Below are 72,089 nucleotides of genomic sequence, written 5' to 3'. Positions count from 1 at the left end.
AGATCCAAGATAGGGCCAAGTCTTTGATGCCGAGAGATGAGAGATTCTGTAGTAAGAGGGAATGGTCCACTGTGTCGAAGCCAGATGACAGGTCTAGGAGGAGGAGGACAGAGTAGTGTCACTTGGATTTGGCGGTTAGTAGGTCGTGGTGACTTTAGTCAGGGCAGTTTCAGTAGAATGGAGCAATCGGAAGCCAGATTGGAGACGGTCAAAGAGAGAGCAGGAGGAGAGGTGGGAGGACAGTTCAAAATGGACGTGTTGTTCCAATAGTTTTGAGGCATAGGGGAGAAGTGATATGGGGCGATAGCTTGTCAGAGAGGATGGGTCAAGGGAGGGCGTTTCGAGGATGGTTGTGATCGAGGCAAGTTTGAAGAATGAGGAGAAGACACCAGTTATTAGTGATAGGTTGAAAAGGTGGGTTAGGGTTGGGATGAAGATAGTAGTAAGGTTGGGGATGAGGTGGGACGGGATTGGGTTAAGTTCACAGGTGGTGAGGTGTGATTTGCAGAGTAAAGAGGAAAGTTGATCTTCCATAATGGTGGAGCAGCTGGTTTTGGAGGAGGAGGATTGAGTAGGTGTGAGGAGGGGCTGGGGGGACTTTAGGCAAAAACTTTGTCTGATGGTGTGAATCTTCTGCTTGAAGAATGAGGCAAAGTCTTCGGCTGAGATGAGAGGAGAGGGAGGAGGCGCTGGGGGGCAGAGGAGAGAATTGAAGGTGTTGAATAGCTGTTTAGGGTTGTGAGACAGGGAGGATATGAGAGATGAGAAGTATGTTTGTTTTTCTGCAGTGAGTGTGGACTTGAAGGTAGTGAGGGACTGTTTGAATGCGATGAAGTGCTCATTGGAGTGGGACCTTTTCCATCTAAGCTCAGCAACCCTGGAGGCCCGTCGCAGTTCTTTGGTTAGGCTGGTTTGCCAGGGTTGCCTGTTGATTGTGCGAGCTTTGGTATGTGTGAGGGGGGCAACCGAATTGAGAGTTGCAGCTGTTGTGGTGTTATATAAAGTGGCAGAAAAATCTACGTCATGTAAGGAACTGATGTCTGTAAGAGGGAGGAGGGATTCCGAGAGTGAGCGTGGGTCAAGGTGTTTAAGATTTCTGTGAGGGTATGCAAATTTGTGGAGTGAGGATTGTTGCCCTGGAGAGGAGAGGGTAGAGAATGTAACTAGGTTGTGGTCAGAAAGAGGGAGGGATGAGTTAGAGAGGTTAGACAGGGAACAGAGGCGGGTGAAGATGAGGTCCAGAGTGTGGCCATCTTTGTGAGTGGCTGCGGAAGACCATTGGGAAAGGCTGAAGGAGGAAGTGAGGGATAGAAGCTTAGAGGCAGCTGAGAGAGAAGTGTCAATGATGATGTTGAAGTCGCCCATGATGATAATGGGTGTTACGGGTCCGGGTGGTGGAACCTCTGTGCTTCGGTGCAAGGAGGGACCAGAGGGGCGTAACTAAGTGCCTACTCGGACCTACCCAGGTCACACGGAGGCTTAGTCGACTCCGTGAACCAGGGAGGGACCGGGCAGGTGGACCAGGTCCGGGTAGATAAGCAGGCTAGTATGGCAGATAGCCAGACAGGTGCTTTGGGTAGGCAAGCAGGCGGGTAAGGCGGATAGCCAGACCGGTGCTCCGGGTAGGCAAGCTGGCGGGCACGGCAGTTTACTGGCTGGTGTTCCGGGTAGACAGGCTGGCGGGTACGGCAGGTTACTGGCAGGTGCTCAGGGTAGGCAGGCTGGCAGACACGGCAGGTTACTTGCAGGTGCTCCAGGTAGGCAGGCTGACGGACACGACAGCTACTTGACAGGTGATCTGGGTAGGCAGGCTGGCGGGCCCGGCAGGTTACTGTCAGGTGCTCCAGGTAGGCAGGCTGACGGACACGACAGGTACTTGACAGGTGATCCGGGTAGGCAGGCTGGCGGGCACGGCAGGTTACTGTCAGGTGCTCCAGGTAGGCAGGCTGGCGAGCACAACAGGTAAGAGGTAGGTTGCTGAAAGGTTGGCGGGCAGGACTGATAGACAGACTAGCATGCTGGACTGACAGGCAGCGGGACCTGAGAGCTGAGGAAAGTGTTAGCACACAAAACAACAACTTTGCACAGGCACCTACATTTTGGAGGAGGTGCCTTATAAAGGGGAAGTCCTCCGGCCATTGGACAGGGACTCTTTAGGACGGCGCACGTGGCCCTTTTAAGAGGGAGGGAGCACGCGCGCGCCCTAAGCACAGTGCATGGGAAGCTGTGCGTGGTGCGCGCCACAGCAGCAACATGGGAGCAGGAAGACGCCGGACCGGGACCGCGGTGGTGAGGGGAGCGGCGTCTCTGCCCGGCAGGAGGCAGAGACGCCGATGCTACAGTGGGGATGTCAGAGGAAAGGAAATGAAGTAGCCAGGTGGTGAAATAGTCTAGGAAGGTGGTGGCTGGTCCTGGGGAGCTGTAAATGACAGCCAGTTGGAGGTTGGACAGGGAATCGATGCGCACACAGTGCACTTCAACAGAGGGTGGCAGTGGAATTTGCGTGAAGGAGCAGATATCTGGCAGGAGAAAACCTTCTCCACCATGCTTGCCAATTGGGCAGGGGGTGTGGGAAAGGTGGAATACAACGTATGAAAGTGCTGCTGGAGATGGGTATATTAGTGAAGTCATCAAAATATATGGGCTCCTGGTGGTATATATTAGTGAGGACGTCAGAATGCATGGGATATTGGTGGTATATATTAGTGAAATCATCAAAATGTAAGGGCTCTTGGTGGTATATATTAGTGAAATCATCAGAATGTATGGGCTCCTGGTGGTATATATTAGCGAGAACATCAAAATGCATGGACTATTGGTGGTATATATTAGTGAAGTCATCAAAATATATGGCCTCCTGGTGATATATATTAGTGAGGACATCAGAATGCATGGGATATTGGTGGTATATATTAGTGAAGTCATCAGAATGTAAGGGCTCCTGGTGGTATATATTAGTGAAGATATCAGAATGTATGGGCTCCTGGTAGTTATATACAGTTTGTGTCTGTATGTATGTGCTTTTTGAAGGCATGTGTTTGTATGAAAGTGTTATGCGTATACATATATGTCTATATTAATGTATGTGTTCTGTGCATGCATGTGTCCGTATGTATGTACTCTGTGCATACATATATATGTGCATGTGCTTGGTGTATACATGTGTGTACTGTGTGTGTGTATACATGTGTGTGTGTGTAACATACAGTGTTTGTGGTGTCCCATACTGTGTATGTTGCATCCATTTAGAAATCTCAGCTGCACAAACAAGAGTTCATAGGTATTAACATGTCGGCAATCACCTAACAATGCTGCTTATTCATCTGGTGATTGGATTGTTTATGGCGGAACAAAAATCATTGTTCTCAGCATGTGCTGCTGATAACATGATACTGCAGGACCACTGGAAAGTGATTATGTCTTTATTTTTTTTCAATCAATCCATGGCTAAAAAAAGAGGTTACTGTCTGACAACCTCTTTAACATGTGTACATGCTATAAACTTACCAGATCGTGAATTTTTCTATTGGTTTACAAAGCGCTGTATGAAAACATTGAAACGTGAAAAGCAGAATTTACATAGCTTATATGTATGGATGAGCGGACCAAAGTACGGTCTGGGTACCAGAACTCTACCCGAACTTGAACCAAAACCTGAACCCCATTGAAAACAATAAGGACCTCATCTCTCTGTGACATGCAGAAGTAGTGCTGTTGCTTTAAAAGCATCCAGCAACTATTAGAAGTAACACAAGCACAGGAGGCAGGAAGTGTTGTGCTCCAGAAGATGATGGTTTCACAGGGATCATCTCCCTCGGAAAACCCTCCCCTCCTCCATCTCACTGTGCTGTAAATAATGCTGTTTTCAATAATGTGCCTTTGCATTAGAACTGTGCTGACCTGTACTACTGGGAAAACTGTGAACTGCTGTGCTGCTAAGGAAACTGTACTGTTTGTCACTGGAGCCTGTTGCTCATAAGACTTAACTTGCACTGGCTGTGCGGCTTCTTATTAAATGCTACTGTTCTACCGTTTATGAGAACTCTTGTCAAGTGTGTCTGGTCAGCAAGTGAAACAACCTACGTGTCTGTGTCTGAGGGTCAATACCCCTGTGTGCCCGAGAGAAGCTGCAGCACATGGTCTATGGTCGCCCTGAGTAACAGTTCCCCCAGGATTCCAAAGAATTCATGTAACCTGTCTCGCCCCTGTCTGAATCTAGCGGCGTTCGTGTAACATCTCTCTCTCTGTAACAGACTTCCCTAGGAACTCCGAACATTGCAACAGACGTCTGGGAGATGTCTGTGTTCGGCGTTTAGCACCGGACACTAACTTAAGTCTTAAGTTTGGGTTTGCTTGTCTCTACTTATATGGAATAAGATCATAGATTAAGTATTGCATTTGCATTGCTCCAAACAAGACTGTAAACACAGAGTGTTCTTTAACAGTCACATGACTAATTATGGGCGAACTCTCAGTGCGGCAAGGAGCTCACAGTAGGCTTGAGGTTCAACCAAGAATAAGAATCATCAAAGTGAATACCAGCTTCTACACATCCTCACATGTCACTGTTGGTCTCTGAGATGCGTCTCTCAGCCATTGTCTTTTTATCTTCACACAACTCACAGGTTGCACTAGTCTCCTCCTTGTCTCTGCAGTTCCTCGTGGCCTTCTGAGCACCCAAGCAACCCTGGTTGTGAAAGTGAAGTTTACTGCCTTATTTTGTGATGGGAACACCTGGTCCTACTTCTGCAGGGGGAGAATGCTTAGCTTTAGACGACTCCAGACAAATGCAAACTCGGCCTCAAGCTCCAGAGAGGACGAAGTACTGCTCTTGCTAAGCCTTCACAAGTAGAAATTAATATAGCCGGCACCTCCAGGGAGCTAATTACCAGAGGGAGGTAGCCGCTAGGTCCTAGAGACAGCCTCTCATCTAAGAAGATCTGTAATGCCAAACGTAGAGATCTCTTGCAACCAACTGCAGGGCGACTGTCTGTCACCTCTGATACACCCGTGACATAGTGTATGTAAACTTTTGACTTTGCAGTAAGTAATAAAAATGCCTTAAAACATTCTATCTCTCTCTCATTATTCTGGCATTTGGCCAATATTAAAAATTATGGTAATCCTAATTGAACTAAATCGGGAAAGGTTTATTCTGATTTCATGTCAGCTATTGAGAAAAACATACATGTGTGTCTTTTTATATAGTGTATATAAATTTCTGGTTTCAGCTGTATGTACTGTAACGTCACTATGTGCATTATCTCTATTTTGACATCACTGTGCACATTATCTATGTACTGTAATGTCACTTTGTGCATTATCTCACTATTGTACCATCACTATGTATATTATTTCTGTACTGTTATGTCCCTTTGTGCATTATCTCTCTATTGTGAAATCACTATCTATATTATTTCTGCAGTGTAGCAATACTGTATGCATTATGCCTATTTGCCGGTATTTGGGAGAAAGAAATAATTAAAAGCCTGATTGAATATGCTGTGAAAAATGCTAATGGTGGAGAGAGACTTGCAATTTTTTGCTGTGGACCCTATGGTCACTTGTTACACTTGTAATTATTAGTATTGTTATGTGTCTCAAAACCTTAATAATTGATTTTGAAAGAATGCAAGAAACTGTAGGTATAAATTCATGACTAGTCTCAGAACAGAGATGGTTGCTGGTATAGTGATATAAAGGAGACGAGTAAATACACTTAAAAAAGTTCTCCGACCACGAAATCCAATTTTTTTTAACCTGACCTATTCTTCCATGACAGTGGAATATAAGCATACGTGCACACGTGACCACCTCTCTGTTGAGAATAAGGCTATGTGCCCACGATGCAGAAATGAAGCAGAAAATTTCTGCAGCATTTCTGCATCTCCCTGGCAGAAAAAACGCATGCAGATTGACAAGCGCTTTCCAGGCGATAGCATCACTTGGAAAGTGCTTGACAACTAGGTCACACATGCAAACAGCATGGATTTATACAGTGTGAACCGTAAAAATTAAAACAAATAAAGCTATACTCACCCCCGAGGCCCCGGCGTGGCTGCAGCGCTCGTTCCTGTCTGGTTCCCGGCTGCCGGCATATCGCGAGACAGAGCGGTGAAGGGCCTGCGGTCACATGACTGTGACATCACCGCAGGTCCTCAAGCGATGCCGGCATTCAGAGAGAAGACGCCGGACAGGTGAATATAACTTTATTTGTTATTTTATTCTTTTTTTACAGGTACAATGGTACCCAGGTCTGGAGGAGAGTCTCCTCTCCTCCAGAACTGGGTACCATCCGCAAATAGAAACGCATAGAAGCCGCTTGTAGAAATGTACAGTCGCGGTTTCTATGCGTTTCAATGCAAGTCAATGGCGGGAGTTCCGCTGCGCTACCGCAAAATTAAATGACATGCTGCGGATTTTTGTACGCAGCATAAACGCTGCGGAAAAATCCACAGCATGTGCATAGAACATGCGGAATCCCCTTGGGGACCATGGGGTGCAGATTACCTAGCGTTTCACAAGCGTTTCCGCTGCAGAAATTCCGCAGCATAAACGCTTGAAAAACGCTACGTGGGCACACAGCCTAAAGACATTGTTTGCTCAGGACAAGAGCAGGAACCAATACAGATAAAAAGTGCTTGTGGGAAAACCTGTTTACCCCAATGTACACGATTGGGTTTCATACAGGTTTGCACCTTTACACATTATTTACATGTTGTTTTTTCATAAAAAATGATGGCGGAAACTGATCATACTCAAAAATCTGAAAGCTTCCTAGTAATTGCCGATCTTCGGATCTGATAAATACGACAGCATGATATTTCAAAGAGCAATGGTGTTTGTGAAACTCAGGGATGTATTTTGTGTGTTAAGAATGCTGGCATATGCAAAGGGTCCGATATTTGAGCAACTTTGGTTCCAAACTAGACATTATGCAAAAATATGATTTTCCTTGTGGCCTCCTCTCTTATGGAGATCTCCCATGAGCAGGAACATTTGCATGACCTGTTTGCATCCTCTGTACAGCATGACAGGTTATCCAGCACTGGGATAAATGCAAAACATGAGCCCTGATATCAATTAAAGGGTCATATAGTAACATAACCACAAACTATTATTGTTCCAATATAATGCAAATAAAGGGTCATAGTTTACTACAGAAACAGCTTAAATGGGGTATTCAATTGAGAAAGCTCATTTTCATTTATTCTGGTATGAAGTTTTAAGTAACAGATTTGGGGGTGATCTGTTCCGGAAAGTAGTTACAAAACTCATCTCCAGCTGTGGAGGACCTGTCCTGTCCTGCATTACACACAACCTATTGATTTGATTAGGCACAGTGCAATACCTAATTTCCCCAGTGATGGTGCTGCATGGAAACTAAACACTCACTGCAAGGTTTCCCCACTGATCATGGCTGTTCGCTGAGAATTCTAGCAGGAGGACACTTTGTGATTTGCTTTTTTGGCAAGGGACTCATTAACAAGTAAGCATTTTCCAAAAGCCCTTTAAACACTTAGAAAGCAAAACTTTTTTCTACAAACGTTTGCCAAAAAGTTTAATAAAAGAAAGAAAAATAATATTAATAAAGCCTGGGTGAAATATAAGTCATACATGGAGGTTTCCAATTATGGACTCCCCTTTACGAGGTCATTAATTCACAATATACTATAAGAGCATTCTGGTGGAAACACAGTGTTATCTATGACTGTCCTTTGATTTAAAGGGAACTTGTCACCAAGTTTTTCCCATATAAAGTATGGCCATCACCTGGAATGCCTCAAATACAGCATTCTAGAATGTTGTATATAAGTCCCCAATACACTTTCCATAACACAAAAAATAGTTTTCACTATACTCACGTTTGGCGCGGTCCAATGGGCGTCTCTAATTTTGATCTGGCACCTCCTCTCTTCTTGCAATGCCGCCCTCCTTCCCTGATTCATGCGGATGACATGTCCTACGTCAGCCAAACAGTGTCTTCCATCGTGCTCCTGCGCAGGCGCACTTCTCTCTGCCCTGCCGAGGGCAAAGCACTGTACTGCGCATGTGCGGGGAAAGGCCAAAGATCGCCGATAATTTATAGGTAAAGCTGGCGCATGCGCACTACAGTACTTTGTTCTGCCCTTGGCAGTGTAGAGAGAAGTGCATCTGCGCAGGAGCGCGATGGGGGACATTGTGTGGATGACATAGGAAGCAGGGAGGATCGTAGGAAGAGAGGAGGCGCCGGCTCAAGACCAGAGACTCACATCGGACCTCCCCGTAGGTGAGTATAATAAAAGCTATTTTTTGCGTTATGCAGAGCGCATTGGGGACATATATACAGGCTTTTACAATGCTGTATATGAGGCATCACAGGTGCTGGCTGTATTTTACTTGAGAAAAACCCGGTGATAAGTTTCATTTAAATGCATGAATGTTAACTAATTACAGCTAGAGCTGGAACTTCAGTGAGCAGAGGATTGTTGGGGCGGCTAACTATGAGGCCTACTTTATGATAAGTGGAAGGAACTTAGTAAAGAGGGGATGTGGCCGAGCACAACCAACAAATTTATCATAATTTACTCCAAAAAATGTAGCATAAATTATGACAGAACTGATGAGATTATAAATCATGCAGCGGCACAGCAGCTAAAATGTACCAAGAGGCGCATTTTACTCTAGCGCATTCTTCATTAAGAATAATGTATAAAACGCCAATCTGGATGAATCGGGGCCTAAATGTTCACAAACAAAATCGTAAATGGAAATCCAGTTAAAATTATATCCTCTAATACAGGGCCTCTCTGGGGCCTTACCAAACTGACTAAAGGCCTATTTAGACAGGCCGATTGGAAAACGAGTGTTTGTAGGAAAGCTGGTTGGAATATGGCAATAAAAAGTTTGTGCATATTTTTTACATACTGCTGTGCAATAAATATATAAGAATGTTATGGGGAACAAACTAATTTTCAGGTAGACGTATAACTTTTTTATATCCTTCCATTAATTTAGCTCTTTTAGGGCTTTTATTTTTTTGTGGTTTTTATTGGTACTATTTTGGGATACAAATAATGTATCCATCAACCTATTAGGGATGCCGTGATATATGTACAGCGGTCGTGCACCATCACTATATGGAGCAAACTGAAGAACTATACAGTGTATTGTATAGGTGATCAGAGGATCGCAGGTTCAAGACCTCTAAGGAAACTAATGGAAATTGACAAAAACATTAAAAATAGAAAAAAAAAACTACTCCACTCCCCTTTCTTCCTCATGAACCTGCAATTGTTTGTTCTATATGTGACATGCAGAAGTGGTGCTGTTGCTTCAAAAGCATCTAACAACTATTAGAAGAAACACAAGCACATGAGCCAGGAAGTGTTGTGCTCCAGAAGAATCCAGCAACTAGAGGGGTTAACACAGTCACAGGAGACAGGGAGTGTTTAGCAGAGTATAAACAGCAGCCAACATGTCAAATAACCCAAAAAAACGCTTAGAATCCCGGATAACCGGGCCTTACCCAGACAGCCTACTCACAGCATATATAAAACCAAACGGAGACTAGGAGTATAAATGGCTTACAAAAGAAGATTGTTTATTAATAGATAAATATACAGTACAAAAATACATTTTAAATATAAATGTAGGAGAAGGGGAAAAAAAAAAGTGCAAAGTGCCTAAACCAAGGTCCCCAAAAGTTCACTGCATCCCATCCCAAATGTTGAGGAAGTTGCAGCCATCAGAATTTCAAGCCACACTCACCACTGCAGTAGTGGCCCAAATGGATGTGGGAAAACCCCACTTGCCAAGTAGGAAACAATATATACTCACCACAAAGTGGATGGGAACGCAGGGAAGGGGGGAGCCTCAGGGTAGCAGGTGCACCTCGACACACGTTTCGCTGTCACAGGACAGCTTTCTCAAGAGGAAGTGTGCATAAGAGTTTGTAGGACCTTAATATATACGTCCCAAATTGGTCACATGAGCAGTCATGTGACCAGAAGGTATCAAAATTGAACAAGCAGGAGTTTGTAGGACCTTAATATATACGCCCCAAATTGGTCACATGAGTAGTAATGTGACCAGAAGGTATCAAAAGTGAACAAGCAGAAGTTTGTAGGACCTTAATATATACGCCCCAACTTGGTCACATGAGTAGGCATGTGACCAAAAGTAAACAAGCAGAACCTGTGGTGGCGCATGCGCGGCAGTGCCGACATCCTGAGTGTGGACCCCAGCCGTCACGCCCCCTGGCACGTCACCCCTGACACAAAAGGGTCCGGAGTTGGTGCAAGGAGGATACTGACAGCGGATCAACGCCCGGGGCCGGGAAGCCGCGGCGCATGCGCACAGTGGTCACTGCGCCTCATCAATGCTCCTAGATGTAAAGGCCATCCAAACTAGCCCTGCACAGGGTAGGAAGAACTAACCACCATTACCCCCAAAGGTATAATTAAAACATGCATACAGAAATAACACATATTACAATAATACATATATGTAAATATATCACTGTGTATAATTATAGTGTCCATGGAAATTTCCATATATTCATCCTGAATGACACTACACCGGAGCATCCAAGACACCCATGTGGTCCACATGAAATCCCTCCAGGGGCAAAGGAAAATTCCAGAATATTGAAACATCGGGCCTGCAAACTCTATAGGGAAAAGAAGAAAGAGTGGAAAAACATTTTTAAAACCAATTAGTTAAAAAGAAAGGGGGGAAAGAATTAAAAGCACAAAAACCATCATGCTAACCATTAGAAAAATAGGGGCTCCCAGAGGAGCAGGAGAACATTCAATCACTACAGAAACGATGAGAAAACCAAGCTCTCATTCAGGCCCCGTGGAGACACCGTGTCTAGTGTTGAAATCCATCTGGCCTCTTTTTGGGCCAAAATCTGTTTGGCATTCCCACCCCGGGAGCCCAAGTGTAAAATGTCTATGCTGCGTACCCTCAGAGAACTGGGGTCACAGCCGTGATACTTATGAAAATGGCGCGGGAGCGTCCTCAGCTCCCGGGGGTCAGCGACCGTATTTGCACCACGAAAGTCACGCACGTGCTCCCGAACTCTCACCCTGAGCTCCCTTGTGGTCAAACCAACATAGATTAGTTGGCAGCCACAGGTGGCATAGTATATAACGTGGGTCGAACCGCACAAAATATACTTTAGAATTTTAAATTCACGGGAGCCATCAGAGGAGAGAAAGGAAGCACTGCGCACGACATTCGTGCAAGCCATACAATGGCCACGTGGATAACAGCCCACTGTGGGTCCATGGGACCCAAAAGGATTTTGTGGAGCAGGAATATAATGGCTTGACACAAGCAGGTCACTGAGATTTTTTTCCCATCGGGCCGTCATCAACGGGTATCCTCCAAGGCAATCACGCAGGGAGGGCTCCGTACCAAGAACCCCCCAGTGCTTGGCAATTATTTCCCGCATCGCCCCCCATTGCCGGTTATAGATTGAAATGTAACGCACCCTCTCTAGTACAACCCCGCTCTGAGGGGGGGGCAGATAGAGGAGGCGGCCCCGAGGGGTTTTCCTTGCCTTCCCATAGCCACGCCTGATGGATCTATTACTGTAGCCATGATGATGAAAGCGTTTAGCCAGATCAGTGGCCTGTCTCTCAAAAGAAGATTCTGTAGAGCAAATTCGCCTCATCCTCAGGAACTGGCCAACCGGGACAGCCCGAATCGTGGAGAGATTATGGGTCGATTTAGCATGCAGAATGGCATTAACCGCAGTGGGTTTCCTAAAGACATCGGTCTGAAGGTAGGAAGAAGAATCCACCTCCAAAAGGATGTCCAGGAATTCCATGCGTTTAGGATGGTAGGTGTATGTAAGTTTAATGCCCCAATCGTTGGAATTCAGCAGTATCATAAAGTCCTCGAGCTCCCCCACCATTCCCCGCCAAAAAAATAAAATGTCATCAATGTATCTGAGCCACGACACGACCAGTGAGGCGCCCCGTGCTCCACCATCGTCAGACAACTCCCGCTCCGAGGGCGCCCAGGAAGAGGTTGGCGTAGGAGGGCGCGCAGGCAGTACCCATGGCCGTGCCGCGTCTCTGTAGCTACATACTATCTTTAAATAAGAAATGTGTTTAGCAGAGCCCCGGGGGAATTGTGGGGAAGTTGTTTACTGTCTGGCTGAAGCTGAAAAGAAAGGTGGTGTGCGATCTGTATCTCATAGAAGGCAAGGGAACAGAATTCAGGTCAGGAGGGAAGCTAAACACAGGTCAGATAGACTCCCTGAGCTAACAGTGCGCAGTATTATCGGGCAGAAAGATAAGGACCGGAAGGAATCGTGTCATAGGGATCATCTCCCTCATCAAACCCTCCCCCCCTCCATCTCCATGCAGGATAAAGAATGCTGTATACTATGTGAAGGAAAAGCCTGTGGTTGTGTATGCATAGAAGTGTGCTGCTAAGAGATCTAATCTGTGCTGAACTATGCTACTGAAAAGACTAACTAACTAACTAACTAACTAACGTTACTGTGCCTGCTTTATGAGACTGTACTGTAATGAAGATTGTTGCTGTAATATCCCTGAATTGCACTGGTCGTGCTTCAGATTAAATTCCACTGTTAACCTGTTGTCAGATGTGTCTGGTCTGCAATTGAAACTATCGTGTGCCTGAGAGAAGCTGCAGCCTGTGGTCGCCCTGAGTAACGGTTCCCCCAGGATTTCAACGAATTCAGGAAACCCGTCTTGCCCTATCTGAACCTAGCGGCATGCGTGTAACATATATATTGCAATATTGCAGTAGATAGTGAAAAATAAGATCTTATTTGAAGCCCATGAGTACTAGAATGGCAGAAATGTAGACTTTTAATAGATTTGTTAATCTATTGGCACCCCACAATCACATCTCGTGGGACTGATGGGAAGGCAACTGTTAGAGACTGACATTTAAAGGGGTTAACAGCAGCAATCAGAGCTAGTTCTGATTGCTGCTCCTGAACCAGCTCTATGCACCTGCTCCATGATGTAATGGTACATCATGGGAAGGGGTTAAGAACTGAGCCAATTTTGATGGTAAGGAATAAGGACCATAGGATATTTTGGTTTTAAAGAGAAAAATCTTATTTTTCAGGTACATATCAGAAACAAGACAGCTATTCTGCCATTCTTTTTTCTTTTTTTTTTTTTAATGTATGCTTTGATAGTGATATTATGAGATTTGAGATCTTTTTTTTTTTTTTAGAGGACACTAATGCTGACATACAATAGAAAACTAATATCACATCACAGTGCCACAGGGGACAAAGAAGCAAGAATGCCCATGTTTGCAATCAATGGGAGCAACCCACAGAAAATCTTCAAACACAGTAACAGTAAATATTAGGGGCTTTTATGTGGCGAGAGTTTTGTGTTTAGTTATATGAGCCATTGTTATACACAGTTCACCTAGGTTCCTTACTGATCTGCACTTTAGAAATGATCTGTTTGATTGGTGACATATTAGATACTTAGATTTACAGATATTTTCCAAATAGTAGACAGACGACAGAGGCAGGTCAGATAGAAGGTTCATAGGAGGTAAAGTAGATGGCGGTCATAAGATAATATTGGAAATTTCTCTTAAAGTCATATTATATCATGCTATTTTATTATATTATTAAAATACTTGATATAGATTATTAATGTTTTTTTGCACAAGACTTTGATATTGAATTCCTGTCCTTAAGACCAATCAGATAAGATTGGTGGGGTCTGATTAGGAGTGCCAAATGATCAGCTGATTAAAAGAGCCACATTAGTCGGAGAGTGCCACATCCCCTTAAATGTTTACCAGGCCATACATTTGATAATGGCTGTAATGAATATTGCAGTTTTGTGCATTTCAATCCTATTCAAGTGAATAGGGCTGAGCTACAATACCAATAGGCTAAGCTGAAGGGGATGTGCTGCTCAAAAGTTGCTCCTTCAATCATTTATACATGGGGTTGCTGGAATCTGATATTGATGGCCCATCTTCATGACAAACCATCAATATTGCTGCTTCAAAATACTCCTTTAACCTTAAAACAGATTGTAAGATGATGAAAATACCTCCCTTGTAATCTCTAAAATGTTAAAAAATGTAAACATAAAGTCATTTGGAAATTTGACTTTATAAATATATATATATATCTATATATATGTATATATATATATATATATATATATATATATATATAGATAGATAGATATGTATACACAGTGGGGGAAAAAAGTATTTGATACACTACCGATTTTGCAAGTTTTCCCACCTATAAAGAATGGAGAGGTCTGTAATTTTTATTGTAGGTACACTTCACCTGTGAGACAGAATCTTAAAAAAAAAATCACGAAAATCATTTTGTACGATATACCGTATTTTTCGGACTATAAGACGCACTTTTTTCCTCCAAAATTGTGGGGAGCACTGAATATTCATGCTCCTTAATAGCAGCACACAGTGTAGCCGCAGCGCGGTTCCTGCTGCTGCCGGAATCGCCTGTGCCCGCTGTTAAAGGGCATGAATATTCAACCTCTCTCCACGCCCATGGGCGTGGGGAGGGGGTGAATATTCATGTCCTTTAATAAGCGGGCACACGCAATAGCCTGTGTGCTGCTATTAAACAGCATGAAGTCACTGCTCCCCGCGCACACAGTCCCGCAGTGACGCCATGCCCGGCTCACATGGAGAGATCAGTGTGGGCAGACAGGACGCAGCGCTAGAGGAGAAAAGAAAGGTGAGTAGGAGTGTTTATTTTTTTTTATGTGCAGCATGATGGGGATTAGGGGGACCATGTATACTAGGATAAGGATGAGGGGGCCATACATACCAGGGTAAGGATGAGGGGGCCATACATATCAGGGTGAGGATGAGGGGGCCATACATACCAGGGTAAGGATGAGGGGGCCATACATACCAGGGTAACGCTGAGGGGGGCATACATAACAGAATAAAGGCGAGAGGGTCATACATAACAAGATAAAGATGAGGGGGCCATACATACCAGGATAATGCTGAGGGAGGCATACATTACAAGATAAAGATGAGGGGGCCATAAATACCAGGATTAGGATGAGGGGCCATACATACCAGGATAAGGATGAGGGGTGCCATGCATACCAGGATAGGGATTAGGGGTGCCATGCATACGAGGACAGGGATAAGGGGTGCCATGCATATCAGGATAGGGATGAGGGGTGCCATGCATACCAGGATGGGGATTGCTGTGCCATGCATACCAGGATGGGAATTGCTGTGCCATGCATACCAGGATGGGGATTGCTTTGCCATGCATACCAGGATAGGGATTAGGGGTGGCATGCATACAAGGACAGGGATGAGGGGTGCCATGCATACCAGGACAGGGATGAGGGGTGCCATGCATACCAGGATAAGGATGAGGGGTTCCATGCATACCAGGATGGAGGGATGCCAGGCATACCAGGATGGGGATGGGGACCACGTATAAAAGGAAGGGGGGGCATATATACCAGGATGGGGGATATTGTCAGAATTGGGGGACATTACCCCTATACCAGTGTCAGCAGAAGACCCCCTCCCCCTTAAAAGTGCATCATGAACACATTTTTTGCTTAAATTTTTTTTTATTATTTTCCTCCTCTAAAACCTAGGTGCGTCTTATGGTCCGGTGCGTCTTATAGTCCGAAAAATACGATAATTAATTCACATTTTATGCATGAAATAAGTGTTTGATACAGTAGAAAACAGAACTTAATATTTGTTATTGAAACCTTTGTTTGCAATTACAGAGGTCAGATGTTTCCTGTAGTTCTTGACCAAGTTTGCACACACTGCAGCAGGGATTTTGTCCCACTCATCCATACATATCTTCTCCAGATCTTTCAGGTTTCAGGGCTGTCACTGGGCAACATTGAGTTTCAGCTCCCTGAAAGATTTTCTATTGGGTCCAGGTCTGGAGACTGGCTAGGCCACTCCATGATCTTGAAATGCTTCTTGCAGAGCCACTCCTTAATTGTCCTGGCTGTGTGTTTCGGGTCATTGTCATGCTGGAATACCCAGACATGTCCCATCATCAATGCTCTTACTGAGGGAAGGCGGTTGTTGGCCAAAATCTCGTGATACATGACCCCATCCATCCTCCCTTCAATACGATGCAGTCGTCCTATCCCTTTTGCAGAAAATCACCCCCAGAGTATGATGTTTCCCCCAGCATACTTCATGGTTGGGATGGTGTTCTTGATGTTGTACTCATTAGTGATGAGCGAGCATGCTCACTACTGCTCAGTGCTCGCCCGAGCATCTCACTGCTCGCCGAGTATTTCCGGGTTGCTCGGGCGGGAACTCGGGTCCCCTCCCTGCATGTTTGGCGCTCTTTAGAGAGCCAATGAATATGCAGGGATTGCCTGACATGCACTGTAAAGCCGTAGCCATGTTGGTTGTGGGCATTACAGTGATTGGCTGGCCGCACAGCGTCATCAGGTCTATATCAGACCTGGCGCCGCCATGCTCGTCACAGTCACTCCGGATCAGACAGTGTAGGGAGAGATGCTGCTGCGTCAGGGACAGATTTGATTGTGTATTAGGTAGTGTAGGGAGAAAAACCGTATATTACACATATCCATCTTAACAAACAGTCCTTCTGAGTACTAATCCATCTGCAGAGATATCAGGCAGGCAGGGTGTATAGGCAGGCAGTGTATATAGCAGACTGCAGTACATATTGCACAAGAGGCTCCATTCCAATTCTGCCTTCTGCTGCTGTTAGATATTTCTATACAAAGGCCCAGGTCTCAGGGGCCAGGAATACTTTTCTTTGGATCTTAATCCTCATTATTTGCTTAAATAGCAATCCAGAGAACACCATTTTTTCTGCGCCATTTGCTTGTTGGCACTGCAGAATACAGCCATGTCCTTTCCATATTAGAGCACTAGAAATCCAGCTATTTAAAACTGTGTTTTCTTCGTCAAACGGATCACATATACGTTGTCAGAAAATACTGCCATTTCTGGCCTCCATTAAAAATTTCCTTTAGTGTGTCATTGAAGCAATTCACCGCAGTTTGCTGTTCAAACTACTTACCTACAGGCCAGGTATTTAAAACTTTGTTTTCTCCATCACATGGATCACATATAAGTTCGCTCCAAACTCAGTCATTTGTAGTGAGCGTGGAAGATCTATCCTCCATTTAAAATGGGCAAGGCACGTGGCAAGGGACGGGGAACTGGACGTGATGGTAATGGTGCATGCAGAGGCCGAGGACAAGGCCGTGGGCAAGCCGAAATTGTGCCACAACAAACACCCACATCTTCTCGCCTGACCTTCCTGTCCCAATTTCTAGGGGACCGCAGCACACCACTATTGAACCCAGAGCAGTGTCAAAAGGATGTTGGTTGGATAGCAGATAATGTTTCCAGTCACTTAGCCTCCACCACCACCCTGTCTTCCACATGGTCAGGTCTCAGTAGCCGTGAGTCTGGACCGCATATTCCTCACCCTGATCCTCCTTCCTCCCACCATGCTGAGTACCCAGAGACAACTGATCCCACACTTGGACACTCTGAAGAGCTGTTCACTTTTCCATTTATAGATTTGGGCCTCTCGCCCGGTCCACTTGAAGCGGGGCAAGAGGAGATCACATGCAGCGATGCCCAAATATTTGAGCAGCCACGGTCACACGAAGGCGACGGTGGGAAAGTGTCACAAGAGGTGGACGATGATGAGACACAATTGCCAGTAAGTCAGGAGAAGGACCAGGGTGCGGAAGTGGAAGACGAGGTGGTGGATGATATAGAAATTGACCAAACCTGGCAGGAGGACATGCAGAGCGAGGACAGAAGCACACAGGGGGAGGGAGGCAGAGCACCCCAACAGGCAGGAAGAAGCAGTGTGGTGGCCGCTGACAGAAGGCAGGCAACCGTTCCCCGTAACACCAACATGAAGGAAGTTGCCAGTACAACTGTTAGGTCTTCCCGAGTCTGGTTGTTTTTTAAAGACTCTGCCGATAACCCCAAAAAGGCCATTTGCACCACCTGCCAGGCCAGCATCAGCAGGGGTGGCAAAACGACTAGCTTGACCACCACCAGCATGATCAGGCAAATGGCAGCAAAGCACCCGACTTTGTGGACCGAACCCCAGGGTCCAGGAACAGTGTCTGCGGGTGGCACCATTGCTTCTTCCGCTGTTGTGCATGCAAGCCAATCCCCTGTCCATGGTGCATGCGAAGACGCCTCCTGCCCTGCACCTGTCGTTGCACACTCTCAAGAAGCAGCATCAGGAAGCACGTCCATGTCCTTGTCCCAGCGCAGCGTTCAGTTGTCCATACCCCAGTCCTTGGAACGCAAGCGCAAATATGCAGCCAACGCCCCACAGGCCACACTACTAAATTCTCACATTTCACGACTGCTTGCGCTCGAAATGTTGCCTTTTAGGCTCATGGAGACTGAAGCATTCCGCAACCTGATGGCGGCGGCCGTCTCTTGGTACTCGGTCCCCAGCCACCACTATTTCTACCGGTGTGCCGTCCCCGCATTACACAAGCACGTGTCCCAAAACATTAGCCGTGCTCTCAACAACACAGTTATCGGTAAAGTCCACCTAACTATGGACACGTGGACAAGTGCTTGTGGGCAGGGACGGTACATCTCGCTGACGGCACACTGGGTTAACATAGTGGAAGCCGGGACGTAGTCGGACCTTGGGACGGAACACGTCCTCCCGACACCAAGGATTGCGGGCCCTAGGTCAATCAGGGTTGCCCCCACGGTCTACAGCTCCTTCACCTCATCCTCCTCAGCCTCCTCCTCTTCAGCCTCCATCTCCGAAATGACCACATCAGTCACAAGCTGGAAGCACTGCAGCACTGCCTCGGCCAAGCGGCAACAGGCTGTGCTGAAGCTAATATGCTTAGCTGAAAAACCGCACAATGCTGAAGAGTTGTGGACAGCTCTGAAAGAGCAGGCAGATCTGTGGCTCACACCGCTGAACCTACAGCCAGGCATGGTCATGTGTGACAATGGCCAGAACCTGGTGGCGGCTCTGAGGTGAGGTGAGCTCACACACATACCATGCCTGGCCCTTGTGCTAACCTCGTGGTTCAGCAGTTTCTCAAATGCTACCCGGAGCTGCTGGATCTGTTTGTTAAAGTACGTCACCTGTGTGCCCATTTTAGAAAGTCAGCTACAGCTTCCGCCGCCCTTGCCGTGCTTCAGCAGCGTTTGCAGCTTCTGGCTCACAGACTGGTGTGTGATGTCCCCACGCGTTGGAACTCTACACTGCAGATGTTGGGAAGGATTTGTGAGCAGAAGAGAGCAGTTCTTGAGTACCAGCATCAACAAGGCCGTCGGTATTCAGTTCAGACTCCACACATAAGACCTCAGGAGTGGACATGGATGTCAGACATATGTACCATCCTCCAAAACTTTGAGGACTCCACCAAGATGGTGAGCGGCGATGACGCCATAATTAGCATCATCATCCCGCTTCTCTGTCTTCTGAAACGCTCTCTGCTCACAATCAAAAGAGGATGCATTGCAGGCAGAGCACGATGAGATGGAGCAAGGAACCATACAGGGTGATTACACACAGCCAAGCCTAATCTCATCCCAACTTGGATTGGGTGACAATGAGGAAGAGCAGGAGGAGGAGGAAGGACAGGAGCTAGTTTCATGCACTATAGATGGTACTACCTGCAGAGCTGTCATACCGTCTGTTCAGCGTGGATGGCCAGAGGACAGAGAGGAGGAGGAGGAGGAGAGCATGGTCAGTCATCCTCTTGGTGAGGACACGGAAGTCTTGCCTGTTAGTAGTCTGGCACGCATGGCTGAGTTTATGTTACGCTGCCTTTCCCATGACCCTCACGTTCTCAAAATTTTGGGTGACAGTCATTATTGGTTGTTGACACTTCTAGACCCACGCTACAAGGAGAACTTTATATCTCTTATTGCTGAGGTGGACAGGTCTACAAAAATGGGGCTGTACCAGAAGGCCCTTGTTGCGGAACTATTAAAGAAATTCCCATCTGAAAACGCTGGCGGCAGAGGGCACACTTCGTTGGACAACCAAGGAGTACAGGTGAGAGAGACAACTTCAATCCAGCAGAGGCAGGGGAACACTGTCAAAGTTCTGGGAGAGTTTTCTCAGACCCTCCCATCGCACAGGCCCTGAGGCGCGGGGTACTCTCACAAGGAGTGCAAAGTTTGGGAAGATGCTGAGGGAGTACCTTGCCGACCGTACCAACGTCCGCCATGATTCCGCTGTGCCTTATAATTATTGGGTATCCAAGCTGGATACGTGGAATGAACTGGCTCTCTATGCCTTGGAGGTCCTAGCCTGCCCTGCCGCCAGCGTTTTATCAGAGCGGGTTTTTAGTGCCGCTGGTGGAATTATAACTGATAAGCGCATCGGCCTGTCAACTGAAAATGCTGACAGGCTGACTCTTATAAAAATTAACAAGGGCTGGATTGGGCCAGACTTCTCAACACCACTGAATGATAGCAGCGTAACAACATAAACTCAAATCCAGTGTCTTTTCTTGGGAGGTGTATTCCCATGCACCTTTTCACACCCACACATGGGTATACGCTTCCTGATTTTGGCTACTTGCTCTTGTCCTCCTCCTTCTCCTCATCCTCCACCACCATATCACCAGGGTGACCGTGGTCCGTGATGCAACACCCACATAATTTTTTTAAAGGGTTTTTACGATGCACATAAAAAATTTTTTTTACCACAGTATGTTCATGTATACCCCCCAGGGGTAAATGTTTGTCAGCCCATACACTTAGTGCATGGACATTACAGGTATAGGAGGCCCACTCCTTTCTAATGGGAACATTTTTTTATGAGGCCCTCCTCCACGTCTCTTCCAAGGATCATTCAAGTGCCTCCAAATTTTTGGCACTCTCTCCTTTCTAATGGGAATTTGTCGTTACTGTGGCCCTGCTCTATGTGTCTTTAAATTCTTAGAGGGGTTTTTCCTAAATTTGGTCAGCCGTTGGACTCACTGCATACCCTATAACTGTATAGCAGACCCTCTCCTTTCTAATGGGAACATGTCGTACCTTGTTACTGTGGCCCTGCTCTGTGTGTCTTTAAATTCTTAGTGGGGTTTTTCCTAAAATTGGTCAGCCGTTGGACTCACTGCATACCCTATAACTGTATAGCAGACCCTCTCCTTTCTAATGGGAACATGTCGTACCTTGCTACTGTGGCCCTGCTCTATGTGTCTTTAAATTCTTAGTGGGGTTTTTCCTAAAATTGGTCAGCTGTTGGACTCACTGCATACCCTATAACTGTATAGCAGACTCTTTCCTTTCTAATGGGAACATGTCGTACCTTGTTACTGTGGCCCTGCTCCGTGTGTCTTTAAATTCTTAGTGGGGTTTTTCCTAAAATTGGTCAGCCGTTGGACTCACTGCATATGTGGCGCCCCTGCGGGTTCAGTCACCACAGAGGTACTGCATCTCACCCAGAGGTGTGGTATCTCCCTCTCAGGTAAGGATAGAGTGCTGCCCGGGACCCTAACATCTGCATCCAACACTACACTACTCCAGACCAGCAGGAGGGCCAAGATGCGTCGCTTCCCTGCTGAGCCCTGTCCCTGGCTGGAGTGGGGGGAACCAGAGTGAGGGGGAGCCATGTAGTGAGTGTGGGTGGAGGAAGTAAATCAGGGGAGCACTTGTTAAGGATAGTATAAAGAGGGAAGCCATCTTGGGTGTGCAGCTAGTCAGTCAGTGGAGTCTGAGAGGAGCAGGAGCTCTTCTCAGGAGGAGGAGGGCCTAGCCAGAGAGGCCCAGGACAGACTGAGGAAGAGAGGAGCAGGAGAAAGGCTCCAGGAACAAAGAAGGGATCCCAGGGGTACGGGCAGTGCTGGAGGCCACCCGTACGCCCGAATCTGCCAGGCGGTGGAGGGATCGAGCCGCAGAGGGGACCGGCCCCTAATCAGTGAGAATTACAAAGTTCAACTGGAAACCGGAGGCTTCTGTACTTTCAGGGTGCAGTTGCCAGATCCGCACTCAAGACGCCAAAAAGGTAACCACATAGGATCCAGGGAACTACAGGTTGCCCAGAAAGATCAGAGGATACCGGCTTGGGACATTGTTTGGCGAGGCGCAGGGCAAGAAGGGTGAGGGCCAGCGCAGGAAGACGGCTGAGAAGGGCATATAGAAGGGGGTCCTGTCACGCACGCTTGAAACACCTGGGAGTTTGCTGAACTCCTGCCTGGTGAACGCAGCGCGACGTGGGAGGTCGCAATCCAGAAAGTATAACCTGAGGAACTTAACAACTGTGAGTAAACTCTGAGGACTGCACCCCACTGCCTCTGTGAAATTATTGCTGCGCCATCACCCCATGCACTACACTGCACCCCGAGTGCTACTTCCATAACAGCAACATCTACACTGCTCTGGAGCGAAGCTCTACCTGTGGAGAGCTAAACCAACTCTGCTGCATTAACAACAGCTCCAGAGGACCTGCTCCGCAGCGGCGGCTCCCTTTAGCCGCATACCACAGGTGGCGTCACGAAGTGTATATAAAAACTATAAATCCCCTGTACAAATATCCCCTTTTAAACTGACCGCCCTGGGTCACTGCCACTGTGACATCTCCCCTAGCAACGACCAGCCCGGCTCTGAGTACCCCACGGCCCAGGGGGCGCATCACATACCCTATAACTGTATAGCAGACCCTCTCCTTTCTAATGGGAACATGTCGTACCTTGTTACTGTGGCCCTGCTCTGTGTGTCTTTAAATTCTTAATGGGGTTTTTCCTAAAATTGGTCAGCCGTTGAACTCACTGCATACCCTATAACTATATAGCAGACTATCTCCTTTCTAAATAGAATTTGTCGTTACTGTGGCCCTGCTCTATGTGTCTTTAAATTCTTAGTTGGGTTTTTCCTAAAATTGGTCAGTCATTGGACTCACTGCATACCCTATAACTGTATAGCAGACCCTCTCCTTTGCAATGGGAACATGTGACGCGCCCCCTGGGCCGTGGGGTACACGGCAGCCGGGCCTCTGGTTGCTGGGTGATATCACGGTAGCTGGCTCGGTCCGTGACCCAGGGCGGTCAGTAAAAGGGGAATAGTTTATAGGGGATTTGGGAAAGTGTTTGTGACGCCACCTGTGGATTGCGGCTAAAGGGTGCCGCCGCTGCGGAGCAGTCCTCTGGAGCTGGTGTTACGGCAGCAGGGATGGTGTGGCTCTCCACAGGTAGAGCTAGCTCCAGGGCAGTATAGGGGTGAATGGTGGATGCTGGGGAGAGACGGCAGGACGGTCGCGGAGGAAAGACGGACACTCACACGGGGGTAAGCTTCAGTACCTTTACTGGTGATGATGCAGGCACGGTCCAGGGTACTCCGGACGAAGGGCGCACTTTTGGACTCTCCCCAGTGAGCTGGTATAGGGCCTCCTGATCCTTGGCTTTACTCGCTAAGCTTCTGGCCTGCCTGGTACTAGGCCTAGCTTGGTTACTCTCTCTCTCTCCCTTGTACCTGCTGACCTGGTGGTAGGGTTTTTTCTTGGAGATCACTCTCCCTGGACACTGGGGCCTCCGTGACTCCTAGCCCTGGAACTGTAGTCAGCGTTTGGCAAACCTGGGACCTGTAGTCCTCCAGGGGTTCCGGTGGTCCCTACTGGGTATAAAGGGTCCCCGTAGGCGCGGACCCGGTGTCCGGTATATATCTCGGGGTGAGCCTGGTATGCTCCTCTACCCCTCGCTACTTCTTCCTTCACCTCTCACCTTCGGCCACATTCGGGGCCCTCACACGTGCTGTAGGTCTTGGCTCGCCTAAACACAGCAGCCAGCGTGCTGCCTCTTCGCTGCTCTGTGAGCGTCAGCACGCTCTCAGACTCTCTCCAGTCTGACTGAACACTAAACTGAAACTAGAATTGAGCTGCCTGGCTCCACCCTCCCTATATATATCCCTATCAGGGCTCCCTCTGCTGGTCTGAGGTGGTAGGGTGGAGGTGTGTGAATGTGTGAGGGCCTCTTGTGGAGAAGTCCATCCATGCACCCTTCTGGGTTCTGTGGCACCAATGCGCAGCAGGGCGCCACATCTCCCCCTAGTAAAACTCAGTACTCCTGGACTGAAGCATTTTTCTCAAAACAGGTTTAAACAATAACATTTCTTCCCTTTATGGGAGGCACTTTTCTTGAACATTACAGGTAACATTATAATACAATAATAACAATTATAAATAACATTAATTAAGTCACAGTAAGTCCTGTAACCTGATGTCCATTTCACCGATGAAGGAACATGAGGGACCCGCCTGAAAACCCTCAATGTAGGCCCTGGGCGTGGCTACAGGGCATAGGTGATCCAGGTGCTGGACCACGTCTTCCGCCACGCCAAACGGGTTTATGTTCCGTGGTCACTTAAGAGGCACTCCAGGGAGTACAACTGTGTACCTGACAGTTTTTGGGCTGCTCACTGTTCTCAGCCACCGAGTCCTTTATATATACCCTTACGGGTAACTAAATGCGATTAGAAGTGTCCGTGTCACATAAATTGTCCATTAGCAGGCAAGATAAATAAATACATGAAATTATTACAAGAACATACCCTACGGGGTAACTATTTATACTTTCAGTGTTTCTTTATTCACACTCTATACCTGACAGGGGTCTGGCCTTTTGTGCTACGCGATGACCTACGTAGTACTGGAATGCGTGTGGTGCGGATGCTTGCGCTATTTTCCGCTCTATGGGTTGGTGGACTGCAAGACTGCCTTAACCTCTCTACGGGACTGGCAAGTACACTGGTTACTGGGCCTACTGGCTGTGCTTCTACTGGCGATCCTTCTTCCGGGGATTCTTCCTGAGCAGGCTCTTCCGGGGCACTTACGGGTCCTACTTGCAGTGGAGAGTCTTCTGGCTGTTGGTAGAAGTGTAGCACAGGTATTATTACCGCTCCATCCAGTTGAGGCCAATCTGCCGGGAAATCTCCTAAGACAGTATGGACTATTTCTTCTTTAAGCTCCTCCGGTACGGTGAGAGGCACTTCCTCCTGGGGCTTCAGCGCACTTGGGCACAACTTCAGATGGTCTCTTGATACCGTTGCTAATCAGACAGGTTTTCCTATTGTAGAATCTGGAATTCAACACAGTGTAAGGTTCCCTTTCCCACAGGTCATCAAGCTTGTGGCTTCTTCTCTTTCGTTTCAGCACAACTTCTCCAGGTGTCAAGGGTTCGGCAGGTGCACTCTTGTTGTACTGTGCTTCCTGCTTATCTCTCACCCTACTTAGACTGTCTTCGACACAGGCCTGTACTCTCTTGTACTGCTCCTGTCGAGTCACATTCCAATCTTCAGTAGACATGTCTGCTTCTGGCTCTACCACTCCAAGCTCCAGGTCCATGGGCAACTTTCCGGGTCTTACTCTCATGAGGTACGCTGGAGTACAATTGGTGGAACTCACAGGTATGTGATTGTACAGATCTACTAGGTCAGGTAGTTTGTCTGGCCACTGGTTTCTTTCTTCTAGAGGTAAGGTCTTCAACAGGTCGATGACTATGTTATTCATCTTTTCACATAACCCATTGGTTTGGGGGTGGTACGGTGTAGTCCGAATCTTCTTACACCCGTACAGATGGCAAAACTCTTTGAACAGCTCGGCTTCAAAGGCAGGGCCTTGATCCGTCAGCACCTTATCCGGGTATCCATGGGGCCTGCAGAAGTATGCTTGAAACGTCCTTGCTGCAGTTTCTGCCGTCAGATCCTTGACGGGGGCTACCACCAGGAACCGGGAGCAGTGATCCACCATGGTCAGGGCATACGAGTATCCTGACCTGCTGGGTGACAGCTTGACGTGATCCAGAGCGATGATTTCCAGGGGCTGGGTTGTCTTGATGGACTGCAGGGGTGCCTTCTGGCTGCTGTAGTCTTTTCTTCTGAGACTGCAGGGTCCACAATCCCGGCACCACCTCTCTATGGAACTCTGCATTCCAACCCAATAAAACCGACTCTTCAGGAGGGTTTCCAGCTTCTTCCAGCCAAAGTGCCCCGCTTGATCGTGGTAGGCCTCCAACACCATCTGGATATCCGTCCTGGGCACTACGATCTGCCATACCATCTAATGGGTCCAAGGTTGACATACCTTCGGCACAGCTTCTCTCTATAGATGAACAGCCGGCTTCTCTCATTCCATAGTTGCTTGGCTTGTGGAGAAGCGTCCTTCTCCAGGGAGGAACCTTCCTGGGTTATCAGTTCCTTGATACGGCTGACAACCGGGTCGCTGTCCTGGGTCTCCTTCCAACTGTAGTGAGGTAAAGGGTTTAGTGTCTTAACACGATACCTCCTGGAGGTGCGCTGCTCGTGGACCATCCCATTTCTATGGAAGGCAGGTAGCTCAATCTCCTCCAGGTCATCCACTTCTTCTTCAGTTTCCGACTGGTGAGGCATTCTGGATAGGGCATCGGCATTGGCGTTCTTCTGGCCTGCCCGGTATTTGATGGTGAACTGATAGTTTGACAGCCGGGCCATCCAACGCTGTTCCATGGCTCCCAACTTGGCTGTCTCTAGATGTGTCAAGGGGTTGTTGTCAGTATAGGCCATGAACTTAGTGGAGGCCAGGTAGTGCTTGAATCGTTCAGTGATGGCCCAGACCAAGGCCAGGAGCTCCAACTTGAAGGAGCTATAGTTTTCTGGATTCCTCTCGGTAGGACGGAGCTTCCTGCTGGCATAGGCAATCACCTTCTCTTTGCCATACTGCTTAACACAGCTCCTAGTCCCTCGTTGCTGGCATCAGTGTACAGCAGGAAAGGTTGGCTGTAGTCAGGGTAGGCCAGGATTTCTTCGCCGGTCAGGATCTCTTTCATCACTGCAAAGGACTCAGTCTGCTCTTTACCCCACTGGAAGGGGGGGGGGAGTTGCCTCTGTTGGACTGTCCTACCAGGAGATCTTGCAAAGGCGCTGCCTTCTTGGTGTAGTCCTTTACAAACCTCCGGTAATACCCGACCAGTCCCAGGAACTGACGTACCTCCTTGAGATTCTTCGGCTCCGGCCATTTCTGGATGGCAGTGACCTTCTCCGGGTCTGGTGCTACTCCTTCTGGACTGACGATGTGCCCCAGATACTGGACCTTCTGCTTGAGCAGGTGGCACTTGGAAGGCTTCAATTTCATCCCATACCGGGACAACGACTCAAATACCTCCGCCAGGTGCTTCAGATGGTCCTCATACGTCTTGGAGTACACTATCACGTCATCCAGGTATAGCAGCACGGTCTCGAAGTTATGGTGTCCCAAACAGCACTCCATCAATCTCTGGAATGTTCCAGGGGCGTTGCAAAGTCCGAACGGCATACTGTTGAACTCGCAGAGTCCCATCGGGGTAGTGAAGGCCGTCTTCTCCCGGTCCTCCTCAGCAACTGCTACTTGCCAGTACCCACTAGTGAGGTCAAGGGTAGAGAAGTAATTTGCAGACTTTAGTGCAGCCAGGGATTCCTCTATACGGGACAAAGGGTATGCATCTTTATGTGTTATGCGATTTACCTGTCTGTAATCTACACACATCCTCATGCTTCCATCCTTTTTCCTGACCAGGACCAGGGGAGCTGCCCAGGGGCTACAGCTATCTCTTATTACCCCTGCTTTCTTCATGTCGTGCAACATTTCCTTCGCTTTCTGGTAGTGTGCTGGTGGGATTGGCCTGTAACGTTCTTTGATGGGTGGATGGTCACCTATGGGTATATGGTGTTGTACCCCTATAATCCTCCCAAAATCAAGTGGGTGTTTGCTGAATACCTGTTCGTATTCCTGAACCTTGTTTTTGATGGACAGGAGTGGCATCAGTCCCAACATGGACCTGTTGACACCAATTCTCCAACTGAGCTTCGGAGTCATTGTCCTCCACTGTATCTGGTGGGGTCAAGGATTCTACTGTGTGTATGGCCTCATCATTCACAGTATGCAACCTGGCAACAGTGGCGTATCTTGGTAATTTAACTTCATCCTCCCCACAATTTAGGAGATGTACGGGTACCCTCCCATTGCGTACATCAACCACCCCTCTAGCAGTTAAGAGTGTAGGTCTGTGCTCTGAGCTAATGGGCTCCACTACCGCCTGGTAGTTCTGTCCTTTGAGACCTATTGCTGCCCTACACCAAATCAGCATTTCACTCATCGGGGGAATCACAATGCGTATCGGGTCTGTCACCCGTACATTACCAATCTCACCACCTGTTAGCTTTACCTGTTGCTGGTACAGGAGGGCTCGTATCTCTCTCTGGAGAACCTTCCTCTGCCCTGGTTTGGCAGTGTCAGCAATCTGTTGGAGCAAAAACAACACTTCTCCCAAACAGTTACCGACAATATTTGTACCGAGTATCATATACAAGTCTATATCACCAGGATTAGACTCCACTACAATCAGTCCTTGGTCCTTTAGTTCCGCTCTCCCCACCTTCACTGTCACATCCTTATCCCCTACTAGGTTAAGAGGAAGGCCGTTAGAGGCAAACACCGAGAGGTTCGGGGCTGGCGGCTGGAGTTCGTCTATGGACCAGAACCTTTTGTAGAGGACATCAGGTATGATGGTTACCTGCGATCCAGTGTCCAGCAGGGCAGGTGTCGCGATACCGTCCAGCACAATGGACAGGAAAGGTCTTCCTCCCACGAACTGATGGTACCAGTTTGATGGGCCTGCTTGATTTACTCCTGGGTGTCGGCCCTCGGCCCCAGGGTTTGCTCATTTAAAGGACAGTTCCGTGCTGTGTGGCCTGCCTTCTGGCAGCGAGAGCAGATGAACTCTCCTGGAGGGCGACATTGGTCGTGGGTCCTCCCACGGGGTGGCGTTGTCCTCCTTCTTCTTCTCATACAGGGGACATCCTCAGGGCTGTCGGCAAGTAGTATCCTTCCTTCCGGCTCGGGCTCCTCCTGTAGCTGCAGGGTGCTCAGGACAGTGGCCAGGGCTTTACTTAACTGGCGCACTTCAGAGCGCAGGCTGTCCAGCTCACTAGGGGGCTCTGTTTGCATCTTTGTTTCCTCCATTAGTGAAGGATCAGTGGGTGCTACGGGCACTGGGGTGGCCCCAACCTGGTAACGCTGGATAGCAGTATCTGTTGTTTCCAGGGGCTGCAGCCCCTTTACAGCCATGTCTTTAACCCCTTAACATCATTTGGCGTACTAATACGCGTCTGTGCCCTGGGACTTAAGAGCCAGACCCGTATTAGTACGTCATAGCGATCGCGCACGCACACAGACTGTGCGGGCGCGATCGCCGCCGGGTGTCAGCTGATTGTCACAGCTGACACCCGGTACTATGTGCAGGGAGCGGTCCTGCACCGCTCCCAGCACATTAACCCCCGCGATGCTGCGATCGAAGTCGATCGCAGCATTGCGGTGGCAAGGGGAGGTGATCGCAGATACTCACCTCCTCTTTTGGCTTCCAGCGCTGACTGCCGTGGCTTCCAGGATGTTGCCATGACGACCCGATGTCGTCATGACAACATCCGGGTCACCAGACAGCAGGAAGATTTTTTGGACATGCGCAGTGCATCTCCAAACAATCTTCTCCCTGTCCAGCGCTGACAGCCTGCATGACGCAGGGATGGTGCTACATTCCTGTGCCATGCAGGCGATCAGAGAAAAAAAAGTGAAAGTCCCACAGTGGGACAAAGTAATAAAGTATTAAAACTATCAGAAAGTGAAAAAAAAAAAAAAAAAAATTGTAAAAAAATAAACAAAAAAAATAATCCACCAAAAATAAAAATATAATGTACCCATCAATAAATATTATTAGAAAAAAATAAAATAAAATAAAAGTACACATATTTGGCATCGCCGCGTCCGGAACAACCTGACCTATAAAACTGTCCTACTAGTTAACCCCTTCAGTGAACACGGTAAAAAAAAAAAACAAAGCAAAAAACAATGCTTTATCACCATACCGCCAAACAAAAAATGGAATAACACGCGATCAAAAAGACAAATATAAATAAAAATGGTACCGCTGAAAACGTCATCTCGTCCTGCAAAAAACAAGCTGCCATACAGCTCCATCAGCTAAAAAATAAAAAAGTTATAGCTCTCAGAATAAAGCTATGCTAAAAAATATTTTTTTCTATAAAATTGCTTTTATTATGTAAAAGTGCAAAACATAGAAATACGATATAAATGTGGTACCGCTGTAAACGTACTGACCCGAAGAATAAAGCTGCCTTATCAATTTTACCACACGCGGAACAGAATAAAAAAAAAAAAAACAATTCCTGAATTGTTGGTTTTTGTTTATTCTGCCTCCCAAAAATCGGAATAGAAAGCGATCAAAAAATGTCACGTGCCTGAAAATGCCACCAATAACAACGTCAACTCATCCCGCAAAAAACAAGCCGTCAAATGACTGTCTGCCAAAATCTGGAAAAATTACAGCTCTCAAAATATGGCGATGCAAAAACTAGATTTTACAAAAAATGCGTCTTTTAGTGTGTGACAGCTGTCAGTCATAAAAACCCCATATGATTCTGGTATCGCTGTAGTCTCACCGACCCGAAGAATAAGGTCGTCTAATCACTTATACAGCATGAGGAATGGCGTAAAAAATAAACTGTCAGGTTAGGGTTGTGCTAGGGTTAGGGTTGTGTTAGGGTTAGGGTTGTGCTACGGTTAGGGTTGTGCTACAGTTAAGGTTGTGCTACGGTTAGGGTTGTGTTAGGGTTAGGGCTGGGGTTGGGGTTGTGATGGGGTTGGGATTTTTTTCAAAAGTAAGAAAAAAAGATGACGATATGGCGACTAGTGTTGAGCGCAAGTGTTCGCTACTTGAGTTTGCATCGGGTGTTCTGGTATGCATTGAGTATCGTGGGTATTTGAGTGACATGCTCGAGTCTCCGCCCCATATGCTTCACGGCCCAAAAAACTTTGCGGGGATTGCCTGCCATGCACGAGCGATCCCCGCATGTTTTTTTTTGGGTGTCTAATAACCTTGAAACATCCAGGCGGGGACTCGAGCATGTCACTCGAGCACACGCAGTACATGGTGCATACCTGAGTACCCGATGCAAACTCAAGTAGCGAGCACTTGCGCTCAAGACTAATGACAACTTATTCAATATGATGACCTAATGTTTTTAATGTGTTTTTTTTTTCACTTTTTCATTTTTACGAATCAATTTGTGAAGCACCTGGGGGTTCCAAGTGCTCACTATGCATCTAGATAGGTGCCTTGGGGGGTCTAGTTTCCAAAATGGGGTCACTTGTGGGGGAGCTCCAATGTTTGGGCACACAGGGGCTCTCCAAACGCAACATGGTGTCCGCTAACAAATTGAGCCGATTTTCCATTCAATTTGTTAGCGGACCCCATGTTGCATTTGGAGAGTCCTTGTGTGCCCAAACATTAGAGCTCCCTCACAAGTGACCCCAACATGGTGTCCGCTAACAATTTGAGCCGATTTTCCATTCAATTTGTTAGCGGACGCCATGTTGCATTTGGAGAGTCCCTGTGTGTCCAAACATTGGAGCTCCCCCACAAGTAACCCAATTTTGGAAACTAGACCCCCCAAGGCACCTATCTAGATGCATAGTGAGCACTTGGAACCCCTAGGTGCTTCACAAATTGATTTGTAAAAATGAAAAAGTGAAAAAAAAAACACTTTTTCATTTTTACGAATCAATTTGTGAAGCACCTGGGGGTTCCAAGTGCTCACTATGCATCTAGATAGGTGCCTTGGGGGGTCTAGTTTCCAAAATATGGTCACTTGTGGGGGAGCTCCAATGTTTGGGCACACAGGGTCTCTCCAAACGCAACATGGCGTCCGCTAATTATTCAACAAATTTTGCAATCAAAAAGTCAAATGGCGCTCCTTCCCTTCCGAGCCCTGACGTGCGCCCAAACAGTGTTTTTTCCCCACATATGGGGTATCTGCGTGCCCAGGGGAAATTGCTCAACAAATTTTGGGGTCCATTTTTCTTGTTACCCCTGTGAAAATAAAAAAAAAATTGGGTCTAAAGTAACATTTTTGTGAAAAAAGTTAAATGTTCATTTTTTTCTCCAACATTCCAAAAATTCCTGTGAAGCACCTGAAGGGTTAATAAACTTATTGAATGTGGTTTTGAGCACCTTGAGGGGTGCAGTTTTTAGAATGGTGTCACTTTTGGGTATTTTCTGTCATAAAGACCTCTCAAAGTGACTATAAATGTGATGTGGTCCCTAAAAAAATGGTTTTGTAAATTTTGTTGGAAAAATGAGAAATCGCTGGTCAACTTTTAACCCTTATAGCTCCCTAACAAAAAAAAATTTTGGTTCCAAAATTGTGCTGATGTAAAGTAGACATGTGGGAAATGTTATTTATTAACTATTTTGTGTGACAGTGACATATCTCTCTGATTTAAGGGCATAAAAATTCAAATTTTGAAAATTGCAAAATTTTAAAAATTTTCACCAAATTTCCATTTTTTTCACAAATAAACGCAAGTGATATCAAAGAAATTTTACCACAATCATGAAGTACAATATGTCTCGAAAAAACAATCTCAGAATCAGGGGCATCCGTTGAAGCGTTCCAGAGTAATTACCTCATAAAGTGACAGTGGTCAGAATTGTAAAAATTGGCCTGGTTATTAACGTGCAAACCACCCTCGGGGGTTAAGGGGTTAAGGGTGTCAAAGGTGGCATCTGGATGGTCTAAGGCCCACCACCTAACAGTTCTGCTCTCCTCCTGGGACCTCAACCCTCGGATGAACTGTTCCGTCAGCATTTTATTTTCATTTTGTATGCTGGCTGGACTAACCTGTTTCAGGGCCCGCAGGGCTTCCTGCAAACGCCAGGCGTAGTCCCGGACACTGTCCTCAGGTTTCTGGACACAGTGGTAGAACTCATCCGGAGATCTGTTTCAGTGCGGTTTTCAAACACAGTTTGCAGTCTCTTAAAGATGATGGACACTGCAGCCTTGCAGCGCTGGGGTCCTGGGTTCAAATCCCACCAAGGACAACATCTGCAAGGAGTTTGTATGTTCTCCCCGTGTTTGTGTGGGTTTCCTCCGGGTTCTCCGGTTTCCTCCCACACTCCAAAGACATACTGATAGGGAATCTAGATTGTGAGCCCGATGGGGACAGCGACGATAATGTATGTAAAGCGCTGCAGAATATGTTAGCGCTATATAAAAATAAAGATTATTATTATTATTATATACTGATTCCTGGTCTGCGGCTGGCCAGGATTCAACTTCCCGCTCTGCGGCACCAGTCAATTGTCCCAGCACAACAGCAGCTCTCTGTTTACCAGTCAGAGAATACATGTCTAGCACACCGCATATTTTTCTCTTGAATCCTGACAGGGTGTCTGGTTTGCCATTATACTGGGGAAGCCATTTCGCTCCAGGGATATACGGCAGGGCCATGGGTATCAACAGGGTCACGACCCCGGCTGGTGCAGCGGCCGCTCCGGCCTGTGCAGCGCCGGGCGCAGGTTGGGCATCTGGAGCGTTAATCGGTGCTCCGGCGGCTAGCTGGTCGTCGGCCATGGTTGAGCCCCCCTAGTGAACCGGAGCCTACCTTCTTCACTTTCTTATCAGGTAGGCCGCAGCTCTGCGGGCGACGGTCTTCTTCCAGGACCTTGCATCGCTCGCGTCTGACGTCAGAGCGTCCTCTGGACTCCTTCCAGGACCTGACGCTTCCTGGTTCGACGTCAGGGGCGGGGCGTGTCCTGGGCTTTGCGCGCTTCCAGTGGTTACGCCTCTCCAATTCCCGCGGTTACGCCCCTTTTCTTCCCGCACGGCGACAGGAAGATGGCGGGCAAAGGCGGCAAATCGCGGGAATGCCAGAAAAAATTAATCACAGTGAGTATTACAGTCTCTTAAGGCGCACAGTACCCGGTGGCAACGGGCACGGAATCCTGTTCGTGACGTCAAGGCTGACGCGCCCCCTGGGCCGTGGGGTACTCGGCAGCCGGGCCTCTGGTTGCTGGGGGATATCACGGTAGCTGGCCTGGTCCATGACCCAGGGCAGTTAGTAAAAGGGGGGATAGTTTATAGGGGATTTGGGAAAGTGTTCGTGATGCCACCTGTGGATTGCGGCTAAAGGGTGCCGCCGTTGCGGAGCAGTCCTCTGGAGCTGGTATTACGGCAGCAGGGATGGTGTGGCTCTCCACAGGTAGAGCTAGCTCCAGGGCAGTATAGGGGTGAATGGTGGATGCTGGGGAGAGACGGCAGGACGGTCCCGGAGGAAAGATGGACACTCACACGGGAGTAAGCTTCAGTACCTTTACTGGTGATGATGCAGGCACGGTCCAGGGTACTCCGGACGAAGGGCGCACTTTTGGACTCTCCCCAGTGAGCGGGTATAGGGCCTCCTGATCCGTGGCTTTACTCGCTAAGCTTCTGGCCTGCCTGGAACTAGGCCTAGCTTGGTTACTGTCTCTCTCTCCCTTGCACCTGCTGACCTGGTGGTAGGGCTTTTTCTTGGAGATCACTCTCCCTGGACACTGGGGCCTCCGTGACTCCTAGCCCTGGAACTGTAGTCAGTGTTTGGCAAACCTGGGACCTGTAGTCCTCCTGGGGTTCCGGTGGTCCCTACTGGGTATAAAGGGTCCCCCTAGGTATGGACCCGGTGTCCGGTATATATCTCGGGGTGAGCCTGGTATGCTCCTCTGCCCCCTCGCTATTTCTTCCTTCTCCTCTCACCTTCTGCCACACTCGGGGCCCTCACACGTGCTGTAGGCCTTGGCTCGCCTAAGCACAGCAGCCAGCGTGCTGCCTCTTCACTGCTCTCTGAGCGTCAGCACGCTCTCAGACTCTCTCCAGTCTGACTGAGCACTAAACTGAAACTAGAATTGAGCTGCCTGGCTCCACCCTCCCTATATATATCCCTATCAGGGCTCCCTCTGCTGGTCTGAGGTGGTAGGGTGGAGGTGTGTGAATGTGTGAGGGCCTCTTGTGGAGAAGTCCATCCATGCACCATTCTGGGTTCTGTGGCACCAATGCACAACAGGGCGCCACACATGTCGTACTTGTTACTGTGGCCCTGCTCTGTGTGTCTTTAAATTCTTAGCGGGGTTTTCCTCAAATTGGTCAGCCATTGGACTCTAAATGGAATTTGTCATTACTGTGGCCCTGCTCTATGTGTCTTTAAATTCTTAGTGGGGTTTTTCCCAAATTTTGGCAGCCCTTGCAGTCACAGCATGGGCATTACCATCCGCTCCTTTATAATGGGAACATTTTTTTTTACTGAGACCCTCCTCTATGTCTCTTCAAAGGGGTATTGGGATGCGTCCAAATTTTTGGCAGCCCTTGCAGTCACTGGATACGCAATAACAGTATAGGAGACCCACTTGTTAATAATGGGAACAACAAAGCATAGCCGGCTGATGGCTCTCTAACAATAGCGAGGGCCGACTGATGGCCTTTTAAGAATAGTAAGGGCCGCCTGATGGCCCTATAAAAATAGGCTTTGTGACTTTCAGAGTCCCTCCATCATAAATGAAACAGGATGTGTCTGATAATGTGTCACATACCACATTGCCAGATAAGGTTGTAAAATGTTAAAATGACATTTCCCGGTGAATGCATTTGTCTTAAAAAATAACGTAAAAAAAACCCAAAACAGTAGGATCTTTCTTTAGTATAAAAAACAGAGTCGCCAATGTAACCTCAGTGTAATCACATTGTTCAGCTCCTGCACCTCCTCCTCCATCTCCGAAATGACCACATCAGTCACAAGCTGACAGCACTGCAGCACTGACTCGGCCTACCGGCAACAGGCTGTGCTGAAGATAACATGCTTAATGTTTAGGTGACAAACCGCCCAGCGCTGCAGAGTTGTTGAAAGCTGTTGAAAGCTGTAACACAGCAGCCTGATCTGTGGCTCTCACCGCTGAACATACAGCCAGGCATGGTCGTGTGTGACAATGGGCGGAACCTGGTGACGGAGAAATGACAGCCGGGGTTTCCCTCTATGCCAGTCCTTTTACTGAGTTAAAGAATATGGCTGTGGTGAAATACAACTCCCACTGAGAAGCTGTTTCAGATTGAAAAACATTGTGCCCACCGGAGAATTTGATTCTGAGGGATAACCTTTCTCACCCGCTCAAGAGCCCCATAGCAGCTGCAAAGTTAGCGCTATCATGAACTCTCCTGAGGTAGAAGCCAAGGCACACCAGAGGATTCTCGGGTGGGACCGTTCAACCCTGCCAAGAAGCAGTCCTTGCTAAGAAAAGTGTGTGGGAAAGTTCCCGGACACTCTATTTTTACTGAGGAGGAAACACACACAAACACGGGGAGAACATACAAAGTCCTTGCAGAAGTTGTCCTTGTTGGGATTTGAACCCAGGATCCCAGCACTGCAAGGCTTCAGTGCTAACCACTGATCCAATGTGCTGCCGTTCACCCTCTAATATCTAACAGGCTGGAGAAACTTGTACCTACTGCCACTCTATCTTCAGCTGCTTTGTGAGAAAATATACTTGGGCAGCCACTCAGTCTTCCAAATAAAATTCCTGAGAAGGAAATTGGGGATGGCTTCACTACTGGTACTGGGGGCAGTGCTAATACCATGGCGGTGTACCATAGTTTGCTGGAAATATTCCAGGCTGGTAGGAGGCAAGCAAATTCGCACAGAAAAGTACCAACAGTAATGTTCAGGCCACATTTCAAGTGCAAGCAGCTTTAGAGGACTTCCTGGGAGAAATGACAACCAGGGTAGATACGGTTTCCCTCTATGCCAGTCCTTTCACCGAGCTAAATACAACTCTCAGCAAAAAAAGTTGTGGACTGGCTCCGTACCGTCCCTGGCCACATTCACCTGTCCACGTGTTTGTGGTTAGGCGGTCCTTCCCAGTAAGTGCAATGGAGAGGGCACGGGTAATGTTGTGTGACCCGTGCTTGTGGAAGGCGGAGGTGATACCGGGAAATATAGTGGCGGCTGGGGACCGAGTATGGACACCGCTAGCATGAGGTTATGAAAAGCTTCCGCCTCCACGAGCCTAAAAGGCCACATTTCAAGTACAAGCAGCTGTCAAAAATTTGGCAGTATAGTATGGCAGCCTGTGGGTGGGTGGGTGGCTGCCTGCATACTTGCGCTTGCATTCCAAGGAATGGGGTAGGGACAACTGAACGCTGCACTGGGACAAGGACGTGGACAGTGATTGTTGCAAGTCTGCAACGACAGGTGCATAGCGGGAGGCATCTTCGCATGCACCAAGGATCACTTATGATGGGCACACTTTTAGGCAGTGACCTGGGAGTCAGAGATGCTTCCATAGGTCTTCCCCATGCTGTTCCCATGTCTTTTCAGCACTGTATGCATGTGTCTGATGATGTGTCACACACCACATGGCCAGATAAGGTTGTAAAATGGTAAAATGACATTTCCTGGTGAATAAATTTGTCTTTGTTGAAAGCAATGCAAAAGTGCAAAAACGCATCAAAAACGCTACGTGGGAACATAGCCCAAGTTGTGGAGGAGTAGTTTAGTTTTTGGTTATTTATTTTGCCTTATATACAAGTTATTACCCTGGAAAGGATGTTCCTTAACATATTTCCCAGGAAAATCCATTTTGGTTTCGTTTTTGTATGTTTTATTGTGAGTCCGTAAAAGTGGCGTAATACTCTGACCACGTTGCTGACAGCAGTGATCTGGGAGTCAGAGATGCCTCCAGGGGTCTTCCCCATGCTGTTCCCATGTCATTTGAGCACTGTTCCCATCGATTTGGGCAATTTATAGGTCCTCTGCAGATGGCCGGGGGGAGCCACCTGAAAAATGCTCGAGTTTCCCATAGACTTACATTGGGCTCGTTGCTTGGGTATTCCAATTTGCTCGACCCGAGCAACGAGTACCCAAGCATTTTAGTGCTCACTCATCACTAGTACTCATCCTTCTTCCTCCAAACACAGCGAGTGGAGTTGATACCAAAAAGTTCTATTTTGGTCTCAAATGACCACATGACCTTCTCTCATGCCTCCTCTGGATTATCCAGGTGGTCATTGGCAAACTTCAAATGGGCCTGAACATGTGCTGGTGTGAGCAGGGGACCGTGCGTGACCTGCAGGATTTTAATCCATGACGGCGTAGTGTGTTACTAATGGTAATGTTTGAGACTGTGGTCCCAGCTCTCCTCAGGTCATTGACCAGGTCCTCTCATGTAGTTCTGGGCTGATTCCTGACCTTTCTCAGAATCATCCTTACCCCGCGAGGCGCGATCGTGCATGGAGCCCTAGACTGAGAAAGATTGACAGTCATCTTGTGTTTCTTCCATTTTCTAACAATGGCACCAACAGTTGTTGCCTTCTCACCAAGCTGCTGGCCTATTGTCCTGTAGCTCATCCCAATCTTGTGCAGGTCTACAATTTTGTCTCTGGTGTCCTTAGACAGTTCTTTGGTCTTGGCCAGGGTGGAGAGGTTGGAGTGTGATTGACTGAATGTGTGGACAGTTGTCTTTTAGACAGGTAACAAGTTCAAACAAGTGCAATTAATACAGGTAATGAGTGCAGAGTAGGAGGGCTTCTTAAAGAATAACTAACAGATCTGTGAGCGCCAGAATTCTTGCTGGCTGGTAGGTGATCAAAATACTTATTTCATGCAATAAAATGCAATTTAATTATGTCAAAATCATACAATGTGATTTTCTGTTTTTTATTTTTAGATTCTGTGTCTCACAGTTGAAGTGTACCTATGATAAAAATTACAGACCTCTCCATTCTTTGTAGGTGGGAAAACTTGCAAAATCGGCAATGTATCAAATGCTTATTTATCCCACTGTGTGAGTGTATATACACATATATATAGGCTTTATTAACAAATTATTGGACATAACCTTGAAGATGGAGCCACAAATGATGATTTTATTGCTAAGAAAAAGAAAATAACAAAAAATCGTGACGGCTGAAACTTTGTTCTTTTCTATTATCTCTAAAAAACAGCATGAAAACCTTTTTTTATATATATATTAAGCCTAAAGATATATTATATATTGACATTTTGCAGTTATGTTGCCTTTTTGCCACTATTTCTCTAAAATGGCTTCATATCCGTTTTGGGGTTTTTTGGCCAAAGTTTTAGTTTTGCCAAAAAATTAGGAAAATGCTGCAAAAGCCTCAACATAATACATGAATGTGGTCACATTATCTTTCTCAGTCTTACATGCCAGTAATTCTGCTTAAAAGAGTTTACAGATGGCTTTTAGGTGAATGTTGCTGTACTGCTTGAATGAATTTCTAGGACCTTCTTGTATGCATTGGCAAAATTGGCATGAAATTTAGGACAAAGTTCTTTCACTTTTTAAGCATTCAGATATACTGTCCCATTGAGGCAGCAGTATCATTATTACATAACACAGCATGCAATGTAAAGTTTGCTTGATATCCTAGCTATAAGAAGGTATCGGAAATGTGTAATTCCCATGCAAACAGCAGAGGTTTATGAAAATGTGAAAGGATTCCGGAACATTCTCAGTAATTTGTTTAAAAAGTGCACTAAAGGTTGCTGTGTCACAAGTGGTGTCACACCTGTGCCCTGAGAAGATATGTGCTGCAAAAAATGTGTTTTTACAAATACAGCTTAGTAATAAAACACTTTGTACAAGTGGAAGAAGAACACCTTGTTGACTTGATTCCATCTTATAAGTACAAAACTGAATTTCTTGCAAATTTATTGTCAGTCATTTCTTAAATTGTGTCATTGCTAGTGTTGAGCATTCCGATACTGAAATATCGGGTATCGACCGATATTCGCGGTATCGGAGTTCCGATATTCGCGGTATCGGAGTTCCGATACTGAGTTCCGATACTGAGTTCCAATACTTTTAGAATATCGAATACCGGAATCGGAAGTTCCCATAATGCAATGAGCCAGTTTAATTTTATTCAGCCAATGAGGATCCTAAGAAGTGTGGGCACATCCTCTTATTCATGTTAGGCATGTTAACTAATGGCATGGCTGTGATTAGCTGCTAAAATGATGTCATGATGCACTATAAAAGCCGCCGCCGCCATTTTGGGTTCACTCTGCTGTGAATTCAGTTAGGGATAGGACTCTGCTGTTCTCAGGGACAGTTTTAGCTACCGATTTGCTTTATTGTGCTTTACCCAAGCTACTTTTTAAGCTTTCTTTTGCCTTGCAGCGCTAGTGCACAGTTTTCTGCACTGTTCACGGCTGTCTGCAAGGTCTCTGTGTGTGAGTGCAGCTGATGCTGTAGTGTGTTCTGCAGCCACGACCGGTTGTAGTCCGCTCAGCGTGCGTCATTGCCTCATACATTGTCCTTTTTTGATTGCTCGTTTTTCTTGATTTCTCCTATTAGTGTGGTTCCATCCGTATCCAGCTAGATTGCTTCCAAAAACACTATATAGGAATAGATAGAGGAGCCTTTCTGCAGCATTGTGCCCTGCAGCCCCAGCCAGATTAGTATTAGCCTATTTTTTGTAGCCTCATCTATTGCATTGTAGGTTACCTTCCTGCATTGTAATAGCTACAAAAAGTTTGTGATACTATCGGTTTTACATCTTTGGGCACATCCAGTGTCTTTTTGTGAAAAAAAAAAAACCTAAATAAAGTTCACCAAACACTCCACTTTACAGTTGTGTAGGCCACATTAGCTCATATTAAAGTCTAGTCCACACTTTATAAAATTAGTGTTTCTTATACCTGTTAGCAGCTGTTAAGGAATAAGCACACCAAGTCCTTAGTACTTTTCTGCCTATCTTTATCAGTCTACCAAGATGAAGAAGGCAGGGAGTAAGGCTCGTGGGCGTGGGCGTGGGCGTGGAGTTTCTGCAGGGAGAGGATGTGGGGATTCTGTGCCTGCAGGGAGAGGACGTGGGGATTCTGTGCCTGCAGGGAGAGGACGTGGGGATTCTGTGCCTGCTGCGGGCACCAGTGACTCAGCATCCCCCAGTTTTACCAGGGAATAGTCCTTTATGTGCAGCTTTGTAGGAGCTCGCTCTACCCACTGCTGCGGGGGGACCAAAATGAAGCCGTTGTCGGATGGATGGCAGCTAACGCATCGACTTCAATTAGTTCCAGATCTTCTCAGGTCCTGAGCACTGAAGAGCACCCATCTGTCTCTTCACCACCTGCCAAATTGCCCAGGCAGTCAGAGATCCCTGGACAGGAGCCATCTCTACTTCTGTTCTCTGAATCTCTTGGCTTGGAAAGAGGGCCCAGCCAAGCAGAATTCTAGAATTAGAAGAAGAGGTAGTATGCAGTGATGCGCAACCGCTTTGTCTCTCTGAATCTGAAGAGGCGGGAGGGCCAGTGCCTATGGTCAGCACACCTCAGTACGCATCTTATGATGAGACTCAGGTGCCACTTTCTGGTGCGTACTGTGCTCTCGAGACTACCCAGGAGAAGCAGTTGTTTGAAGAGGGTAGTGTAGATGATGAGGTCCTTGACCCATCATGGCGTGAGGTACAGGAAGGTGGTGGGAGCAGCTCTGAGGTAGAGATTCCCCGAACGGCCCAAAAAGGAGGGAGAGGGAGGGGGCAGACTTGGTTGCCTGTAGCCTCCACTTCGGCACCCAAAACGGGCGCTCCCAGGACTTGCAGTGCCTGGTCCTTTTTTGACACAGTTGCAGATGACATTTGCTTTGTCAAATGCAAGCTGTGTAATCAGAAAGTGAAAAGAGGGAAAAGTGTCAGCAACCTCAATACCACAAATATGTGGAAACATGTGCGGACCAAGCACGTGGTGGAGTTAAAAAAACACACTGAAGACCTAGGCCAACCTACAGCTCCACCTACCACCTCTTCAGCTCGTGTTGTAGCCTCTTCCTCCAGCTCACACACAGCTGGTTCGGCTTCCTCACAGGATCGCCATGGAAGAACCTCTGGCACTGTTGTACAGAGACACAGTGTAATTCCACCCACAGCACCACGTTCCCTGTCATCCTCACACTCCCAGGCCAATCTACAGCCATCGTTAGCACAGGCATGGGAGAAAAGGCGCCCATACTTGGCAAACCACCCCCAAGCACAGGCTCTGAATGCTGGCATTGCAAAACTACTGGCCCTTGAAATGCTATCATTCAAGCTGGTGGAGACTGACACCTTCCATAACTTGATGGCATTGGTAGTCCCACAATACAACGTGCCCAGCCGCTTTTATTTCAGCAGGCAAGCCGTACCTGCCCTGCAACAGCATGTGGAGGGAAAAATTAAACATGCGCTACAAAACGCCGTCAGTAGCAAGGTCCACCTGACCACCGATGCGTGGACCAGTAAGCATGGACAGGGACGATACCTTTCCCTCACTGTCCATTGGGTAAATGTTGTGAAGCCGGGTACAGATCTTGAGAGTGGCGCTGTACGTGTTCTGCCAACTCCAAGGATTGCAGGAATCCAGTCTGTACACATTGACTCCTCCTCATACTCCAGTTCCTCTGAATCAGCGCTGCAGGAGCCGTCACGGTCTACCTCCACATCGACCCGTGAACGGTTACCTGTTACGACCGATATAAGCACAGCCATGGCCAAACGTCAACAGGCCATATTGAAATTAATTTCTTTGGGGAATCGAAGCCACACAGCGCAGGAGCTCTGGAATGCCATCAAGCAGCAGAGCGACGTGTGGTTTGTGCCAGCGAATCTCCAGCCAGGCATGGTAGTGTGTGACAATGGCCGAAATCTGGTGGCAGCTCTGGGCCTAGGCAACCTCACTCACATCCCATGCTTAACATAGTCAATATCTTTGTAACTCCGAACGTCTTAAAAAAAATATTAATTCCTGCTATTCCATTTGATTGGGCTAAACCTCTATGCCTTTAATGTCTCCTCCACCTCCCCCAATACATTCTACATTATTCTTAGTTGTTTTCCTTCATGTAGAATTAACCTACAAGGAAAGAAAGGGTTTATTTTCATTCCGATATTTGTGTCCCATTGACTTGCATTGGTTTCCAGTATCGAATCGGCGATATCGATATTTTTTGGGTATCGGTCCGATCCAATCTGATCCGATATTTCCCGATATCGGAAGGTATCGCTCAACACTAGTCATTGCTTGTCTGCTTGTGTCATTTAATGACTTAGTTCCATAGAGGAAATGTAACCCACTGAGAAGGCAACATTAGCAGTGTTTGAGGGGAACAGAACAGGGGAGACCAGAGCAGTTGGCACTCCTCCAGTGTGGAGACGTTGTGTGGCTCAGGAGTAAAACTGTGAGGAGAGTGCTGATAATGGCAGATAGCTTTCAGTAGCAAACCCAATGCATAGTAAATAAATAATAATGATAATTCATAAAGAGATATTTACTTGTAAAGTTTAGATGATACTTACCCCTTAAAGAGGACGTTTCATCAATTTTCGCCTTATAAACTATACATTCCTGCACATAGCAGCAGGCTTGCACATAAAAACTATTTTATTATTTCCACTCCATTGTGGAGATACCAAAAAAAACTGACACAAATGTTTAATCATTTAATTGGGTGGTTCGTTTCCTTCAGCTTTGTGGGCGAGTACTTACATCCCTCTATGACACTGTCTAATCATGAAAAGGCAGAGTCCATAGGTAGGAAAAAGTAGACGCCCATAGTCCTGACCTGAATGAAATGCCCGTTGTGATTAGGAAGTGTAAGCCTGGTGACTTGAGACTTTGGCTCACGTGCCAACGATGACAACACCTTCTTCCTTCCCAAACAGCAATACTTACGCTAAGCTCTTGGCTGCTCCGGCAATGCTCTTCACTTTGATGCTGCAGTCGGCGTCCTTTCCCACTACTTTACTAACAAAAATTTCCATGGGAGACATGGTCACATGAGCAGGATAAAGGGTCATGCAAGACTTTATCATTCTCAAATGATCACACCTCCCTCCCGTAACTCTCTGTTTGTAAAATGGCAGAAAAGGAGGAGGACTGCAGCATCAAAGTGAAGAGAGGGAGCAGCCAAGGACCGACAGATAACGTCTCACGTAACCACGTTGGCATCATTCCTGATCACAATGGATATTTCATTTTGATTAGAATTGTGGGCATCTATTTTTTCTTACCTATATGTGCTGCCTTTTCATGATTGGACACTGTCATAGGGGGATGAAAGTACATAAACCACAGAGCTGAATGAAATTAAGTGCCCATAAAATTCACATTAGGCACCTGTATCTCCACAACAGAGTGGAGAAAAAAAAATTAGGTACATTTCTCCTACTATGAGCAGTAATGTACAGTTTATTCTTGTGAAAGGTCCACTTTAAACCAGGGGGGGGGGCATTAGCAGAGATTCTTTTCTGGGGGCATTTACTTTTTCCCCTTCATGATTTTCTCCAATCATAAGCAGGCAGCATCATACAGGGGAAAAAAGCAAATGCTCCCAGAGAGTTCTGCCACTAAATCAACATTTTTTTATTTATACATGTCTGGAAAAAAAAGCATAAAAGACATTGTTCAATACAGTAAAGAGTTGCATCTGAGCAGACAATCACTTGGTGCTGTTCTCTAGTGCGAGGACCCCTTATACAGTAGCCCAAATCTCTACAGATTGGCATAAACCAGACATGAAGAAACATAAAGAAATAGAATTTGCAAAAGAAGCAAGAATTCTGATAAGTACAATGTGCACGATGTGGGCAACTGGACAAACTAGATTTTCTCTCTTACTACCATAAAATAACTATTTTAAAGGTTGAAGACGTGAAATTACATAGTAAACTGATTGCTGCCATCTTGTTTTTTCTCTTTTTGCAATCGAGTAGGTTATGTGAAGACCATAAAGCAGAACCCAGGCTTTCCAGGACTGTAATGTTCATGGTGCATCCTTAGGTTTGATTGCGGTCCATCTCCTTTCAGCAGATGAAAGTTGGCCACGGACTTCCAGTGACTGTCCCCTCCTTATTGCTTACCAGGCACATTGTCATTTATTTTATAGTGGCACTGCTTGGTATTGAAGCTCAGTCCTAGTCACTTGCATTGGACAAAGATGCATTGAGCAACAGTGTTGAGGCACAGCTACTACTGCTATCAAGTGAGGCTAAGTAATAAAGTGCCTATCTGCAGGTTTTTCCCCTGCTTTCCAGCAAAGTATTTGTACTCACATGAATTTGCAGAATTGAGAAAAGTAGCAATCTCATATATATAGAAAGCCTAAATGAGTTGTCCAGGACTGATGTATTGATGACCATATCTCAGGACAAGTTATCAATATCAGATTGGTGAGTCCAACACTCTCACCGATCAGCTGTTTTCAGCTCCGGTTGAGGTGGTATGTGCACAGTGTATGGAGCCAGATCAGCCCGGCATTGTACACTGTGTAATGGCCATTTCAGTATACCGCAGCTTAGGTTCCATTCACTTGAATCGCTGGATTATTAAAACTTAAGCAGTAGTTTTGCAAAATGTTTTCAAAATAACAAATAAAGGCATACTGACCTTCTCTCAACTTTGTGGATCCAATTTGGATCCAGCCCAGAAGCTACAGGTGCTTCTCACAAAATTAGAATATCATCAAAAAGTTAATTTATTTCAGTTCTTCACTACAAAAAGTGAAACTCATATATTATATATAGTCATTACAAACAGAGTGATCTATTTCAAGTGTTTACTTCTGTTAATGTTGATGATTATGGCTTACAGCCAATGAAAACACAAAGCCAGGCCGCTGCGGTCATGGTACTGGTGCACGGTGGTCTGAGTGCTGGTCTGGGCCGATCGGGGACGTGCAACAGTCTTTGTCAATTGTGGGGGTTAATAGTAAAATAATAAAAAGGTTTGTGATGCCAGTTGGGATGTTCATCCTGGTATGGCCAGCACTGATTAGGGCCCCTGGGAGTTAGGTGGTGATGAGCAGTGCCAGATGATTAACCCTTCCCAACCAGGGCTGGCTCCCAGGGGAGTTTAGAGCAGGAATGGCGCAGCAGGGAATAATCATCTGTGGACAGGGTAATAAGAAGTTTGTACCTTTTACTGAAGCTTTGCAAACAGCTCCAGAATCTTCTATACAGTTCACATACAGGGTTTTGGACAGACCTGCATGGTGGGGGTTCAGATTCTCTGTTATGAGGTTGTGTAGCCTTCCTGCTGCTAATTACACCTCTGGTAAACAATTCCTTGGATCGCCAGGGGTGCAAGGTGAACAGTTACTGGATCTGTGATCCCTTCCAGGGAGCAGGCAACTTGAATCCTGTCAGAACACTCACTTTCTCTTGCAGCAGTGTCCTTAACTCCATGCAGTTGCTGAGCTCCCAGGCAAAACACTTCACTGCTCGTTATATAAAGACCGAGCAGACTCACAGTTTAGCACAAACTCTGGAACCTTTGTGCTCTAGGGACTGGACCCTGCCTTGTGCAGCTTGTACATGTAGAGAGTACACTTCTCTCCCTTGCACAGAGAACTCCATGGTGCTCCTTCTTCCTCATACTACAGCTACCACTACTGAAGCACCTCCTCCCCTCTCTGAGGGATCGTGCACAACTTCCTGGTTTGGATAAAAGTGCACAGTCCTTCGGTAAGGGATCGGGTAACAATGTGTTTATGTAATGATAACAGCAGAAAATTTAGCCCTCACCATTGCTGGCAATACAGATAATTATATTACACATGCAGGCATTTTGTGGCGCTACAGACACGGGGGCCACGTGTGCCTTCCAGAGATCATGGTAGCTGAAGGTTGTGATTGGCTGCAGTGATCAAGTAACTAGAAGAGTGTATCAGCGATATTTTTCTCTGATGACGCTGTGTGATCCTTTGACAAAACAAACATTTGTAAGAATTTTTTTTAGGGTTGGATAACCCCATGAAAATATTTTTTAAATTACTCCTTTAATCGCTTTTTAAAGATTTTTTTGATCCTTTCTGTTTTCAATACAATCCAGACAAATCAAACAGCCCCCTAACAACCCGTCACTCTACCCTTCATTTCAAAGAAGGATACAAGTAAATATAGAGAAAGCACGATATCCAACATATATCATAAATAAGGTATATTTTTAATGATTTTCACTCTATGTTTTTGGCAGTAGAGTCCACTACTAGTTTTAGAAGTTGTGAATGCAAAAAATGTGACAAAACTGCTATGTGAGAATAAGGCCTTCAAGTCATGGTCTACATCTATAATTCTAGAAGGGTAACCTGCATTACAAAATGACACTTTCCTAAATAAATTCAAGGAATAATATTTGTATAATTTTTATTACACATAGTCACTGCAAAGTGACCACCTCAGGACAAGGATTCCTCCGGTTTACGCCAACACTTGTGTGAACCGGTATTAGCTCCGGAGGCAGCAGGTCAAATATTTGCATGATTATTCAGAAGGATGGAGCAAATCACTACTACTGCTTCAGGTACTGAAAAAGATAACAGAAGTGGAATTTTTGGACACAATTTCTTGCACCCACATTCTTTTTTTGTGACTATCTAAAATGATGACGCACAATCATACCAGGAGAACTCTTTGCATTGTTGTCTAGATTAAAAGGGATGCAAAGACAAGAGCAATCAGCTCACCTGCCCGGTGCTTGGTAGGGGTACTCCAACAGAATGTCATGGTGGGATGCCTTTTTGATCAAAATAGTACCCTATGTTGTTTACATGTACTATTACAATTTACTTGTTTGCTTGTTTCTTAAGCATTCCTCACGTGTATTAAAGCTGTCAAATAGTGTTGAGCCACTCCCGTAGTGTTCGAGTTCGGTTCGGTTCGTCGAACACCCGTATGTTCGCCGAACTGTTCGTCGAACTGTTCGTCGAACACCTTCGAACACCTTTAAAACCAATGGCAGGCAAACAAAAACACATAGAAACACATAGAAAACACTTCAAAGGTGTCCAAAAGCTGACAAACTGCTCAGAAGACACAACTAACACATGGAAAAGTGACAAGTACATATAGTCATGCGAAAAGAAAAGAGGTGGAGGAGTAAAAGGAGGGGGAGACACAGATATAGGCATGTCATGCCCTTCTAAAACCAAAAAAGTGCGAAGCCGACACAGCCAGTCTGTTCCTGCCCGTGCGACCTCCGTGTCGCCGGGTTTGTGCCAGAGCTGCGGTGGACCCTGACGGCCAGTCCCCCTCTCCCAATACTGGTGCCTGTCCGCTGGTGGGTCGAGCGAGCCCCCCTGCGGTGGAGGCAGGTCTAATCTTTTTAATTTAAATTGTCTCTCTAATTTGAATGAGTACACTTTAAATCCTTTTACAAGGATCTATTGTAGGGCAAGTCTCATGCTAGCAGCCGCGGTAATTCCAGCTCCAGTAGCGTCCACTAAAGCTGCTGCAGTTAAAAAGCTTTTATAAGGATCGAGCTTGGCGGTCCACCGCAAGTCGTCCCAGCCCCTGTGCCTTGGGGTGCCTCCCTGATGCTCTTCACTGAGTGTCCCGGGGGCCCGAAGCATTTCCTTTGAAAAAATTAAGTGTCCAAACTACAGGTGGTGTAGCTTGCTTAACAGCTGGGTTAATCCGCTGGCTAGCAGACACTGCTACTAGGCCCAAAGTATTGCTTGGGCTAGATGCAGTTAAAAATTTGTAATTAGATACTCTCGTTGGATGCTGAGAAAGCATTCCATAGAGTCTCCTGGCACGCCATATATTATTCTCTTAAAAACTTGGGGTAGGGGACCCTTTTATAGCCAAAATCATGGCCCTGTACCGCAATCCGTCAGCTAGGCTGAAGATAAATGGAACATTATCATCACCTTTCATAATCACCAATGGGACAAGACAGGGATGTCCTCTGTCCCCTCTCTTATACATCCTAGTGATGGAGCACCTGCTCTCATCAATTCACGATAACCCCAATATTAGGGGGATTGAGGTGGGAGGCACCGAGTACAAGTGCTCTGCATTTGCTGATGATGTCCTAGTATATATCACTCAACCACATATATCCATCACTGCTGTTATGGCTGAAATAGATCACTTTGGTACATGGTCAAATTTTAAAATCAATGCAGCGAAGTCTGAGGCCCACGATGTCTCCCTCCCCAAATCCATACAGTCCAACTTTCCCTTTGCCTGGCCCTCACAGGGTATCAAATACTTAGGAATTCATATTCATAGAGACCTCTTCCGTCTATTTTATCTTAATTTTGGGCCCTTTATTGAACAACTCCATAGAGATCTTACTTCTTGGACGGTGAAGGATTTTTCCTGGTTCGGCAGAATAAATATATTAAAAATGAACGTCCTACCTAAACTCTTATACCTCTTCCAAACCATTCCCGTGGTAATTCCCTCAAATTTTTGGAAAAGACTACGCAGTAGCTTTTGCAGATTTATCTGGGCAAGTGGGCGTCCATGCATTCGGGGGGACGTTCTGATCAGACACAAACAAAAGGGGGGCCTTAGCCTTCCGGATTGTAGAAGGTATTACATGGCAGCAGTACACGCTAGAATCCTGGACTTCTTCCATCATTCGGAGGGGAAATTGTGGGTCAAAATAGCTCAATCCATTTGTCCTAAAGCTCTTACCACTCTCCCATGGTGCGCCCATTTAATTGTCCCCTCTCTTGGCCTCATGTCATATAGTACTTATGCCACTGCTTTGGCTTTGAGATCCCAAAAAAAAGCTTATCCTCAATCAACCCCCAGGGCCCCTTGCTCCCGATTTCAGATAATCCAGATTTCCCACCAGGACTATCTGCAAATAGATTTCTCGGTTCAAATAAATCCCATCCGATATTATTTTCTCATGTCATCTCCAATACTTCGCTGCTCCCCCTCAATGACTTGTTACAGGGAAGAGCCACTTCCCCGAAGGCTAATTTTGAATATAGCCAGTTACAACACTTCTATTCAACTGTGAAGAAGCGCACACATCTTCATAGAGATCTCACAAACTTTGAAAAATTGAGCCTATCATTGTCACCCCCTACACACTCCATCTCCCTACTGTATAATCTCCTCATTGCCCAGGTAACTGACAATAGGCCAGGATACTGCGGTGCATGGGAAAGAGAACTGGGGAAGTCCTTCTCTGACTCACAATGGGATAAATGTTTCTTCCTAACACATAAAACCTCAATAGGGTCCAAAGCTCAGGAAACCTCCTTCAAAATTATCTCTAGATGGTACGGGGTACCAGCAGTCCTTCATAGATGGTATCCAGTGGTCTCAGATAGATGTTGGAGATGTGGGGAGGGGGATGGGACAATGTCACACATATGGTGGGCATGCCCTATAATAAATGCATTTTGGGCAAAGGTGGTTCCCATGATTGAGAAAATAACTGGTTTGACTATCCCTAATACGCCAGAAGCCCTCCTTTTATCAATGTCACCAATAAGTAAACGTAGTTATAAAAGGTCATCAATAGGCTACCTAATACAGGCGGCTAAGAATGTCATTCCACGACACTGGAAAAGCAGAGACCCACCCACTGTGGAGGAATGGTTTGCGGAGATCTCCCTCCTTAATAGGATGGAGCATCTGATTGCCATCTTATCGGCTGATGTTGATAGATACTGTGTGATTTGGAGGGATTGGATTGATTTGCAAAACTCTGACGCCTACCATCTAGCCCCCAACTAAAGTTATCCGTGATGTCGGCACAACAATGATCATAATCGCACTCTATTGATTGGTGGTCTGCCGTGGTCTGCTCCCTCTCTCTCTATCTTTCAATGGAAAAATACATGCTTGATCTGGATATCGATGGAAAACCCTCCCTGTACCCCCCACTGTACTGTCGTTATGCATAGATTTATAGTTACACTACCCCTTTTACTATGTATATTGTATTTTCTTGTACTTTTTCAACACTAAAATAAAAAAAAACTTGAATTTGAAAAAAAAAATTCTAATTAGATCTACAGGCAGTGGCTACTCCGCTGACTAGCAGACACTGAAGCTTTGGAGCAGACCTCTGATTCCCAGGTTATAGTATGAGTAAACAGCTCTTCAGACTCAACCATCTGTGTTACCCCAAGCCATAGTGTATGTAGTTTCTTACGGTTAAAAGGGGGGGGGGGAGACCGGACCCACCTGGAATTGATGATGGCAACGTCATGTAAAATACAGCAAGGGGACTCCAAAAAGAGTCTCCATTTTTTCCCAAAATTGTGGCACAGACACCACTTAAGTGGCATTAATTGTCCCAGAGTTGCTTAAAATGGTTAGTGAGGTGATTTTCCAAAATCCTCAAGCTTTTAGTCTCCCCAGAATGACACAGGTGGGGCAGATGGTGGTTGTCCCAGCCCACTAGGCCGCATTGTAGCACAGTGAGCTTCGCACTGCAACTTATGCTTCATATCCATGTGACGGTTCATGCATGAAATACTCAAACTATGGATTTTTTGGCCTCTACTTAGCTTTTGGTGACAAATGTTACAGATAACACGAGTTGGGTCATCCTTATCGATCTGAAAAAATGCACAGGCTATGCAAGGTTTAGAGGCCATGCAACTCTGCTGCTAGCAATACTATCAAATGATTGGCTGGGTTAGATGCAGAGTGTCTGGGTTTGGTTGGGGGTCCCCACAGTCTGCCTAGGCTAGATGCAGTTAAAAATTATTATTAGATACATAGGCGGTGCAGCTTGCTTCGCAGCTGGGCTAATACGCCCAAAGTATTGGTAGACTCTATACTAAATAAGGAAGGATTCACTGACTGTGGTGGCCCCTCTGTGAGCTGTGACGATTGGTGGAGATTTGGTGGATGATTATAGAAGAAAGCTCCTTAATAGAGAAAGTTGGTGGATTTATACTTTAAATACACGTGTACCAGCGGGTTTAAACATCAGACATGATTTGATGTATCATTATGAGTGATCATTTATAGATTATTATTATATATATGTTCCTTTTTTCTTCTTTTCTTTTTCTTTTGGATTATTTACATTTATATGCATTGTTTCTATGCTGTACGATTTTAACATGGTATGTGTGTTTAAATTTCTGATTAACTCAGCCTTGAACAGGTGCATAGCAGGACATGACATATAAATACCACTTCCTTGCTGTTTTTTTGCTATGCAATGATTAAGAACCTTTAGTTCGAAACGCGTTTGCTGTTCTTCTCCAAGGTGGACTTTAAAATATTTTTTGTATGACCCAATAAAAAGTGGATTTTAGAAGATTTGTTCAGCTGGATCTTCCTGGTTCCTCATGTTCGTCTGGTAGCACTCCTGGCTCCGTGCTGTTGATCTTCTAGGTGGGTGAGCTGATTTTTTCCTTTCTTTTTCTGCCATGTGGCGATTGGTCATCCACTTTCGCTGCCCCTAACTCAACGAATTCACAAACATCTCCCGTCGGTTTGGAGTCCCATTATGCCCAACCAAAAACATAGGCCCCACAACTAAAAAAAATCGTTCTCAGGCATAGAAATCGACACCACAGCAAGGTTGTTCCACCTCCCATGGGAAAAAATACCAAAACATTACACCTGATCTAGGTTTTTTGCGCAGTATGGAAAGTAACACTACAGCAGATGCAAGTATTACTAGGTCTCCTCGTGTTTGCGAGCCGGGTGATGCCAGTCGGAAGGGTTTTTTCTCTTCATTTATCGCCCACAACAAAAGGGGCATCTAAACCGAGTCATACAATCAGAATCAGCAGGCAGCTACGGGCGGACTTAGAGGTGTGGAAAACCTTCTTATAATCATTCAACGGTCACACGTTATTTATGTCAGCAGAACAGTCCAACATTCAACTAAGATTATTCATCGGGGCGGCAGAATCAGGCGGATATGCAGCGATACTAAATAACCAATGGTGCACAAGCTTATGGCTTCTGTATTGGGCAGAACAAGTGCTGACAAAAAAACAGACAGTCCTGGAACTGTTTCCAATAGTGGTAGCAATAGAAATATGGGGCGTGCGCCTGGCTAACAAAAATATACTCTTCATAACAAAAAACACCAGCCTAGCGCACTTCATTAATAATATGGCATCATCGTCTCTCCCAGTGCTAGGCCTACTACGCCGGCTAGCATTCCTGTGCCTAAAACACAATGTATGGGTCCGCGCTAGCCACTATGCTGAGGGGTCTAACGCTGCTGCTAACGCTTTATCACAATTCAATTGGCAGATTTTCACAGAGCTCCTCCCCAACGCCCACCCACTGGGCAACAGTTGCCCACCCTCCCTATGGGATCTAGTGGAGAATAGTTGATGCCATTAATCAGAGCGTCAGTTGCCCCGTCGATGTGGCAAGCATACGGTAAGGCATGGGAACAGTGGACACGACTAGTAGCAGGCAGACGGGTTGACCAATGTGAACAAGCCAGATTTCAAGTCACCATAGAATTTCTCCACCAGCTAATGATGAGGGGCATATCAGGGGCGTCAGCGCAGCGGTGGCTGACCGGAGTAGAATTTCACTTCCAACTACTGAATTGGGGACATGTGACAAAGAGATTTATCATCAGACAATCCATAAAAGGGTGGAAAAGGGGTCAGCTAAGTCAGGAGTGTAGACGTCCCGTCCCGTGTCACTAAAACTGATTTCTCACATCATATCACTAACACCATTAAAATGATACTCACAATTTGAAGCAACACTACTGTCTACTGTATTTGCGATCGCCTTCTTCGGGGCGCTATGCATAAGCGAATTAGTCCCTCAATCCAAAATTAACACCAGTGGAGGCTTATTACACCAGGACATAGTCATAGCCAATAATGCAATACGTCTACGCATACGCAAATCGAAAACGGTTCCAGCGGGCAGGGGCACTTGGGTACTTCTACAACCCACAATTGGTACGCTGAGTCGGGTAACAATAGTAAAAACATATATAACCATCAGATCACAAAGTAATTTCTTCCTACCACACATTGAAGGAACGCCATTATCAAGATACCAGTTCCAAGCTATACACTGTGTTCCAAATTATTATGCAAATAATATTTTCTCAGATTTTCCCAAATTACCTATATGAATTGCAGTCATTGTAATTTTCCAGTCAAATAACTATTAGAGTACAATTGAAAGGTTTTTGTACAAACTGCCTATGATAACAGGATATTTTTAAAAAAATAAAAAACTCAAACTGCACTCAAAATGCATGTTCCAAATTATTATGCACAGCAGAGTTTTCAACTTTTTCATTTTAATAAAGAACAAGAAAATGGTCATTTTTGAAATTATAAGCATTAGCAGGTTATTACAAACTGAAATCAAACAGTTTTCAACTCAAAACTTTATTCTAGGTGATGTTACATTTGCACATAGGACCCCTTGTTCGAAAGGAGCTTCTGAACTCTCTCGTCCATTGAATTTGTCAGGTTTTGGATGGTTTCTGCTTTAATTGTTTTGCATGAGGACAGAATACCCTCCCAGAGCTGTTGCTTAGATGTGAACTGCCTCCCGCCATCATAGACACTCCTTTTCATGATGCTCCAGAGGTTCTCAATGGGGTTGAGGTCAGGGGAGCATGGGTGCCACACCATAAGTTTGTCCCCTTTTATGCCCATAGCAGCCAGAGATGCAGATGTGTTATATGTGCAGCATGAGACGGTGCATTATCATGCATGAAATGATCTCGATGGTCCAGATAGATGGAGTGGAGGATGGCTGGCTGATGGACACCCCATGCAAACACGGCTACGGCGCTAACAAGGAGGAGGTGGAGTAATGTTTTGGGCTGGAATCATGGGGAGAGAGATTGTCGGACCTTTTAGGATCCCTGAAGGGGTAAAGATGAACTCCATAATGTATGTTGAGTTTCTCAAACAGCACTTCCTTCCATGGTTCAATAAGAAGAACCGTGAATTCCGCAGCAAGATCATTTTCATGCATGATAATGCCCCGTCTCATGCTGCACATAACACATCTGCATCTCTGGCTGCTATGGGCATAAAAGGGGACAAACTTATGGTGTGGCACCGATGCTCCCCTGACCTCAACCCCATTGAGAACCTCTGGAACATCATCAAAAGGAGTGTCTATGATGGCGGGAGGCAGTTTACATCTAAGCAACAGCTCTGGGAGGGTATTCTGTCCTCATGCAAAACAATTGAAGCAGAAACCATCCAAAACCTGACAAATTCAATGGACGAGAGAGTTCCGAAGCTCCTTTCGAACAAGCAGTCCTATGTGCAAATGTAACATCACCTAGAATAAAGTTTTGAGTTGATAGCTGTTTGATTTCAGTTTGTAATAACCTGCTAATGCTTATAATTTCAAAAATGACCATTTTTTTGTTCTTTATTAAAATGAAAAGGTTGAAAACTCTGCTGTGCATAATAATTAGGAACATTCATTTTGAGTGCAGTTTGAGTTTTTTATTTTTTTAAAAATATACTGTTATCATAGGCAGTTTGTACAAAAACCTTTCAATTGTACTCTAATAGTTATTCGACTGGAAAATTACAATGACTGCAATTCATATAGGTAATTTGGGAAAATCTGAGAAAATATTATTTGCATAATAATTTGGAACAGAGTGTATTTAATAAATGCATAACATCGGCAGGGAACCACCCCAAAGATTATGGGACACACTCATTCCGCATAGGCGCGGCCACGGAAGCAGCAAGAGCAGGACTGTCACAAACGGAAGTTCAGAGGATAGGGAGATGGCGATCCACTTGTTTGGCGAGATACATAAGACCGGACTTGTTATCCTAATGTGGTTTGTTTCATTTACAAGTGACGCTAAGCCAACAGTATGGGTGATAGGCCACTCGTATATATATTGTGCAGAAAAAAGGGCGAAAGTGTGCCCAGGCGGGAGGAAATTTGAGTTTCATAACACATATTTGAACTGGAGAGGTATTAGAGGCCTGCAATGGCCACAGGTACTAATGGAGGTAATCAAGGTAGGGAGAGAGGCAAGAGGTCCGGCCATCTTAGTTATACAGGGCGGGGGAAACGACCTAGGTTATCACAAGAGCGCATAACTAATGGCAATAATGAAACTAGACACTGAGCGCTTCAGAGAATTTTTCACAAAAATAGTCAGAGATTGTGCCGAGCGCGGTATGGCAAGGTGCCCGAGACATCACGGCCATCGAACGGACAAGGCGGCTAATAAATATTTGGATGCCAAAATTTATAAGAGACAGAGGAGGACAACTGGAAGGAGATAAAGCAGGCTCATACGGCCCGACTGTGTTCACTTAATGGATATTGGACTGGACATATTCCTGTCAGGACTCCAGGACGGAGTGGAACAAGCGTTAAGAGTGATGGATGGGGGTCAGAGTCCTGCATACGAGTATGCAGGATCCTCCGTGGCCTGGATATAGAAAGGACATGTTGGAGAGTTACACTTGTTGGCCAACTTGCCGTTGTGGAGACTGGAGACACAGGGCATGCTGCAACAAGCTGAATTATTTTAGAAATAAAATGCCTTTCTAATGTAATGAGTATAAACAGTTAATAAAGCTGTGACCGATCCTCACCCATCCAGTTGTAAGAGTTACATGATTGTATTGTCAATGAAAGGGGGGCGGTAGGGGGCTGAGCGTCTGGGTTTGGTTGGGGGTCACCACAGTCTGCCTAGGCTGGATGCAGTTAAAAATCATTATTAGATACACAGGCGGTGCAGCTTGCTTCGCAGCTGGGTTACTACGCTGGCTAGCAGACACTAAAGCTTTGGAGCAGACCTCTGAGTAAACAGCTCTTCAGACTCAACCATCTGTGTAACCCCAAGCCATAGTGTATGTAGTTTCTTACAGTTAAAAGGGGGGGGGGAGACCCAACCCACCTGTAATTGACGATGCCAACGTCACGTAAAACACAGCAAGGTGACTCCAAAAAGAGTCTCCATTTTTTCCAAAAATTTGGGGCACAGACACCACTTAAGTGGCATCAATTGCCCCAGAGTTGCTTAAAACGGTTGGTGAGGTGATTTTAACAAATCCTCAAGCTTTTACTCTCCCCAGGATGACACAGGGGTAGAAAAGTCCTTGCTGATCCATGATTTGTTCATCTTTATGAACGTGAGTCTGTCTACATTGTCAGTGGACAGCCGCGTGCGCTCATCTGTCAGCACACCACCAGCAGCGCTGAACACACATTCACAGAGAGCAAAAATTATTATTAATTTGAAAGCTGGTGGAGCTTAGTAGATGGCCTACTAGAATGAGTACCACACACTGCTACTATGCCCAAAATTATTTTCCAGACAAGATGCAGCTAAAAATTATTAGTAATTTGAAAGCTGGTGGTGCTTAGTATAGATGGCCTAATAGAATGAGTACCACACACTGCTACAGGCCCAAAATTATTTTCCTGGCAAGATGCAGCTAAAAATTATTAGTAATTTGAAAGCTGGTGGAGCTGAGTATAGATGGCCTAATAGAATGAGTACCACACACTGCTATTATGCCCAAAATTATTTTACAGGCAAGATGCAGCTAAAAATTATTAGTAATTTGAAAGCTGGTGGAGCTTAGTATAGATGGCCTAATAGAATGAGTACCACACACTGCTACAATGCCCAAAATTATTTTACAGGCAAGATGCAGCTAAAAATTATTAGTAATTTGAAAGCTGGTGGAGCTTAGTATAGATGGCCTAATAGAATGAGTACCACACACTGCTAATATGCCCAAAATTATTTTACAGGCAAGATGCAGCTAAAAATTATTAGTAATTTGAAAGCTGGTGGAGCTTAGTATAGATGGCCTAATAGAATGAGTACCACACACTGCTAATATGCCCAAAAGGTTTTACTTGGCTAGGTGCAGTAAAAAATTTGTATTACATACACAAGTGGTGTAGCTTGCAACACAGATAGGCTACTCCACTGACTAACACACACTGCTAATATGCCCAAAAGGTTTTACTTGGCTAGGTGCAGTAAAAAATTTGTATTACATACACAGGTGGTGTAGCTTGCAACACAAATAGGCTACTCCACTGACTAATGCACAAGATGCCCAAAAGGATTTGCTTAGCTAGATTTAGCCAAATGCTGTGAAAAACACTTGCACAGCACTAAAACAGACCTGCCTGGCAAAAAGTGATAGGAACTGATGTAACCTAGCCCTCAAAAGGGCTGCAATTACAACTAGTCACTACTCCCAACCTATCTGTCTATTTAAGAGCACAGACCTGCCTGCTAAAAGTCGTAGGAAATGCTGTAACCTAGCCCTCAAAAGGGCTGCAATTAGAACTAGTCCCTACTCCCAAGCTTTCTGTCTATTTCAGATAAAATTCGCCGGCAATTCACACAGTTAGCGCGCACACAGCAGCAGCGGTGCCGTCTAACACTCAGCTGCAGCAGTGAGAAAATGGTGGCGACGGGGAAAATGGCTGGGTCTTATAGGGCAAGGACATGTGACATACACAGCCAATGACACATGCCCTTGCTTGTGTGAAAAAAAGCACTTCGCTCCGTGTGTGCGCTGCTGATAGGCTGACAGACTGCACCTCCCCACTGTAAATGCGGGAAAGAGAAAAAAAATGGAGATCTTCATTATTTCTGCAGAGATCCATCCCATGCCCCTCCCCCCGCCCCACTGTACACTCAAACTGTGTATTAACATTGATTATCAGCATTACTGTGAAAAAATCCAGTTACAATTTTGGTGCACGAACAGTTATCAAACATAACTTCGAACAGCCGTATTTTTTTCAAATCGTTCGGGTTCGTCGAACGGCTCGAACACCGCCCAAAACAGCTCGAATTTGAGATTGGCGAACAGTTCGATTCGAACACCGCTCATCTCTAATGTCAAACAGTCGCAAATCATGCACACTGGAGTGATTCAAACATATCACCGAGTATGCTTAAGATACTCGGTACTCGCCCGAGCATACTCGCCGAAAGGGTTAACCGAACATACTCGCTCATCACTAGCTCTTACGCTTTGCACGTATATACCAGCTTATAATTTATGATAAGTCTAAAGGGACATTACCAGAGATTTGCTCTGGAGGTGTGTACTTCTTCCCCTGCATGATATTAACTAATGAGCAACAAAGAACATGCCCCACAATAGCTTAGAGCAGGCTTCTCAGTGTGAGACATGTAATGACAGACTATCTGATCTCGCTCCAGAGCTGTGTGTGCTTATAAAGAGCCAGGAGCAGAGCAGAGACGAGTGCGATTGCAGTCACCTTTCAGCTTTCATCTCACGGTAGTCAGTGTGAGGGCAGTGGGATACAGCTGAGCTGACAGCACTGTAAAAAGAGAGCTGATAGAAGTGTTTGCAATGCGACAAAGCTTAGCTCTGTGGTGCTGCTCCTCCCACACTGACTGGCCTGAAATGATAGCAGAAAGGGTGTTTGTAATTACACTCATCTCTGCTCTACTCTGAGCACTTTGTAATCGCACACAGCTCTGCAGTGACATCAGTGAGAAACCTTAGCTATTGTGGGTGCGTGTTCTTTTCACCTCCTGTATTTTGCTGGCTGTTTATGATTGGTCGACATCATGCAGTGGAAGTAGTACACGCTCCCAGAGAAATATCTCTGGTAACAACCCCTTGGTCTAAACATACATTATAACCTATACTTTGCAAGCTAATATCTCCAGAATGGAGAGGAGAAATTAAAAAATAAAAGACATTTTATTCAGCTTTGCAGCCACCACCATTCCATGACTTCTATAAGGTATTTAATGAGCCTTGCCACATAGCATTTAGCCAAACCAAGGTCTTCTCTAAAAGCGTGTGGAGTTTCTTTTGAGACTGATACAAATTTGGGGTTTCACAAATTTTCCTGCTTAAGTGATTTTAGATCTTGTAGTCAGAGGCTTCTATGGTCACTGAAGTGCAATTATCAGTATTTCATAAGTTTTTACACTTTTGTTGAAAAACACGTCAAGTTTATACAAAGACTCAATATTTACAGTGTTGACCCTTATTTTTCAACATTTCTGCAGTTCACCCTAGCATGCTGGATATTAGCTTCTGGGATTAATCCTGAATGTTGGCAACAGATTCTTGCCTAATAATTGGAGTTTATAACACTTTCTGTGTTTTTGTTTAACCACCCACTTTTTGACAACTGACCACAGGTTGAATAAATGAAGAGTAACCCCATACATGAATTGTCTCAGGATGTTTTACGGTTGGCATGACTCATGGAGTCACTCTCCTTCTCTTCTCTAGATAATCATTCTTCCAAATGTCCAAAACAGTAGGATGGGACCTTAATCAGAGAAAATAGCTTTACCCCAGTCCTCTATACCCCAATCCCCATTCTTCTGGCAAAATGATTTTCTCTGACGAAGCCCCCTTCAGATTGTTTGGGACATCTGAAACAATGATTGTCCTGAGAAGAAAAGGTGAATGCTCCCATTAGTCCTGTGTCATGCAAACAGTAAAGCATCCTGAGAAGATTCATGTGTGGGGGCTTTTCATCTAAGGGAGTGGGCTCACTTACAATTTTGCCAGAGAACATTGGATGAATAAAGAATTGGGTCTAAATATTCTCCAAGAGCAACTTCTTGCAATCATCCAGGGGCAATGTTGCAATGAACAATGCTTTTTCCCGCATGATGGAGACCATGTTAAAAAGGAAAAGTGATATCTAAGTGGCTTGGTGAACAAAACATTGAAATTTTTATTGGTCTATGACCAGGAAACACCCTGGATCTCAATTGCATATAAAACATAGTCAATTTTCAAAAAGTAAACGGATAACAAAAACACAGACATTGTGATGAATTCTAAACCTTCAATAGGCAACAATGAGTTGCCATCAGTCAGGATTTGGCCCAAAAGCTGATATCCATTAGTCAAGACGAATTGCAGAAGTCTTTAAAAATAAGGGTCAACGCTGTAAATATTGAGTCTTTGCATAAACCTGATGAATTTGTCAATAAAAGTTTAAAATCTGATAAAATGTCTATTATTGTACTTCAGTAAACATAGAAATATCAGACTAAAAAAGATCTAAAACCACAGAAGCAGCAAACTGTGAAAACCAAAATTTGTGTCAATCTCCAAACTTTTGGTCATGATTGCATATGCAGGTGGGGTCTGATGGCAGGAGAGAGGAGGGAAAGGAAGGGTGGGCAATGTCAGTGTCCGTTCCTGGTACAGTATGAAGTAATTGTGCAATCCTTATCATTTTTTACCCCGCAGCACAAGATTGTTAACTAATTGCTTTCTATGAAATAAAAATGACAGCTGAGTTAAAAGGAAAAGAACAAGTTCTTCTGCAGCCAGGTCTGCTCTCTGGGCAGTGATGAGGTGACATGATTGGCAGCTAGCTCCATCTAGTTTTTGCATAGGTGTGTTGAAGGTTGGGTCTCTGTCTGTGGGAGGGAAGACGTCACAGAAACATATGCAAACAACTTTTCATGTAATAGATTGCAGAGAAAAGCCGAGACTGCAGAAGAGACTAAACCAAATATATTTTCTACAACCACAGATGTATTTTTTTAATAAACCATCGAGCTGAATGGATTGGGCAGAAGCCAAGAATTTAGAAAAATAGAAAAGACAAAAGACATCCGAACAGGTAAAAGATTCCATCTTCCAACAATTACCCCATCCATCACAGGTCGTGAATGATCATTTCAGTCAAATAATTCATTCGTTTGAGAGACAGCAAAGATGGATAAATTTCGTATGATCTTCCAATTTCTGCAAGCCAACCAGGAATCATTCATGAATGGAATATGTGGTATTATGGCACTTGCGAGTGCTCAGCTATACACAACATTTGACTTCAACTGTCCATGCCTTCCAAGCTACAACCTGTCTTATGCCCTGGGAGTTCTGTGTGTACCGCCTATTGTATTATTTTTACTTGGATTTGTTATGAACAATAATGTATCAATGCTGGCAGAAGAATGGAAGAGACCAACGGGCATGAGGCAAAAAGACTCAGCTGTACTGCGTTACATGTTCTGCTCAATGACCCAACGTGCGTTAATTGCCCCTGCTGTATGGATCTCGGTGTCCTTATTACATGGTGAATGTTTTATATGTGCTTTTAGCACGTCAGTACCCATTGATAAACTGGGAAACATAACTGGAATCACTCTGACCGAAAAAGAAATTAAGCGAATACTGGCCAGGATTCCCTGCAAGGACATTTATGATGGACATCACATCATACCGCAAGAAGTGGCATCAAGATATCTGCGGTGTATCTCACAGGTAAGACATTCGGCGTAAACACCATCTAAAACAGTGGGAGCCTCTTTTTATTTATTTATTAATTCCTAACATACAATAAATATTTATTGGTCCGGAAAAAAAAAGTTACATAATATACAAATACAATATTCTGTGTTATTCTAAGTCATGTTTCATAAAGTGGGATTTCAAGAGATTAACGATCATAAAGCAGTATATGTCCCATATTCTAGATATGTGTACTGCAGGGGATATGTACAACATATGTGTAGATAGATGGAAAATATGTCAACAACTACCTAAAGACAAGAACTCTATACGAGGCAGATACCGGTCACTTTTATGCTATGTTCAAATTATAATTATGGTGTATGTTCACTTTGTACCCCAGATGTGTCCATAGCCTATAATCAGACCAATATATGCTAAAGGAGAGTCTTTTTGGCATATGTTCAGGTGGTATCTATGCATCAGTGTAATATTTTTTGTACTGAACTGAAAAGTATAGTCCGATGCTCTTTTCAATACAAGTGGATCCATCAATTTACAATGGAAGTCAATAGACAAGGGAAGCAACTTGGGGCATGCAATACATTTGGGGGATACGCTGCAAGTACATGGCAAATTTATTTATTATGTTTACTTATATAGCGCCATTAATTTCACAGCACTTTCCAGACATCATCATCACTGTCCCCATTGGGGCTCACAATCTAGATTCCCTATCAGTATGTCTTTGGAGTGTGGGAGGAAATCAAAGAACCCGGAGGAAACCCACGCAAACACAAGGAGAACATATAAACTAGATGTTAGTGCCCTCTTCATTAAATCATTTTCCTACATACTGCCTCATCTTTCTATATTTACTATATGTATATATTTTTTACCCAAATTTTTTTTTCTATTGGATTATTGAATAATATTCTTCCTTCTTTATCCTCAGTTTAGTATTTTCTACTTTTACATTAAAGGTTAGAAAAACATTGAGGCTTTCTTCTAAAAAACAGCGCTACACCTGTCCACAGATTGTGTGTGGTATTGCATCTCAGGCCTGTTCACTTTAATGGTGCTAAGCTGCAACATCAGACCCAAGTCATCATCAGCCCCAGGTGTGGTTGTAAACCTAAAAGAAAGCAGCCATATTAGTCTAAGGCCAAATTCAAATGACAGTGATTTTTATTGTATGCAAAAAAAACAAACAGATGCAACACAGGATAAATGGGACATAAAGAAAAGCCGGACAATGAAGTATACTGTGTCCAAAATAAATATTTTATAAAATATAAAAAAAAAATCATTAATAAATACACAGTGAGAGCAATAAAAACAGGGTGCTATATAGTACAGGAAATTGCAATACTAAACCAGTCCGATCAAGTGTAATTGTAAAAATTAGTTGCTGCACCCTATAAAGTATAGTCTGACTTACAGGTAAGTACCACTCATATGGGACAAAGTGTCTCCAATATCTAGCAGTGGGGATAAAAGTGCAGACTTACATTATGGCTGGTTTAAATGCGTGTCCCTGCCACCCCAACGCACGTTTCATCCTTCTTCATCAGGAGGTGTGGAAGAAGGAGGAAACTAAACAAGTTTTCCTGAAACGACAGTTACAGTTCTCCATAGAACTTTATGAACACCAACTGTCATTTCCTATCGCAGTACTGGGAAAAGCTATGTTCATTCAAGTCAGATTTTACCTGTGAATTAAGAATTTTGAGAATGAATCATCAGTCTAGGAGAAGAAAGAAGCCAATTTCTCTAATTAGATATATTACAAAGTTGTTGTTTTTTTTACATGTACTATTGACTTATGAAAAATAAGTAAATGACGGTTACGCTTTAAAGAGAAGAGAAGAAGCAGCAGTCCACATGCAGCTTTTGTTTACTGGTCAGTTCTCACACTGTATCCCATGGGATTTATAAAAATCATGGAAAGGAGAGGTATGCCCGCACCAACAACCTGTATCGTATCGACTCAACTGTCGGACAGAGCAATTATTGCCAAAGGATACTGGGTGCTCACATATAGATAAGTAACAATTGTATTTGAAAGGAGAACAAAAGTGGCACTCACCGGTCCTGTAAAATCCAACGTCTTTATTTACAACATTATAAAAACCGGCGGCAGGGAGGGAGGAAGCACAAGTGAAGGGTCCTTCACTTATGCTTCCTCCCTCCCTGCCGCCGGTTTTTACAATGTTGTAAATAAAGACATTGGATTTTACAGGACCGGTGAGTGCCACTTTTGTTCTTCTTTCAAATACAATAGATTTATAAAAATCCCATTTCTACATGTTATGGCATGCCAAGTAGACATCAGCAAATCTTTTGAAATTCAAATTCGCCACTTTCACTGAATTTTTTCCAAAAATTCGAATTACAGCTAATCAATTTTCAGTGAATTGCAAAGTGCTCCAAATGCCCTGAAAGGATGTGCATGACACTCTGAGATCTCCTAAGACTTTATCCAACTCCTTTCAAGCTCTTTAATGCACGCATAGCCTTAGTAATGTCACCGTGACCTCAACATATATGGCTATGGTTATACAGATGGTAGCAGTTTTTCACTGCTGTGCAGCACAGTTTGGGAATTTGTTCACTTTTAGCCGTGACATCTACTGATTAGCCAAAAACAGCTGCTGTGTTCCCTGCCTTGACTTTTACCGGCTACAATAGTCCTTCCTGAATGGCTGTGCTACAGCCGGTGATGTGATAGCTACAAGGTATTATGCAATGACAACTGTATGGGGAAATGCCTGGGTGGTAACGGCTTATATCCCAGTGAAAGTAGCTGTTTGCTGAGGTGCCTCAGGACTGTTTTTACAACTTTTTAATGCTAGTACAATGCCCAAACTGAGGACAGCCTGTGCCATCCATAGGAATACAAGGAGCTGTCTGGGTTGTCCCCAAATGTACTAACAAACATGATCATCTACTATTTGACCCACCATAGAAGTTCTTAATTTTTCTCTAAACTAAGCAAAAATCTAAATTTAACCAAATAACTTTCTCTTTCCGTCCTTGTAGGCATTTGGCTGGACCTTCATCCTACTGATGACTTTTTTGGCCTTTCTTGTGAGAGCCATCAGACCCTGCTTTACACAAGCCGCTTTTCTGAAAACCAAATACTGGTCTCACTACATTGACATAGAAAGAAAACTATTTGATGAGACCTGCACAGAGCATGCAAAAAGCTTTGCAAAATTATGCATTCAGCAATTCTTTGAGAACATCAATCGAGATTTTAACTTGGGGCATTCACATGTATTGGAGAAAACACCAGAGCAAGAAGAAATGGATAAACTCCTAGGAGTCACAAGCCAGGGGACAATGAATACTCTTCTTAAGAACTGGCACAGATGTAAACCCTCTCTAAACCTGAATTCATATGAACATCAAAATGGGAATGGATGTATTAAAACCGATGAGCAGTTGAATAATCTAAATGGACCCAAGAAGGAAGTTGTAACGTACTACAGCAAAGTATAACAAAGGGAAAACGGACATAAATGGATACTAAAAAGACGTCTAAATGCTGTCTGGAAGACCATCAGAAAATAAAATAAGAAACAAAGGAGAAAGATAGTTTTCCAGAATCAAAGATACTGAAGGATGTTATATGGTTTAAAGATAGGTGCTGATATATATACTGCAATGACGTCACAAGATAGGTTCTGCAGCAGCCGCGAAACTTTACGAACCATTGCTAACCAATTCTATGTAACTGGATTTGGGAAGTTAGAGCAAGACACAAAATGAACAGAGGCAAGATCTGCCATTATCAGTGGAACCTAGAAAACTTTGTAAAATGTTTGAGCCATTACATCCAATGGTCTTTCAAGGAAGAAGTATAAAATGAGAAATATTTGTATCAGTATTACTGAGAGAGCATTTTACCTTGAAAAATATGAAGTTTTGTGACTTTTTATGTTCTGATAATGGTGCCTGAACGAATGTTTTTTTTATTTCACTGGAAATTAAACTATGAAGGACTTTTGGATAGATATTATATAATAAGACTCCAAATAAATAATAATAGCAAAACTACCAAATTCTATAACTGAGGCATGAGTTTTGTTTGTCTGGTTTCGTGATGTATTATTATTAACCAGTATATTCTGCGATATAATAACTTTTGGTTATGTACAAATTAAACAAAAGTGCGGACAGATGTGATCATCCCCATATTGTTTTGTTAACAGCATTCAATTATACTGGGAATTAAATGCAACACCCTCATTGGTTGCCATAGACAAAGCTTTTTGTTTGGGGATAAGCTCCTGGTAATCCATTTGGACCAATCTGCCGACAATTAAAGAAGTGCTCCTCCCAACAAAATTTATATCTTATTAATATATTGCAATCATATTATCTAGCACTGTGTACTTACAATTGCTCATTTTGACCTTCTACCCAGTTAATTCTTCTCTTTTCCATTAGGTTTAAGACATCATGTGGTTAATAACTGACCTGCTGAATCCTTCTAAGCTCTATGTAGAAATAGGAAGTCTCTTTTCCCTGCATGAGTCATCACTGCAAATATCCCTAGCAGGAGGAGGAGCGGAGCAGCTGGGTCAGGAGTTGAAGAGGGAGATGACTCATGCAGTAAAAAGAGACTTCCTGTTTCTACATAGAGCAGAGAAGGGTTCCCCTAATCAGTTTTTAATCACATGATGTAAAAGACCTAATGGAAAACAGAAGAAATAACTGGGTAGAAAGGCAAAATGAGCAATTGTAAGAACACAGTGCTATTTAATATGATGATTGCAATATATTAAGAGGATAAAAACTTTGATACGAGTATTTCTTTAAAATGTGCATGGGGGAGTCTGCAAAGTGTCCGACATAACAGATGTCGAAGATCAAGCATGTTAAATTCAACATGCTTGATCCTCTCTTGCTGGGAGATTTTTCCTGTTGCACTTAAAATGAGCTTGAGCACATGGCCAAACTGTACATGCATGATTACTGCAGAGTGGGGTGAAATAGCGGGCTGAGGGGAATCTCATTGGAACAACCAATTTGCTTACAGATTGTTAATTTTGGAGGGAACTGTCAGGATTATACAGCATTATGACCCTTCAAATATATACCTTACTAAAAAATTGGTCATCTTCCAGGTATCCAAGGGGTAATGTTTCTCCTTGCGGAGAGTGACATTTTAAGCAGGTCAAGGTGAGGTGACTTTTAAGGCGCAATGCTCCTCTGGGAAATATGCAAATTATCTCTTCAAAGAGGAACAGGACTAGAACTCTAGTGCCACCTACAGGAAGTAGCAATCCTAAAAGTCAGTATTGACACTTCAAGGAGCCTTGTCACCTGACTTAGGATAATAGCCAAAACCAAAATCTCAATTTGCAGACACTGTGTTTCGGGGTACTGCCCCTCGTCAGTGCAAAGTGTGAGATCTGGTTTGGCTGAGTGAGAGGCATCTGACCGAGATCCAAGGGGTAACATTTCTCCTTGTGGAGAAGGAGATGTTAAGCATGTCAAGGTGACCATGCCATCTTTTAGCCAATGTCTAACAAAAAAGATGATAAAAGATTCAAAATTGAATATCTAACAAAAGCAAAAAAGCTTATATATATACAGCACAGACCAAAAGTTTGGACACACCTTCTCATTTAAAGATTTTTCTGTATTTTCATGACTATGAAAATTGTACATTCACACTGAAGGCATCAAAACTATGAATTAACACATGTGGAATTATATACTTAACAAAAAAGTGTGAAACAACTGAAAACATGTCATATTCTAGGTTCTTCAAAGTATCCACCTTTTGCTTTGATGACTGCTTTGCACACTCTTGGCATTCTCTTGATGAGCTTCAAGAGGTAGTCACCGGAAATGGTCTTCCAACAATCTTGAAGGAGTTCCCAGAGATGCTTAGCACTTGTTGGCCCTTTTGCCTTCACTCTGCGGTCCAGCTCACCCCAAACAATCTCGATTGGGTTCAGGTCTGGTGACTGTGGAGGCCAGGTCATCTGGCGGTGCACCCCATCACTTTCCTTCTTGGTCAAATAGCGCTTACACAGCCTGGAGGTGTGTTTGGGGTCATTGTCCTGTTGAAAAATAAATGATGGTCCAACTAAACGCAAACCGGATGGCATAGCAAGCCGCTGCAAGATGCTGTGGTAGCCATGCTGGTTCAGTATGCCTTCAATTTTGAATAAATCCCCAACAGTGTCACCAGCAAAGCACCCTCACACCATCACACCTCCTCCTCCATGCTTCACGGTGGGAACCAGGCATGTAGAGTCCATCCGTTCACCTTTTCTGCGTCGCACAAAGACACGGTGGTTGAAACCAAAGATCTCAAATTTGGACTCATCAGACCAAAGCACAGATTTCCACTGGTCTAATGTCCATTCCTTGTGTTCTTTAGCCCAAACAAGTCTCTACTGCTTGTTGCCTGTCCTTAGCAGTGGTTTCCTAGCAGCTATTTTACCATGAAGGCCTGCTGCACAAAGTCTCCTCTTAACAGTTGTTGAAGAGATGTGTCCGCTGCTAGAACTCTGTGTGGCATTCACCTGGTCTCTAATCTGAGCTGCTGTTAACCTGCGATTTCTGAGCCTGGTGACCTCAGAAGCAGAGGTGACTCTTGGTCTTCCTTTCCTGGGGAGGTCCTCATGTGAGACAGTTTCTTTGTAGCGCTTGATGGTTTTTGCAACTGCACTTGGGGACACTTTCAAAGTTTTCACAATTTTTTTGGACTGACTGACCTTTATTTCTTAAAGTAATGATGGCCACTCGTTTTTTCTTTACTCAGCTGCTTTTTTCTTGCCATAATACAAATTCTAACAGTCTATTCAGTAGGACAATCAGCTGTGTATCCACCAGACTTCTGCACAACACAACTGATGGTCCCAACCCCATTTATAAGGCAAGAAATCCCACTTATTAAACCTGACAGGGCACACCTGTGAAGTGAAAACCATTTCCGGTGACTACCTCTTGAAGCTCATCAAGAGAATACCAAGAGTGTGCAAAGCAGTCATCAAAGCAAAAGGTGGCTACTTTGAAGAACCTAGAATATAAGACATATTTTCAGTTGTTTCACACTTTTTTCTTAAGTATATAATTCCACATGTGTTAATTCATAGTGTTGATGCCTTCAGTGTGAATGTACAATTTTCATAGTCATGAAAATACGGAAAAATCTTTAAATGAGAAGGTGTTTCCAAACTTTTGGTCTGTACTGTATATATATAAAAAATTTATATTTTATTAGTAATGCAATAAAGCCACATAGAAAAAAACAAAAATGAATAAAGGGACAAGAAATTAAAGGGGTATCTACAACAATCAATTTTTGAACAGATATGCCCAGAGAGGTAAGGAGGAGCACAGATGCTATACTTTTCCTATATGTATCCCTACCTGGACCCTATATGTCTGTGGAAGTAGGGTCCAGGTAGGGATACATATAAGGAAAGTATAGCCATCTGTGCTCCTCCTTGCCTCCCTGGGCATAAGTTTATTCATTTTTGTTTTATTTCTATGTGTTTTTATTGCATTACTAATAAAATATTAACATTTTAATATATAAAGAAAAGTTTTATTTTTCTTTTGTAGATATTTTTCTTTCAGCAAATCAAATGTCTATTGCAAAAATAAATGTATTTACTGGTAGCATCAAAATATTTTGGTTTTTTTCATAATAGCAGTTGACATTTCTCCTAGATATTGATAGGGATGATTTAAGCATCTATTTATGATGTCATATCATACAGCAATCCATTTGATTACATTGTACATATATAATAATCTAAGCAATCGATATGACGTTCTCCTAGTTGTTGGAAAATTCACAATGCGTTGAACAAGAATGTTACTTTTATCCATAAAAGCACAATGCCCATTCAGCATAATGGATGAAACGTCACTCAGACGCCGGTTACCGGCTTTATGTGCAACGTGTTGTGAAAGGTTTTGATGATTGTCATGGTGTCACCGTTTTTGCACTTGCACCTGGTTAGGATTTATGGAACTTCTCGAAGATGCATGGCCACAAATAATATGAGTTTCTGCTATGAACTAAAGTTAAACCACACATAAAATCTACTTGTCATGGCACAAAATCACGCAAACTGCAATGTAAAGAAGATCTTACTGTTCTCCATAGGTGATTTAAAAAAAAAAAATGTAACAAAAAGCCTCTGAATTTGGCCTTCACGAAAACAAACCAACGCTTCAGGGCTAACAACATTCCAGACCTCAGAGCCATTTCAGTCGTGATTACCAGTGCGACGCTAGTTTTGTTAATCCGACATTTTTATGGCAGACACGGACTTTACAAAAAATGTGATGTCCCTTCAGGCATCTTCCCTGCGTAATAGTAAACATTCAAAGAATAACTACCCTTACAAAACCAAAATCCAGATCTTTCGTGGGGTTGCTGTAGATGTGATGCTACCAGAAAAGCTTTGTCTAAAGCCACGTTCACTCATTCAGTATTTGGTCGGTATTTCACATCAGTATTTGTAAGCCAAAATCAGGAGTGGGTGATAAATACAGAAGTGGTGACGTGTTTCTATTATACTTTTCCTCTGATTATTCCACTCCTGGTTTTGGCTTACAAATACTGATGGAAAATACTGAGCAAATACTGAACTTGTGAACGTGGCCTAAAGCTGGCAATACATATTAGATAGTTGCCATCATCTCTCCCTCCCGACGTTCCCATACACAGGAGCGCTCGGCTCTGCAAATGGTTCCTGTGTTCTCTATGAGAGAGCAACTGCTTATCTCTGCACCAAACAAAAGGATTAACTGTTGAAATTTAAAAGGAATTTGCCCCCGACATCGTCTGTCGGGGAAGAGTTGGGAGACCCCAGTACACATTAGATGGTTGGCTGATGTGTTTGCCAGTCCTGCTGACTTTTATATTAAGTGTATGGTGGTCTTACAGGCATATTTTGGGTCATTTCTTTCATCGTCTCTCTCATTGCATGTTAAAGAGGATGTTCGGCCTTAGGGTAAAAGTCTGCAGTCACAGTATGTGACTGCAGACTTGTGAACCCTCACATCGCACGCACGGCACACTGTGAGGATTCTCCGGTGTCGGCACTGGGGGCGGGCAGGCACGTGACCACAAGTATGTGATTGCATACATGCGGTCATGAGCCAACTAGGAGGGAGCAAGCTTGCTCAATGCAAGTGTATGGAGCAAGGCCGAACAAGTCTAGTCAGGATGAGGCCAGAAGTATGTGATTTCCATACATGCAGATGCAGTCATGTGCTGACTAGACTTGCGCGGCCTCGCTCGAAGCAAGAGTATGAAGCAAGGCCGGACAAGTCTAGTCTGGATGTGGCCAGAAGCATGTGATTTCCATACATGCGTTCAAGTGCCAACTAGACGTGTGCGGACTCGCTCGATGCAAGTGTGTGGAGTGAGACCGGAAAAGTCACATACTGCTACATCACTGCCGCTCCCAGCACTGGCACCGAAGAACCCTCAGAGTGCGCAGTGCGTGCAATGTGAGGATTCACATGTCTGCAGTCACATAGAGTAACCGTAGACTAATAGCCTAAGGCCGGACAACCCCTTTAACTACGTGGCTTTCCGCTGTGTCATGTGAGAGGTGTCTGCTCTACCCCACTGCCCCCCTTTCCTTCAAGCAGTTCCTCCCTCACTCTCACAGCACAGACACTGAGGGAAGAGATCTGGCTGCAGCTTCTCGCTCCTTCCTTTCAGTCTAGTATATATTGTTGCCTTCTAGACAAACAGACTTTTTTTGGTAAGAAAAATGGGAACCTGCAATTATTAATATTATCTAATTCAAAGTTTAAAACTTTCAATAACTACTAAAAATAATAGTGGTTGAAGTAGACATCTTAAAATGACAATATTGCAAAATAATAAGGGTATGTTCACACATTGCGTTTTTGCAGTGTTTTTTTTTTTTTTTTTTTTTACAGTACCAGCAAAAGAAATGTGATCACAGAAATCTCATGCACAAACAGCTTTTTTTTCCAGACTGAATTTCAGAACTGCAGCGTTTTTGAAAATCTTCAGCATGTCAATTCTTTCAGGGTTTTTGCAGTGTTTTTTACCCATTCAAAGTCATGAGAAAGTGAAAAAAGGTTGGAAAATCACAGCATAACATTTGTACTGCATTTTTGCAGCATTTTTGGTGAATAAAACTAACTTTATTAACGTGTACTGTAGACAAATCACACAGGTAATAAGCAAATGGCTTTGCTTTATACCCAGCATTTTTCCCCCCACCACTCAGGTTTTAACTGCAGAAAAAAAAACGCTGCAAAAAAGCAATGTGT

At 44.8% G+C, this 72,089-nt stretch overlaps 1 protein-coding gene across 1 annotated transcript; it reads left to right on the top strand.

Moving 5' to 3' along the window:
• The first annotated feature begins 61,010 nt into the window (after positions 1 to 61,010).
• Positions 61,011 to 65,946, top strand: LOC141271255 (calcium homeostasis modulator protein 1-like). Its single transcript, XM_073681378.1, has 2 exons — positions 61,011 to 61,823; positions 64,833 to 65,946. The coding sequence occupies exons 1-2, from the start codon at positions 61,275 to 61,277 to the stop codon at positions 65,292 to 65,294; spliced, it is 1,011 nt and encodes a 336-aa protein (XP_073537479.1). The 5' UTR covers positions 61,011 to 61,274; the 3' UTR covers positions 65,295 to 65,946.
• Positions 65,947 to 72,089: the final 6,143 nt, after the last annotated feature.

This window comes from Phyllobates terribilis, unplaced genomic scaffold (genome assembly GCF_046119375.1).
Source record: "Phyllobates terribilis strain yellow unplaced genomic scaffold, ASM4611937v1 Scaffold_5__5_contigs__length_657084704, whole genome shotgun sequence".
Taxonomy (NCBI): domain Eukaryota; kingdom Metazoa; phylum Chordata; class Amphibia; order Anura; family Dendrobatidae; genus Phyllobates; species Phyllobates terribilis.
Note: the sequence above shows the minus strand (reverse complement) of the source record. Positions and strands in the feature narration are given on the sequence as shown.

Excerpts from the sequence above, each read along its gene's own strand:
- LOC141271255 (XM_073681378.1), top strand. The coding sequence starts at position 61,275 with ATGGATAAATTTCGTATGATCTTCCAATTTCTGCAAGCCAACCAGGAA. Across the intron at positions 61,824-64,832 it reads ATCTGCGGTGTATCTCACAG|GCATTTGGCTGGACCTTCAT; the intron begins GTAAGACATTCG and ends CCGTCCTTGTAG.